The following is a 72,089-nucleotide window of genomic DNA, read 5'->3' as shown; positions in this document are numbered from 1 at the left end:
AACTACATGATTTGAAGTGGAGTTCAGCCCCTGTGTCTGGCAAAGTTAGACTTAATTGGATTAGCAAATGCAATTCTAGAATTTTAAATAGCAAATTTGTGCACATTCTTGGCATTCTAAATTCATTGGAGGCATTCTGGAATGCTTAAAAGTGTCCAAAGGGTCCAGACTAACCAATCTACCCACTCAGGCAAACATTTTGACCTAAGAGGAGACTGCATTTTAATTTCAAAAGGTTTTGTAATTTTCAGTTTAGCTCTATAGTTAGGCTCATGAGCCTAAGTGCATCAGAGACTATACCTCTTCTTATTTTGTTCCCATTTACCATTTTCGCCATGTGATAAATGGATGTCGAATATAATTTTCATTTTCAGACACTTCAGTTCTCATTCATATTTCCTCTTCAGTGAAGTCAAAGAGTGATAGTATCCCATTCTCCCTCCTACTTTCATCCCTGGAATCCTGGCAGTTTAGCTGACTTGCCTTTATGAAATTTTATTCTGGTGATCACCTTCTGATTCTTCCTCAATGTTTAATTCAGGTCCACTGTTCTGCCATGAAACTTTTCCCAATTGTTCTTGTCTATATTTGATATCACATCATCTGAATTTGTATTTTACTTACAAGTTCTGATACTTTAGCTTGTATTTTTTCTCTAATAATATGACATGTATTTGATGTGATCAGTCCCCCTAGATTATGAAAAACGGTTTTCAAAGATGGCATATTACATAGAGAATGTAATTTGGCTGGTAATTCAATTCTTCATTAGACATATAAATTAGATGAATTAGTTTTATTGCAAATGATTGTACCAGTTGTAACTGCATTTGGAGTAATCTTAGGTAAAAGTACTTGACTTCAAATCATATATGTTGCCCTAAACGATACATGCTATGACAGATTTTTGAAAGTAAAAAACATTTACATCCTGGAAGTTAATTTTCCATCTCAGAAAAATATTTCCATTCCAGAATTCTTGCCGTTTATGAATAAAATGTCTTCAGTTTAACTATGTGTTTGGTGAGTGAAGTTTTTCTAAAGGAGAATGAACATCAAGATTTCAGCCTAATCTTTGGTCATTCTTTGCACACGTAGTCCCCCTGTATCCTAACTTGACTTTGAGGTGGTGCCTGGATCTAAGCAAAGACTGATAACACCTGTATCATTTTGCCTTTCCGTTCAGTCTCAGTTTTCTATATTATTTTGGGTTTGAAGCCTCGTTTCTCTACACTTTCAATGAAAAAAGCAAGGAAGGAAGAAAGGAAGGGAGGCAGGGAGGGAGACAATCATTCACCTCAAGTCATGTTTTGTGATGGTGTGGTTTTCTTGAAGATGGTTATAGTGAGCAGGTTATAGCTTAGAGCTTGGAGCCTTTTCTGCCTTTGTTTCCTCCTTCATTTTCCTGGAGTCGCCAATACATTTTTCCTCTTGTCTTATGTGAAGTACATTTATTCATATCTATGACCTAGAGGCTCAGCCTCTCCTCTGAAACAGGCTTTAGAAATCTTATCTTCAATAAAAGTGAGCCCTCTGCTTACAAGTGAGCTTCCTATTAGTAGCCAATAATTTTTTTTCAGATTTCTTAGCTTCTTTCAAATATCCTTAGAAGTAACTGGGACTACCTGATCTTATAAATTTTATATTGAAGTAGGAGACACTTGGTCCTTGATTCCACGAGTGTCTTGTGGCCGTGTGTTTGAAGTATCATGTACTATTACCATAGGAGCTAACACTAAATAAATGTTTACTTTGGCTATGCACAGATCTGTCTATATTCCCCACAAAAACCCTATAATGTCATTGTATTCACTTCTTGGGGCTTCTGTTAAAAATTACCACAAACTGGGTGGTTTAAAACAACAAAAATATATTTTCTCACAGTTCTGGAGGCCAGAGGTCAGAAATTGAGATATTCTAAGGGCAGCGTTATCTGTAAAGGCTCTAGAAGAGGATTTTTCCTTTCCTCTTCCAGCTTCTTGTGGCTCCAAGTATTCCTTGGCTTGTGACTAAATAAGTCCAATCTCTTCCTTCGTCTTCACATGGCCTTCTTCTCCGCTTCTTCCCATGCAACTCAACCCTGTGCATCTTTCAGAAGGCCACTTGTCATTGGACTTAGGACCCACCAGAAAATCCAGAATGATCACTTCTCAAAATTATACCTGCAAAGACTTTTTTTTCCAAATAAGGTCACATTCATAGGTTTTGGGGGTTAGGACATGGAAAATGGGGTCCACCATTGAACCCCCTATGGTAAGCTTATTTTATGGCTGAAGAAACCAAGATCTAGAAAATTTCCATAATTTGGCCAAAATTAGAAAGGCAGAATTTGAATCTGGATTAATCGCCCATCAAAATTGTGCCATTTCTATCACACTGTCTCTTAGGTGACACTCTCTGGATTGCATGTATGTCTTGAGTAGAGTTGGAAATTTGTAAACATGATAAACCTACCCTCACCAGGAGAGATGCCTATGGACTCTTCTTGGGAATATGCCTGAAGTACAGTTATCTCAGTTATCCAATGTTAAAATGCTGATAAAGAACAGCAGCCTCCCAGCAAACCAGCTCACTGCTGTAAACAGCATTTACATCATTCTCTTTCACATCAGAAACACAGGCAGATGGTTTAACTCATGCATTTGGGTTATCAGCAGGACAGAAATTTCCACAGATAAATGTAAACAGGGCTTTTTTAAAAACATAATTTTTATGGCATGTTTTAATCTGAGTAGTTGTTTATCACTAAAATTCAGAAGACACTCTTAACTTGGTACATATGACATGTTGACCTAGACCCGGATGTCAGCACACAACCTATCTGAGTATTTTGATTTTAGCCTCAGCTGCCATTTTCCCTGACCTCTCTAATGGGGTTCTTTCATAATAACAGATATTTTGTTTCATTTATTGTTCCAAGAATGGCAAAATTTCATCTTTTTTGTGTGTGTTCTGGGTTTATTTTTTCCTCTCTAGTTCATTTCAGTTCTTTACCTCAGCAACTGCACCAAATTGCATTGTAACAAAAAATGTAAGGACTTTTGTAAAAGATGAAAATTAATTCAGTGATGTATGCTTTTGACTGATATTACTTTAGTCCAATTTTATAGCTAGGGAAGTGGGTTCAGAGGCAAATGACTTCATAAGTTAAAGGCAAATTCTCAGAGATTTCCTGGCCATTGCTCTGAGGACCATTGTTGACTTTCTCTTGTTGAATATAACCGTTATAAAAATAGACTCTAAACAATGGTGTAAACCCGGGAGGCGGAGCTTGCAGTGAGCCGAGATCGCGCCACTGCACTCCAGGCTGGGTGGCAGAGCGAGACTCTGTCTCAAAAAAAAAAAAAAAAAAATAGCCTCTAAACTTTTTTTTTTTTTTTTTGAGATGGCGTCCCCCTCTGTCACCCAGGCTGGAGTACAATGGCACAATCTCAGCTCACTGCAACCTCCATCTCCCGGGTTCAAGTCATTCTCCTGCCTCAGCTTCCCGTGTAGCTGAGATTACAGGTGCCTGCTACTGTGCCCAGCTAATTTTTGTATTTTCAGTAGAGACAGGGTTTCGCCTTGTTAGCCAGGTTGGTCTTGAACTCCTGACCTTAAGTGATCCGCCTGCCTTGACCTCCCAAAGTGCCAGGATTACAGGTGTGATAGTCTTTTTTACTCTTACAATTGTCACACCCCCTAGCATCTTCTTAGCATTCAAGCAATTGCTCTGAGTATATTAAATTGTTTAATAATTACTTTCTTCATGATTTTATGTTTTTTTAGAGTCTTTATGTTGATTATAGGCTGAGAATTATCTCCCAAGATACCCGGATTGTTGTTCTATTCATACTGGCACACAGTATGTCTACTGATAATAGTGTCCAGAAAGTGAAGTCCATGCTTTTCGGGAACAGGAAGCAAAGGTTGCTCACTTCCACTACATTAGGCTACCATTACCACAGCACTGCATGGTTTGAAAGATAATGGACTCCAAACTCAGGCCACCTGTTTTCAATCCCAACTCTACTTTTTGGTCAAAGTACTTAGCCTATCTGTCCCTCAGTTTTCCAACCTATAAAATGGAGATAATAATACTATTATATCATGGAATTGGTGATGGTTAAGTGAGTTAATACTAGACTGAGAACAGTACCTTGAATAGAGTGATCACTAAATATGTATTTATTAAATAGGTAATTTTTTCCAGGATTACTCCTATTGCCATGTGTTGTGTGTGTGCACCAGTCTTGTCCCCTACCAATTCACTTTCCATTGAAACATGAGTGACCCTTCTAAAGTACAAATAGATTATTTTACTTCTCTGCTTAAAAACTAATCGAGGGGAATTTCAGCTTTCAGCATTTATGAATTAAATGGTGCCAAACTAGACTTCTTGCATAAACATCTCAAGCAACTGACGGTTTTAAGCCTGCGACCTTAGAAAGGAGGGAAACTCATTAAGTGGGGTCCACAATTGCCAGTTCTCTGCCTGAGAACAATTTTCTGATTGCAGAATAGAAAGGTGGAGTTAAGCAGAGTATGGAGGTCCCACTGAGCATAGGGGCAGGGATCAGAGTTCTCGGTAGCTGAAGCAGCAGAAATATAATAGGTAAAACATCATAGAAGAAGGAAGTGTCTCAGAAATTTGTGTGACGGAACACTTCAGGTTCATGACTGAGAGGGAGTTGTATAGGTTCAGGGCAAATTACCCAAGGCTTAACAGGTAGCAATTGCTGTAGGGCTGAAAGGTGAACAAAGATATTGGAGGTTAAGCAGTACCTGCAGATACTGGAGTTCCAGCCTTGCCAGAGCGGAGAAATGTCCTTCAAGCCTCTTTAACACCCCTGGAATCCACTTGAGATGGCAGAAAGACCATGTCTTAAGAGTAAAGATCATGCCCTAGAGAAAGACCTAATGTAGGATTATCTGAAGAAAGTCTAAAACCAGCCTCTACCAAGATCCACAGAAAGGCAGTTTGGAGACTGAGTCTTACTAACTTAGAGGGGCTTGCAAAATACCTTTGGCTTTTCACAGTTCCTAACTGTATTAGTTAGTTTTCATGCTGCTAATAAAGACACACCCAAGACCAGGTAATTTGTAAGAGAAAGAGTTTTAATGGGTTCACAGTTCCACATGGTTGGGGAGGCCTCACAATCATGGCAGAAGGCAAAGGAGAAGCAAAGGCATGTCTTATATGGTGCAGGCAAGACAGCTTGTGTGGGGGAACTCCCATTTATAAAACCATCAGGTCTTGTGTGACTTACTCACTACTATGAGAACAGTATGGGGGAAACCGCCCCCATGATTCCATGATCTCCACCTGGCCCCACCCCTGACACAGGAGGATTATTACAATTCAAGGTGAGATTTGGGTAGGGACACAGCCAAACCATATCACTAATTAATGAAGCACAAAATCAATCCTAGACAAATTCTAGGGGGCAGCCAGAAACTGAATTTGTTGCTAAATAGGAAGCAAAGAAGATAGAATCCTAATTCTCTAACATATAGTATCCAAAGCATCTAGTATTCAATCACAAGAGAAACAGAAATGTAATATATATCCCTCATCCAAAATGCTTGGGACCAGAAGTGTTTTAGATTTTGTATTTTTGCCAGACTCTAGAATATTTGCATATAGATAACAAGGTATCTTGGAGATGGGACCCAAGTCTAAACACGAAATTCATTTATGTTTCATATATACTTTATGCACTTAGTCTAAATGTAATTTTATACAACAGTTTTCATAATTTGGGGCATAAAACAAAGTTTTCACTGTAACCTGTCACATGAATTCAGGTGTGGAATTTTCCCTTTGTGAGGTCATGTTGGTACACAAAAACTTTTAGAATTTGGAGCATTTTAGATTTTTGATATTTGGAGTAAGGATGCTCCTCCTATACATACTCCAGAAAAGAAAAAAAGTCAGTACCTGTAAAAATGGAATTGATTTTCTGTAAGATAATTCAATGAGAAATGATAGTCTTTTCCATATATGGTGCTAAAGCAATTGGAATCTAATCTCCATGTACAAAACAATTAACTTCAACCATTACTTTACACCATAAACAAAAATCAAATTTAAATGGATTATAGATCTAAATGCAAAGATTATGACTATAAAGCTTCTATAAGCAAAAGTAGGAAAAAAAATCAGTAACCAGGCCGGGCGCGGTGGCTAAAGCCTGTAATCCCAGCACTTAGGGAGGCCGAGACGGGCGGATCACGAGGTCAGGAGATCGAGACCGTCCTGGCTAACACGGTGAAACCCCGTCTCTACTAAAAAATACAAAAAACTAGCCGGGCGAGGTGGTGGGCGCCTGTAGTCCCAGCTACTCGGGAGGCTGAGGCAGGAGAATGGCGTAAACCCGAGAGGCGGAGCTTGCAGTGAGCTGAGATCCAGCCACTGCACTCCAGCCTGGGCGACAGAGCGAGACTCCGTCTCAAAAAAAAAAAAAAAAAAAATCAGTAACCAGAAAAGAAAATATTGATAAATTGGGCTTCTACAAAAATTAATATAATCACTTTTCAAAGAAGACACTTAAGAAAATAAAAGGGCAGGCTATGTGCTAGAAGAAAATAATTACCACAATGTAACTGACAAAGTACTTGAATCAACAATATATAAAGAACTCTTTCACAATTAATGGCAAACAATGTAAACAAATTTTACAAAAGGCAAAATAGAAATGGCTAATAATCATGTAAAAATGATGTTCGACATCACTGATCATCACAAAAGGACAAATTAAGATCATAATGAAATATCACCACACACCTGCTGGAATGACTAAAATTAAAATGACCAGTAATATAAAATGTTAACAAGAATGTGGAGAAACAGGAGCTCTCATACATTTACAGTAAGGTGTAAAATAGAGTGACCACGTTTCAAAAACAGTTTGCCAGTTTCTTATAAAGTTAAACGTACTTATCGTGTGACCCAGTGATTCCAGTCTTAGGTATTTACTCCAGAGAACTAACAACTTATGTCTATAAAAAAAAGCTGGTACATGGATGTTTGTAGGAGCTTTATTGATAGCGGCTAAAATCAACCCAAATAAGGGTGGGTTCTAGTAAATGAATGATTGGATAAACAAATTAGAGTATATTATATAATCAAATTCTACTCAGCAATAAAAAGAATAAGCTACTGAGATACCCAACAGCATGGAGGAATCACATAGATGTTATACTTAGAAAAATCGGTTTATATTAAATTCTAGAACAAGTAAAACCAATCTATAGTGAAAGGAAGCAGAGCAATTTCTACCTGTCTCGGGGGGTGCGGGGGATGGAGGGGAGATGACCACAAAGAGGCACTAACAAATTTCATCAGGAGGTGGAAATGTTCCATACTTTGATTGGGTTGCAAGTTACATATGGAAACATTTTTCAAAATTTATTTGACCTTAAGGGTGTGCATTATTGAACATAAATTACACCTCAATTCAGTCCATTTTAAAAAAATTAAATCTTTCATAACCGGACTTCCACCCTTCTCAGCAGCCAAATTTATAGGTGTTTCAACTTGAACTTTAACGTTTTCCTTTTTGGGATGTTTCTCCATTTCTTACCTTCAAGTTTTGGGATATAATGTTCCTATTACCTGATCATCTTTTTACTTCTTCTTCACTTATAACCCCAGATTGGTTAAGTATTCTTCCTGTTCCCACAGCACTAGAATAATGCTCAGTAGAGAATATATCACATTTTATTGTTTTTGCTTAGTTAATTGCCTGCCTTTCCTGTTACACTGTAACCCCCCCGAGTATAGGAACTGTGCCTGCTTTGTTCCCCACCATACATATCCCAACCTTGGCTTATAGCAGGCACTTAAAAAATACTTGTTGAATGAGTGAATGAATGAACCAATAATGAACAAACGAGCTCACATAAACTTCCTGAGATCTTCAGGTAGATTCTCAGTGATGTCTGAGAAGGTTCTGTTTTCTAAGGGCAATTAATTGAGGGTTTCCCCCTCTAAGTGAATGTTATGTTATTTTTGGTATGGCACCTCACATTTTATTATAGATATTTTCTTCTAAATTGTATTTCTCAGAAGCCACCGTTTTTGTAGGAGCAGTGAGTCACTGAAATGCAATTCTTGGCTGTGCCTTGCCCCACCATCCTGTCCCCCCAGCTAGCCAGACCAAACATTCCATATTAACTGTGTTTTTGATTGTCTAAAGGATTTCTTTTAGATTGTTCATCATGGTATTTTATAGTCTTCTTCTACTCCAAGAAGTGTAGCATATTCTTCTCTTCTTATAATATCTTTTACCTTTTTGCAAATGCTTTTGAGAAATAAGCATCCAAAATATATATAAACTATATAGATGAAATCTAATAAGATAGATTCTTATTTATCCATGCCACTGTTTCTTGTGTCTTTTATTCTATTTTTTTTTTGACATGTAGATTCAGAGCTTTTAGGATAAACAATGCCATTTCGTTAAATTCAAAGTATTAGATAAAAGTAATACCGTCTCTTCAACTTGCTTAGAGATTGGTGTGGACTTCAAAATAAACCAACCATTGTGTACTCCAGGAAACAGTAAAGTCATATCCAGGACACTAAATGACAGTTGGAGTCTGCAGTGCTATATACATTATGTCTAGTTATTAAACATCCCTCTAAGATAGGCATTAATAATCTCATTTTACAAACAAAGATAATGAGCCACAAGGCAGTAATGTTTTCAAGGTCAAAACTAAGTGACTGAGCCAAATTCCAGGCCTGTGAGACTTTTAAGCCTATGCTTTTCATATGCACCACGTTGCTCTCCTTAGTCTGCAGAGGGAAGGAAATGAAGGAAGGAAGAATGACCCACAGTTTTCCAGCTAGGCAGACTGCATGACAAGTGCTAGTGCCCATATTCTGAGACTAAGAATGTAGGCAGAGGGGCAGGTTTGGAGAACATGATATTTGGAGGTGTCTGAAGATCAGTGTTTGATGACCCTGAGACAGAGATGCCTATAGGTCATTATATCCAGCTACTGCAGGCGGTTGGGAATGAGAGTCCAGAGTCCATAGTATAGGCCCGGGCTGGAAATGAGGATGTGAACACCATCCATACCTATCTAGTGGCTGAAACTCTGAGTATTACTGAATCATACCAAAAGAGTATATAGATTGAGAAGAGGCTTAAGCATCTATTATTGATTCATTGCTTTCTGGATCCCTTTTTGTGTACCTTATAAAAGAATCTAGCCGGGCACAGTGGCTCACGCCAGTTATCCCAGCACTTTGGGAGACCGAAGTAGGAGGACCACTTGAGTCCAGGAGTTTGAAAGCAGCCTTGGCAATACAGGGAGAATGCATATCTAAAAAACAAACAAACAAACAAACAAACAAAAAGCCTAGCTGAGTGTGGTGGCATGCACCTATAGTCTCAGCTATTAGGGAAGCTAAGGTGGGAGGATTGCTTGAGACTGGGAGGCAGAAAGAAAATGTAGTGAGCCAAGATCACACCACTGCATTCCAGCCTGGGCAACAGAGCAAGACCCTGTCTCAAAAAAATTGGATTCATTCATTTAACAAGTATTGATAAGTTACTGGGTATCAATTATGTGCTTAACAGTAGGCTAGGCTCTATGGCAAATGGAAAGGAAGAGAATGTAATTTCTCCTCTCCAAGAGCCTGCAATCTGGTTGGCAAGTCTGCATATATTTATATACCAAGTACCATATAGACTGTGGACAGGATCAGCATGTTTTATGCTCCTGGAAATGTTTCAAGGAAACTTTGGGGATCTCATAGCAAATCATCCCAAAGCATCCAAAAGGTGCAACGTAAATATTACTGATATCAGTTCTTCCCAATTTGCTACTCTCTATTCTCCTCTTCTGAAGCTGTTCTTTCTTGAGCATTGTATACTTTAAGCCCATTTATTTTAAAGCCAAAGAATGCAGCTGGGCCTCAGGAAAACTGGAACTCGGAATTGCAAAGCTGTAGGGAGACCCACGCATGACCTCACTCCATCTCCCATCTCTGCTTCTTACTGCATGTCTGATTCATTCTTCTCTCTGCAGAACTTCTGTCTCTGCTCCAAAACCCGGCCAACAAAATATAACAATTCCAATTAGAATATGGCTACTCAGTGTTTTCTTGGTCTTGGTCTTGAGTCCCTGTTGGTTTTCATCTCTTCTTGACACTGTGTGTGTATTATTTTTAATCCTTACGACAATCCTTAAAGACTGAAATTATTCCTTCTGCAGTACACATGAGGAAACTAAGGCTGGGAGAGATTGTGAGCCCCCGAGTCACTGTCATCTGTTGGGGATTCAAAGATGGAAAGACGAGATGCCTGCCCTCATAAAATTCAATAGTAGAGTGGCAAAGCAGGTAGTCGTCATCTTATACACTTAGTCATAGAATGATCACTATAGCATTCTGCAAGAAGTGCTATCATAGCTATGTGAACAAAGAGTTGTAGCAACACAACGAATGAAGGCTGGGCAATCAGGAGAATCACTGTAGAAAGGACGCTTAAACAAAACTTGGAAAGATGTATGGCTCTCCAGGTAATAAAGGTGGGGGACATGACATCTTAGTCAGTAGAAATCTTAGGTGTAGTGATAGACTCATAGGAGTACTTACTGTAAACAGGAAAAGTAGCGCTGTTTGTGTTTCTCTTTGAACCCACGACTCACCTTCTGAGCTGGCAACCCAAGCACAGGGTGCACTCATGGCAAGCCTGGCTATAGATCCTGCTGAAATAGTCCAAAATGATCTCATTTCCAATAAGCCAGAGAAGAGAACGCTGGAGACCAATATTTGGTATAAAAATTTATCCTCTCTCTTTCTCTCTAGTTTTTTCTCTCTCTTTCTCCTCTTTGCACCCCCACCCCAACCACAATATAAATCAGCACAAAAAACAATGTGGGCTTTGGCAGTAATTACTGTTAGTTTTGAGTGCTGACTACGTACCAGACATGGGCATTACAAAAGCTGCTTGTGTGGTACGTTACACTTTTTCTCAGGATATCATCAATATACTTATGTTGTCTCTATCTTATGGCCTGTATCATATAGCTTTGCACAGACTTTTTGGGTTATCCCACCAAATAATATGACTCCAGATTTTGTACAGACTGATTCGACAACATATAGTTTACAGAGCCTTGTGTATGTCTCTTCAGAAATAAGGTTGAAACGTAGATGCTATCTATACCCAGAGCAGCCCAAGACTGTCTCTGGCTGGCTGTAAATAGAGAAAAGTGCTAATAGTTTCTGCTGCTTACAAGGTGCATTTCCCCGTAGCTAAGTATACCCTCAAAAATGTTTTTTTGTTTTTTTGTGTTGTTTTTTTTTTTTTTTTTGAGACGGAGTCTCGCTCGGTCGCCCAGGGTGGAGTGCAGTGGCCGGATCTCAGCTCACTGCTAGCTCCGCCTCCCGGGTTCACGCCATTCTCCTGCCTCAGCCCCCCAAGTAGCTGGGACTACAGGCGCCCACCATCTCGCCCGGCTAGTTTTCTGTATTTTTTTGGTAGAGACGGGGTTTCACTGTGTTAGCCAGGATGGTCTCGATCTCCTGACCTCGTGATCCGCCCGTCTCGGCCTCCCAAAGTGCTGGGATTACAGGCTTGAGCCACCGCGCCCGGCCTCAAAAATGTTTAAATCAAAAGTTTTTCTTAAGCCATATGATATCCTAATAAACAAGAAATCACTTAAAACATTGTATTTAAGTTTCAGTAGAATTACTCCCAAACATTTATAAACTCATTCTATTCCTTAAGCTCTGAAGAAGGTGGGTGTGTGTTTCTCAAGAAACAAGTTTTCTTTCAGCTTACAACTTGAGTGTCTTTTCTACATGCCACTGTTATCAGAAGCAGTCCCATGTTTTTCTGAATCCTAGCTAAAGGTCTTGCTGGTTCAGGACATAAAAAATATTGCATATACTAAAATGCCTCATTTTATCTAATATAACTAAAGATTAACTAGTTCAGGACTCAGATAAAAGCAAGCACAAGTGCATTTATGTGTGTCATTGATTGAGGCTGCCTCACTGGGACTCACCACCATTGGGTACAGCATATAATGATAGCAGATACATTTCTTTTCTCTTTTTTGTCCAGGTAATCACGTTTCCATAGTAAAAAACTGAAATATATGTGTGTGTGTGTATAAAGGTAAAAGTAAATTTTATTTTTATATATATATATAAAGGTAAAAGTAAATTTTATATATATATATAAAGGTAAAAGTAAATTTTTCTTCTTCACCACTACCTCCAGCCATCTAGCCCCTTCTCCAGAGGCAATTACCATATCCAAATTTTATCTATCCTTCCAGAGATATTATGCATATATATATATGTATATGATGTATATGTACTTTAATTTTATACAAATGGTGGCACACAATATACACCCCTTTGCATCTTGCTTTTTCACCTAATGTATCTTGGAGTTACTGCTTATTTGTTTATGTAAATCTGCCTCATTTCATTTAATTGCTGCTTAGTATTCAGTTATTTCATTGTGCTGTAATTTATTTACCGGATTTCTGTTGATGAAAATTCATGTCGTTTCCAATATTTTGCCAATATAGACAATGCTGCAGGGAATATGCTTTGCATATGTATGGGAATATTTAAATTACTGGGTAAATTGCTGGAAGCAGAATTGCTATGTTAAAGATGGGGCAGAGGTGAAAGGGTATTTAGTGAGTAAAAGTTCAGAAATGATTAGAGGTTGTATACCTTAGCTTAGCTCTGTGTCTCTCTTATTCCTGCCTCCGTCAAGTGGATTCATTGGCTGAGACTGTTCAGACACTACAGTACATCTCATTTCCACTTTCTTCCCAGTTCTCTGAATCCCTTCATCTTTTTAGCCTGCTTGCTTCATCAACCCTCAAATCTGGATCAAACAAAACACCTACCTTCTTCACTGCTGTACCTAGACTGCCAAGTATTGGTGGGGAAACGCATGTATCCTGGCCCTATTACAAATTTATATTTTCTGAAATACAAATCTGTACTACTCAGACATCCTTTTACTTACAACTCACCGTGCCCCCATTTCCAACACTGGCCATTCCACTGGCTGAGCCGTATTCACAAACTTCCCTTCCTCCTCTCGCCACTGTCACTCTCAGGAAGTGACTTGGTTTCCTACCTCTTAGAGAAAGATCTCGTTATGTCATGATTCCCTCAATTTTTAGTTTATTTTTACCTTCAAAGTTCGTACATAAAATTCTCAGATGATCTCGAATCAGGAGCCCCTTTTTACTATTCATTTGTAACCCTACCATATACTGCTTATTCCTGCTGCCTCTCTACTTATTTATTACCCCAGCCAGTAAATACATTTTAAAAAATCTTTTGTTTTCTTTTTTATTGTACTTTAAGTTCTAGGGTATATGTGTACAACGTGCAGGCTTGTTACATATGTATACATGTGCCATGTTGGTGTGCTGCACCCATTAACCCATCATTTACATTAGGTATATCTCCTAATGCTATCCCTTCCCCCTACTCCCATCCCACAACAGGGCCCAGTGTGTGATGTTCCCCTTCCTGTATCCAAGTGTTCTCATTGTTCAATTCCCACCTATGAGTGAGAACATGCAGTGTTTGATTTTCTGTTCTTGCAATAGTTTGCTGAGAATGATGGTTTCCAGCTGCATCCATGTCCCTACAAAGGACATGAACTCATCCTTTTTTATGGCTGCATAATATTCCATGGTGTATATGTGCCACATTTTCTTAATCCAGTCTGTCATTGATGGACATTTGGGTTGGTTCCAAGTCTTTGCTATTGTGAATAGTACTGTAATAAACATACGTGTGCATGTGTCTTTATAGCAGCATGATTTATAATCCTTTGGGTATATACCCAGTAATGGGATGGCTGGGTCATATGGTATTTGTAATTCTAGATCCTTGAGGAATCACCACAGTCTTCCACAATGGTTGAACTAGTTTACAGTCCCACTAAGTGTAAAAGTGTTCCTATTTCTCCACATCCTCTCCAGCACCTGTTGTTTCCTGATTTTTTTAATGATCGCCATTCTAACTGGTGTGAGATGGTATCTCATTGTGGTTTTGATTGCATTTCTCAGATGGCTAGTGATGATGAGCATTTTTTCATGTGTCTGTTGGCTGCATACATGTCTTCTTTTGAGAAATGTCTGTTCATATCCTTTGCCCACTTTTTGATGGGGTTGTTTTTTTCTTGTAAATTTATTTGTGTTCTTTGTAGGTTCTGGATATTAGCCCTTTGTCTGATGAGTAGATTGCAAAAATTTTCTCCCATTCTGTAGGTTTCCTGTTCACTCTGATAGTAGTTTCTTTTGCTGTGCAGAAGCAATATTCACACTTCTGCAGCCTCCGCTGCTGATACCCAGGCAAACAGGGTCTGGAGTGGACCTCGAGCAAACTCCCATAGACCTGCAGCTGAGGGTCCTGACTGTTAGAAGGAAAACTAACAAACAGAAAGGACATCCTCACCAAAACCCCATCTGTACATCACCATCATCAAAGACCAAAGGTAGATAAAACCACAAAGATGGGGAAAAAGCAGTACAGAAGCTGGAAATTCTGTAAATCAGAGCGCCTCTCCCCCTCCAAAGGAACGCAGCTCCTCACCAGCAATGGAACAAAGCTGGATGGAGAATGACTTTGACAAGTTGAGAGAAGACTTCAGACAATCAAACTTCTCTGAGCTAAAGGAGGAATTACGAACCCAGCACAAAGAAACTAAAACCCTTGAAGAAAGATTTGACGAATGGCTAACTAGAATAACCAATGCAGAGAAGTCCTTAAACGACCTGGTAAATACATTCTTTTTGTTTGTTTGTTTTGAGACGGAGTTTCGCTCTTGTTGCCCAGGCTGAAATGCAGTGGTGCGATCTTGGCTCACTGCAACCTCCACCTCCTGGGTTCAAGTGATTCTCCTGTCTCAGCCTCCAGAGCAGCTGGGATTACAGGCGCCCGCCACCATGCCCAGCTAATTTTTTTGTATTTTTAGTAGAGGTGGGGTTTCACCATATTGGCCAGGCTGGTCTCAAACTCCTGGCTCAGGTGATCAGCTTGGCCTCCCAAAGTGTTTTTGTTGTTGTTGTTGTTTTCCCTCCCTCTAGCCTTTATTCTCCTCCAGTAATTGCTTCCCATTTCTCCCCAAATAGTATTCCTAAGAGAGCAAGTCAAAGAATAGATATTTCTACTGTTTTATTTCCAATCTACTTGTCCATTCACTGAAGAACAGGTACTCTCACGACAACATCACTGAAGCTGCTCTTGCCAAGGTTCCCAGAGAAGGTCAAATTTCCAATGCTTTTGAGCAGTCCTAGGCATCAACATACTTGAATTTTCTTCAATATCTGTTACTGTTAATGCACCCCTACCCCCACCTACCTCTAGCGGAATTTCTGTTGTTTTTCTAATACTCTCTCTTTTGGTTTTCCTCTTACTTATTTTTCTTTTCCTCTTACTTATTTTTCTTTTCCTCTTACTTATTTTTCTTTTCTTTTTTAAAAAATTATTCTTCTGATTTCTTTCTAACTTTAGGTCTTTATGTCCAATGTCCCCTATGATTAAGCTGTTATTTTATTCTCATACTTTATTCTTTCCATAGATGATCTCATTTACTCCCTAGCTTCAATGATCACCTATATGCTGATGACTCACAGAGCCTGTCCAACCCTCTCTCCTGGGCTCCAGACAATATTTACAACTGCCTTCTTCTTCTTGGTTGACTCACAGATACCTGAAACATAACATGTCCCAAATTGAACTCTCTTTTCAGCTCCCCACCCCATTTCCCAAGGCTGTCCTTCCTCTCCATCATCCACCCAGTTGCTTAGGCCAGGAATCTTTAAGTCATCTCCTTTTGCTTTCCCTCTTCTAACCACACCTAATCAGTCACTAAATTCTGTTGTTTCTATCTCCTAAATACCAATTGAGTCCATTCCTGTATTTCCATTCCCATGTGACTGCCTTTGTTTTATTCCTTATAATTTCTGAACTATTTCAATAATCTACTAACTGGACTCTATCAAATTACATGTTTGTAATTAAACCACTTCACACTGCTTGAGAGAGTTTTTAAATTGCTTATCTTATATTACTCCTTTACTTTATTTGCTGGATCTTCATTGCCTTCAATACAGTTTGAACTTTTCACTACCTCTTACATTTTATTTGTTTCTCTAGCCTTATTACCTTTGACCCTTCAACATAGATTACATGCTACGGTCTTTAAAGTTGAATTGCCTCAATATTCCTTTTCTTTCTATCTGTGAATGATTGTTCATGCTATTGCATTGATCTTCTTCATCCTAGAGAATATCTGTTGATCTTTCAAACTCAGATCAAGTGATTTCCCCGCTATGGTTTCTTTTTTTTTTTTTTTTTGAGACAAAGTCTTGCTTTCACCCCAGGCTGAAGTGCAGTGGCACAATCTCAGCTCAGTGCAACCTCCACCTCCCAGGTTCTTCTGCCTCAGCCTTCCAAGTAGCTGGGACTCCAGGTGCATGCCACCACCAGCTAATTTTTGTACTTTTAGTAGAGATGGGGTTTTGCCATGTTGGCCAGGCTGATCTGGAACTCCTGACCTCAGGTAATCCACCTGCATCAGCCTCCCAAAGTGCTCCATAGATTTTTTTATGTGTACATTTTTAAAATTTATTTGTATATTTCCTCCATGACACTACAAGGCTTTCCTGGGAATTGGTGATGTTTTATTCATCTACATATCCATAATATCTTTCACAATTATTTGCACTGAGAAGGCATCCAAAAACATGTTCATTGAATGATGTTCCTATGTCTGGTCCCTCTTCTTCTTTCTTCATTCTGTTTTATACCATTAAATTAGCTTTCCTAAAATAATGCTGTAATTATGTAGAGTTATTTTCCATTTTCAACTTTTCAAGGGACTCTCCTCACCTGTAGGGTAATGTTCAAACTCCTTGACATGGTGCTCATATATCTTCCCAACATCACTCTTGGTTTTTCCATAAACATCTTTTACTTGTTAACCAGGGTGATCTATTTTATATTCTTCAAATCCTCCATGTGAATTTCACTTCCTTTTTAATGTTCAAATTATCCTAGGGTCAAATGATCTTTCTCCTTTCTATCTTGTACAATCTCACTATCTCACTAATCCTTCATGGTTAAATCTAAATCTAAACCTCCATAAAATTTCCACTGACCATTCTCTCAATATAAATCACTTTCGCCCAGCTATCACAGCACTTGACTGATTGCTGTGTTCAGCATTATTTTTTTGTTTATGGCTAATTATCTCTACTATTGGTGAAATTTTAACTTATGCAAATCTCATTATATGACTAATTCAAATGCCTCAAGAATAGGAACCCAAATGTCCATCAGTGACAGATTGGATCAAGAAAATGTGGCACATATACACCATGGAATACTATGCAGCCATAAAAAAGGATGAGTTTGTGTCCTTTGTAGGGACATGGATGCAGCTGGAAACCATCATTCTTAGCAAACTATCACAAGAACAGAAAACTAAACACCGCATGTTCTCACTCATAGGTGGGAACTGAACAATGAGATCACTTGAACTCAGGAAGGGGAACATCACACACCGGGGCCTATCATGGGGAGGGGGGAGGGGGGAGGGGGGAGGGATTGGATTGGGAGTTATACCTGATGTAAATGACGAGTTGATGGGTGCAGCACACCAACATGGCACAAGTATACATATGTAACAAACCTGCACGTTATGCACATGTACCCTACAACTTAAAGTATAATAATAATAAATAAATTAAAAAAAAAAAAAGAATAGGGACTACAGTCTCAAAAGTATTTGTTGAATAAATGCTTTTATTACCCCTTCCATTATTGATCAAGACTATTGTGATATTTTTCATTTTTTTCTCACACCTAGTATGACAATGTAATGATATCCTTATTTAACATACATGATTTTACTCTTGTCCAAGTTTTATGGGTATTTTTGCTTATTCTGACCATTTCCTATGTTATTATTTTCCACTGATTCCTGATTTTCTGCCTTCATGACTGATGGCCTTTAAAAAAATGTAGCCCTTGCTTTTTAACTTCCCAATTCCATCACCTTCCTCTGCACTAAGCCAATGGCTAAGATTATGATGACGAGAAGAAAAAAGAAAAGGAGGCGTTAGCCTAAATGCTAGCATACCTCAAGGTACAAGGGTTTGAGGTGTGTGTGTGTCTGTGTGTGTGTGTATATGTCTGTGTGTGTATATATATGTGGACAATGTTATAAGCAATGTGAATTTTATAAATACAACATGTTCAATAAGTAGAGATAGAAAAAACTGTTGCTCTCATTCATATCCCAAGATATGAAAGGAACATGTGGTCACCAGATGTGATAGAATGTCAGGACCCCACTATCCCAAACCCACTAGGTCTCTTTTGAATGCTACCACCCAGAGATTGAACAGAGACTATCCCCCCAACGCACACACACACGTACACACACACACACACACACACACACACACACACCTCATTTCCAAGGCCATGTCTCCAGAGTCATGGCCATGTTATTTTTCTTTTTTAGGCTCACTGCTTAAAACAGAACTTCATTTTACAATAATGGTGAGGTATTTGGGTGCTCATAGCATTAGTTATTATTTGACTGTTCAGCTTTCTCAAACTTGAAGAAAACAAACAATTTTATTAAAAACTTGTGTCACCTTTACCGCCTATTACTTGGCCCCCCTCCGGTTAGCCTTTCTAGACCTCCAGGCCCAGTTCAAGCTCCTTTCCTGCAAATCCTGTGCCTGTCCCAGCTTCTGTTCTCACATGCTGAGCATCAGTGCCCAGTTCCACTGTTTCCTTTGCCAGATGCAGCCAGCTTTGCAAATGAAATTATACTTTTGAACCAGATGAGTTTGGCTTGGTGATTAGCCCTGTGCAGGGTATATAATTTGAGTCAGACTTATGAAAAGTTTGGTGAATTTGGCACCATCTTTGAGGAGTGTGGACTGTCTTAAAACTCCAGAGAGAAACCTTCAGGATCTCAGACATTCCATCTTTTGTGGGCTTCCAGAAAAGGCCACCCTCAGTTGGCATAGGAGAGAGGGCTCATTTTCAAACTATTTAAGTCATGTTGTGACTAGAAGTTGAAGTCTGGTGCAAAATCATGAAAACTGAAGAGATCATTTGCACTGATGCTAGAATAAGCAGCTTTACTGTATAAGAACTCTGGTTTAGACAATCTAGGAAGATGATATTTCTACCACTGAAGTAGAATTCTACTGAAGAGTTTGTTTTAAGCCATTTGTATATCATAGAATATTTGTCATTTCTAAAATGTGAGGAAAAAAACAGAGCTGAGTTAGTTTGTTGAGGGAATCCAATGACCTGTTCCTATTTATCAATTAAGAGGAATTTGTAGGTTCCAAGATGAGATTCCCTCTATGCTTCCTCCTTTTCTTGGCTTCAGTAGGAATCAGGCTTCAATTCAGATCTCAGTACTAAGGTCTAAGAATTTTTTCCACCCCTAGATTTTTAAAGAATCATAAAGCAGCTTGAAAGAAAGCCTCACTCACTCACACTGAAACCTCCACTGAAAAATAAATAATTGAAACCATAGCTGAACATGATTAATGAAGATACATTATAATAATTTATAATAGTGTTTTTGGAGGGCTGTTTTTCCTCCATTTTTCCTCATCTGTCTCCCCTATTACCTCTCCTACTACACTGGAGACTGAGCAAAATGCAGATGTTAAGAACATAAAGATATCAAAGAGTTAGTTTTGGCTGAGTTGGCAGTGACCACATTACAGATCTCAGATTTTCTCTCCTTTCATGTGGCTTTTTTGTAGGCTAGACAATAAATCTTCTACTACACATTTTATCCGAATGTGCTGGAGTGGATAAAAGAGAGTAACTATGGATAGGTCTACCAGAAACTTCTAGATCAGACTCAGGCATGCACAAAGGACCCTTAAATATAGATGAGACTTTTTCCAATCTAATAAATGCAGTGTTTAAGATAATTTGGAAGGTTCTTAAAACAAATAATAGAAAGTTCTCCTTGTGCCTAATTACCACATGCATTTTCATACAGAAAGCCATATAATTATAATTAGCGAATGCAGATTCTGTTCACCAGAATATATCTCTACCTTGGGTGAAGTATTACCTTCTTAACATTCTAGCTGTACCACTTACCCCTTGTTTTACAAAGCCCTGATGCTTAAAAGTGTTTAATTATACATGGGTGGTATAGATTCATCATAAAACCCTGGTAAAAATGTGTGTTTCTTGTTTCAATTGTTAAAGCTCATTTTTTTTTTCTTTTGAGATGGAGTCTCACTCTGTCACCCAGACTGTAGTGCAGTGGTACCATCTCAGCTCACTGCAACCTCCTCCTGGGTTCAAGCAATTCTCCTGCCTCAGACTTCCAAGTAGCTGGGATTACAGGCACGTGTCACCATACCTGGCTAGTTTTTGTAATTTTAGTAGACTTGGGATTGGCCAGGTTGGTTTCAAACCCCTGACCTCAAGTGATTTGCTTACCTCGGCCTCCCAAAATGCTAGGATTATAGGCATGAGCCACTGTGCTCAACTAGTTGTTAAAGCTCTTATCTAGAAAAGAAGAGCTTCTGTATTTTTATCTCAAAAGAGTATATTTAGACCAGGCATGCTGGCTCACACCTGTAGTCCCAGCACTTTGGGAGGCTGAGGTGGGCAGATCTCTTGAGGTCAGGAGATTGAGACCAGGCTGACAACATGGTAAAAGCCTGTCTCTACAACAAAAATTAAAAAATAGCTGGGTGTGGTGGAGCTCACCTCTAGTCCCTTCTACTCAGGAGACTGAGGTGGGAGGATTGTCTGAGCCCAGGGAGGACAAGGCTACAATGAGCTGTGATCACACCACTGCACACTGCACTCCAGCCTGAGCAACAGAGTGAGACCCTGTCTCAAAAAAAAAAAAAAAAAGAGAGAGAGAGAGAATATATTTAGATCAATGATTTTTCAACTTTGACTGCACATTAAAATCACTTGAGAAATTTTTAAAAATTCTAATGCCCAGGCCATACACCACACCACTTAAATCAGAATTTTAGAACATGGTACCCAAGGATTAGTACTTTTTCTAGTTCCCTCGATAATTCCAGTGTGCAGCCAGGGTTGAAACTACTAATTTAGAAAGGTAAAATGTTCCGGTAAAAAGAGCAAGGGCTGTGGAATCAGCCAGTTCTTTGGTTGTCCATTCTATTTTCAGCACTTCATTCATTTATTCAAATATAGTTTAACACCTAATAAAAAATAAAATGCCTAACATATGCCACATACACCAGGACATGCAATACATAGAAAGTATAGTAATATTGTATGTTAATAAAAGAATTTATGAATGACATTATATAGATATAGAAAATAAATGTTGTTATTAACTTAATAAAATTGAATTTTAAGTGCCTTGATGTGCTTGAGGGTTAAATTATATATGTTGTATTTCTAAGGATGACAAAGCCAAATAGACATATCTCATCCTTTGAGTCTTTTTAACACTTTAAAGCCTTTGAGTCTTTTTAACACTTTGTACTTCCTTTAGAGTGATTATTTTAATTCCATCTTGGACTGTATACATATTACCTTTATCACTGCATGAAAAGTATTACCTTCATCATTGCACAATAAGCTGCTTGAGAACAGAAGATCTTTCTTACTCTCTTTGGTATCTTTCTCTTAGATTGGTGCCTTTTTCTCCATGATGCGGCTTATTTTTCCTGAAGCCAATGTTATAAACAAATTGTGTTCTATTTGTTTGGTTATATTTGGGAGACTATTAAAGACAGGGATTACAAATTATATATCCATGTGGGGTGTATGTATTTGTCTGTGTGTGTGGATGTGTTTGGAGCAAGAGAAAAAAGATTTTCTGTTAAAGAAAACTATGCTCCTTGGCTCATGGTCTCTTGCAGTAGGCATTTTCCTGAGGGTTGTCAGAAGACTGATTTTGTGGGTGGTCTGCCATACTGAATTTTGGATCTAAGATCTCAGCTCCAAGGCCTTCATCCTCCATAAAGCCAGCAGACGGTACAGTCCATCAACGCCTAATTACTTCCTAGTAGTTTGAACCCACAATCTTTTTGGTTTGGTACCAGAATCAACTTCTGAAGACATTGAAGAAAGAATGTCTGGAATTGGGAACCTAAATATGTGGACTTTTCTTTGAGAGGTGATTGATCAGAAGAACATTTGCTATCCACAGTGTGCTTACAGAAGACAACTTAGAGAAGGAAGGGTTTTAACCTCATGGCAACCATTCTTGCCCACTGAAACTTCTGACCTGATTGCTTTTTACTTTAGCCCCTATTTTTATCAATAATTTGAGGTGGAAACTAGTTAATTAAAAGGGTATAGTCCTTTTAACTATCAATTGACTATACTAACCAAACTGCCCTAGATTTCACTTGTAGCTGAAGCCTCCACAGAGCTGAATCCCGCAAGCATCCTAAACTAATAAGGGAAAACCTGAGCTAAGGGTAAAAAGGGTTTCTGCAAATGGTCTTTGAAAGCAGATAATGTGTTTTCTAAAGAAGTAATGAAATAGAAGAATATATGTAGCTTTGCCTTGCTCTACTAAATTTATGGTCAAGTAGAACCTATACAAATGACTAGTTGAGATTAGGGATTGATATGGTTAGGCTTTGTGTCCCCACCCAAATCTCATCTTGAATTGTAACTGCCAGGTGTTTAGAGAGAGACCTGGTGGGAAGTGATTAGATTATGATTGTTTCCCCCATGCTGTTCTCGTGATAGTGAGTGAATTCTCATGAGATTCGAAGGTTTTACAAATGGCAGTTTTTCCTGCACTGGCACACTCACTCTCTCTTGCCTGACGCCATATAAGACATGCCTCTTCCACTTATGCCATGATTGTAAGTTTCCTGAGGCCTCCCTAGCCATGCAGAACTGACAGTCAATTAAATGTCTTTCTTTATAAATTACCCAGTCTCAGGTACGTCTTTATAGCAGTGTGAACATGAACTAACAAAGGGACCATAGATGGGTTTACATCATTTTATTGAGTCAATTATCTTAACAAATATAATATCTTAATTAATCACCACAACTTCCACAAAACCCGTGAAAACAAAGCTATGTAAAATAGTAGGTGGAAGCAGAAAAGTAGCAGGATATAGATGTCAGCTTTCTCCTTTTCTACATGTTGGTTTCCCATAGAGGGAATGACTAACTTTCTTCCTATGTATATTATTAATTTTATTAAAATTATGCTTAACTGAGCAATGTGACTGGATATAGAAGCAGTGCTGAAGATGGTTTTTCAATGCCAGTGAGATCTGAGCCCTAATCCATATCAACCCTGAATATATATGAGTATCTTCCCATATAACTAGGTTAAACTGTTAATTTTTAAATGGAAGAAAAGTACATTTAAGTCTGAATCTTAAAGCTAATTTAAAGAACATAATCCTTCAGGTCTGAAAGTAATACTGATTATCCACAAATATCATTAATTTTGAGGTAGTTTACAGAGTAGGGGATATTGAAAAAGGAATAAAGGAATCTGAAGCTTCCACATCACAGATACCAATCAATACTTTGAATTTGGATGTATTTGAAATCCAGAATTATTCTTCAATCAACAGTTACTGGTGTATGATCTCACCTGAGGACAGAAGAACCTATTAAATAAAGAAGGAAAATCAATGAACACTGTACTATTTCCCACCTCTGACATCAGTACCTCTGTAAAGACCCATTTCTTCTTCTTCACAGTTGTTATCAGTCAGACATTCCTAATGTGCAAACATATTTGTATTCTCAGAACAAATTTCTCCTATTCTTTTCTCTCACCTTAACTTTAGAGTTTTGAATACATACATCTTCTCTATTCTTGGCTACTTCTAATTTTCTGTAGTCAATCAAATCCTGGAGCATTAATCCATTTACATGAAAAGTGTTATACATTTTGTAATGAAACTCTGTTGGATCAAAAAGATCCTGTTTTATCCCCGTGAAATGAGAAAACACCTGAATCTGAGAGGGCTATTCTAAGTAGGTTTAAGTTAAGAATACCCAGCTTAACATTTTAATACAAGCAATATATTGAAAACCATAGTTTTTGACAAAACACAATTAATGCTATGACTGATGAGTCACAAAGCAAAATGCAAGCCAGTAAAGACATCATTTTCTCTAAAAGAGTCGGAAACTTGGGAGAATATTTTTAATGGCTGGTGTTTAAGATTGGCCTTTGGTCTTCCTCTAGTTTTTATAGTGTATATTTTGTAAACTCCTTCCTCTACTCACCCACACCTTCCCTCACACTTGGCATTGGTTTTGATGACTTGAAATGGAAATTCTCCCATATCACTAAACAGATCTTTCTACTACAGAAGTTTCACTGGACTCCCATCGTAATCCGTAAGAGATACTATATGGTTCTCAGCATCCCCTGCCAAGAACTTTACTACCATGATTGATTCATTTGGCATTAATCTTCTCTTTTTCTGTTCTGTGATCTAGGTTATGATGGAGCAGTGCCTGAAAGAACTGTAGCACCCGTGAGCCAGATCCTACTTTCCACTGTAAAATTTCTTTTTCTATTGGGGGTTTCATGCTTAGCCTCGTACTGTTTGTGTGAGGGCAAAATGTGTCTGACCCAAAGTATTCTAATAGCACATCCTGGGAAGGCCAGCCAGCCAAAAATATCATTGGATGTTCATTTTGTTCCCTAGTTTAAAGAGAGAAAAGCAAATCACACCTTATATGTGATGCCATAAATGTGCTTTCTTTGGTCAATTTTGAAGAGTGTGCATTGGATTTTAACATGTTGGTCTTTGACTTTGGGGGTTGAGATATTTTACAATCATCAGATCACCTGGTTTGCTTCCAGTATAATCATTTAATTAAGGTATTAAAAACTTAATGAAGGCAACATGGAAAATATTAATATCAATATATAACATTTATTGAATGTCAGCACAGCCCAAAGAATTGAACAAAGCACAAAATTAGTGCCTGCCAGTTAGCTTAGCACACATCAGCCAAATTTTTAAGCTGTTATTAAAAAAAAAACCAGAGGCCGGGCGCGGTGGCTCAAGCCTGTAATCCCAGCACTTTGGGAGGCCGAGGCGGGCGGATCACGAGGTCAGGAGATCGAGACCATCCTGGCTAACATGGTGAAACCCCGTCTCTACTAAAAATACAAAAAACTAGCCGGGCGTGGTGGCGGGCGCCTGTAGTCCCAGCTACTCGGAGGCTGAGGCAGGAGAATGGCCTGAACCTGGGAGGCGGAGCTTGCAGTGAGCCGAGATCGCGCCACTGCACTCCAGCCTGGGTGACACAGCGCGAGACTCCGTCTCAAAAAAAAAAAAAAAAAAAACCAGAATGTGCCTTTATAACCACTGTAGAATAAAACCTAACTAAAAAATTCGGTTGATCCCTTTCACCAAAATCCCTTATCATTGATCTATTTTACTCGTATCTTTTTGAAAATACTATTTACACTGTCTTCACAAGTGTGTCAACATATAATGGAATAATTCAATCTCCCTGTCAAATTAGCAATGGGAAATTTGGGGGGAGCCGGATAAATAACCTTAGCAAAACCAAATGTTTTTTTTTTTTTTTTTACTTTAAGTTCTGGGATACATGTGCAGAACATGCAGGTTTGTTACATGGATATACACGTGCCATGGTAGTTTGCTGCAACTCTCAACCTGTCATCTAGATTTTAAGCCCTGCATACATTAGGTATTTGTCCTAATGCTCTCCCTCCCATTTCCCCCATCCCCCAACAGGCCCCAGTGTGTCATGTTCCCCTCCCTGTGTCTATGTGTTCTCATTGTTCAACTCCCACTTATGAGTGAGAACAGGTGGTGTTTGGTTTTCTGTTCCTGTGTTAATTTGCTAAGAATGATGGCTTCTAGCTTCATCCATGTATCTGAAAAGGACATGAACTAATTTGTTTTTATGGCTGCATAGTATTCCATGGTATATATGTGCCACATTTTCTTTATCCAGTCTATCATTGATGGGCATTTGGGTTGGTTCTAAGGCAGCAAAACCAAATTTTATTTTAAGATCTAACTGAAGGAAAGATTATGTCTCATCCCAATAAGTTCTTTGGCATGAGTAATTGCAGGTTACTATACGTTCCCTAGCTGAAACCTACTGTGAGCGTCCAGTTGATTTTGAGTTCTACAGTGATTCACTGGCCATGTATTCACAAAGAGGAAAAGCCAATAGCTGTTCTCACAAATAATTCCTACACGTTCACAGTATCCTTTTACCTGCTGTTTTTCTTTTTTGGCCAAATTGATCCAAAACACAAACAAAAAACCAGGGCAGTCTACATGTACTACCTACTCCTCTTACTTGACATCCACCCCTACTACTCAAGGGAAACTCCTCTGAAGGATCTCGTGTAACTCTAATTACCAGATTGAATGGCTTTTACTCAGTCCTTGTTTTCATGCAAAATATAAAACAGTTGACACTAGGCAGTAGTTAAGCCTGTTGAACAGCCCCTCTTTTATTACCTTTTCTTACAGAGGCTTTCATCTACTGGGGTCTCCTTGTTATCTTCCTTTAATATCCTTTTTCTCTTTATCCGTTTCCACTACCTAAATGGAGGTATTTCCATAGATTCTGTTCTTGACATCTCGTTTTCTTTCTCTTCAAAGAACTCTTGTTCTTGCATTCATTGTATGAAGTTAACTCTAAGATTTAGTCCACTACCTCTGTGACCCCCATCCCCACTCTCTGCTCCCTTGCTCCCTCTGATTTAGCCACACTGGTCCTTTTGCCATTCCTTGTTATTTGCCAAATCTACTCTCACTTCAGAACTTTTCCAATGGATGCCCTCTGTGCTCAGACTGTTCTTCCCGAAGTATTTGAATGGCTTGTTTTCTTGTCTCCTTCAAGTCTTTGTCAAGCATAGACTTACAGGTGAGAATTTCCCAGATCACCTCATGTAAAATAGTAATTTCTACTTCCATGCTCATTTTCTTACTTCACGTTTCTTTACACTACTTAACACAATTGCGTATATTATGGATTTTATTTTCCTTATCATCTGCCTCTCCATTCTTGAACATGTGTTCCATAAACACACACAGGGATCTTTATCTGCATTGTTCACTATATTCTCGGTGCTTAGAATTGTGCCTGGCACATAGTAGGCCCTCGGTAAACATTTGTTGAATAAATGAATGAGAGTGAGAAAAGTTATAAGGAAGTGAAAAACTCTTCATTTCTCCAAAATTCCTAAATGTTACTATCCTTCATCTCACCTGTGGGATAACAGCAGTGACACATCTTCTCAAGTCATCTTTCAGATTATAATATGAGAATTTATGTGGCAGTGATTTATTAAGGCAGTTCTCCCCGTTTCTTCTCTGGAGATGGTGCTGGGAAAGATGGAAGAATCGGCAGAATGTAGACCTGAATCTGACCCCAGTGCTTTTGCCTAGAAAACCCTTCTCAGGTGAGAAAAAGTAGTCATACATAAGATTCACAATCATCTTGAATTCAACTGAATTAATTAATTGCTAATTGTCATCAAATTCATTGTATCATACTGACATGGCCAAACACAGCTCATTGATAAAGTCAGTAGGTGGAAGAGCCAAGTAAGATTTTAAAATTCCACGGTTTTGATAGGTCATTTTGCTGATAATCAAATGATATGGCACTACAAATCACAGGGGTTCTTATTTGAGCTTTTCAATGTATTCATATTGAACTCTTCTTAAGACCAGAATATGGTCTCCTTGTTATTTTTATGTCTATAGGCTCATAAATCCCACTGGAAAAAGGTCTTCATTAAAATGTTTTGTAAAAAAAAAAAAAAAAAAAAATTAAGCCTTTCTGTGAACAAAACTAGTTTTTTCATATTCCTAAAAATATATTCTTTGTAAAACTCAAAACTCTCAAGTCTGGTTAACTCACAGAACATTTTCTTGTTTTCAAGAAAGCAAATATCACAGTAAGTTCAAAGTAAAATGTACAATACCGTATATACGGTACAATACTGTATATTCATTTCAGAAAAGGTTTTATTTCAAAATACTTCTTTTAAGGAATATTTGTCCAGACATCTCTTCCTTCCCTCATGTGAAATTAATAACTTAAAAGGAACTTTGTGAATGGTTCCAAATGCAAACTACAAAACTGTTGAATAACTTAATAAGGATGCATTTCATTCCTGGTTTACCAAATACGGTTTTGACAGTATTTCCAATAGTTAAGATGGTTTCTATAATGGAGAAAGCCACATTATTTAGTAATAATGGCACCCTAACAAAGAACTGTAAGTGCTCTTTAAGACTTTAACTGCACAGACCATCTATTTAGTATTGGAAAATCCTTTAAGTTCATACAAGTGTCCTCTGAAATTAACAGGGTAGAAAAAGGTTTTCTAACAGAGAAAATGCTCTAATTTGAAAGAAAAAGTCTGAATCTCTCCCCTATTAACAAAAGAGAAGTGTTTACTTGACCAACAATTGTACAAAATGACATTGGTCTATGTGAAGTGGACAGACACTTAATGAAGAAAGTAGAGCCCTCATTGAAACTCCACACAGTCTCAGATACGTTTGCATATATTATCTTATTCGGTCCTCAAAAACAGCCCTATCAGATAGGTGTAGTTATCTTTGGATGTCCAGGAAAATTTTGATTACAAGAGATTAAAGGATTTATAGCCAAGCTAGAATATGAACCCAGGTCATGACTCCATGGCCAGTGTTCTTTCTAATAAATTATTATATCCCATAAGCCCCAATCATCTCTGGGTCAGAAATGGTATTCACAATCCCTTGGCCAACAGATATCATTAGGGACTGTCACAAATGCCAGTGCTCCCCCAATTCTTATAATTCTTATAATTCTTATAAATTCTTATAATTTCAGTGCCTGTTCTAGATTCTATGGCTTGTAAAAAAGTATCTCACAACTCAGTGGCATGAAACAACCATTCATTATGCTTATGGATTTTGTAGGTAGAGTTTGGACCAGGAACAGCATGGGCAGAATGGCCCTAGCCTATGATTTCTGGGGCATCATCCAGGAAGCTGAGAGATGGTATCATTGGAAGACTAACTCGTTCACATGTCTGTGGTTGATACTGGCTATGGGCTTAGAGACCTTAGTTGGAGTTGCCAGCCAGACATCTCCATGTAGATAAGGCTTCCTCATTACATGATACCTGAGTTCTAAGGGCAAGAATTGCCTGAATCAGAATCAGGGAGTAGGACACCTTTTTGAGCCTTTGGAATTCATGCAGTGTCTCTTCTGCTGCATCGTATTCATTAGAAGTGATCACTAAGACATGTCCATATTTAAGGGAAAGAGAATTGGTCACCTTTTGTGGGAAAAGCATTGAAGAATTTATAGAGATGTTTTAAAAATACCATACTGCCCCTCCTCAGTGTTGGAGTGCTTTTGCTTGCAACAGTCTGTTCCTATGATTCTTTCTTGAAGGACTGCCCTCAAGAAGAGCCACTTTGCTCCGAAGCCACAAGCATAGAGAGCCAGAAGTGCCTGAGAGTTGACATAGAGAAGGCCTTTTTCACAGAATGGAACCAATTTTATTATTTTGCATGTGGAAATCTAGTTTTCCCAACACCATTTATTGAAGAGATTACCCTTTCCTCATTGTGTCCTCTTCATGCCCTTATCAAAAATTAGGGGATCATACATGTTTGGATTTATTTCTAGACTCAATTATTTTCCACTGGTCTGTTTTTATGCCAGTAACATACTGTTTTGATTACTATAGCTTTGTAATATAATTTAATATCAAGATGTGTAAAGCCTCCAGCTTTGTTTTTCTTTTATACACTATTTTGGCTAATTGGGAATTTTGATAGGGGTTGCATTGAATATGTATATTGCTTTGGATAGTACAGACATTTTAGCAAAATTAATTTTTACAATTCTTGAGCACAGGATAGCTTTTCATTTATTTGAGTCTTCATCAAATTCTTTCATCAATGTTTTTATGGTTTTCAATGTGCAGATCTTTCACTTCTGTGGTTAAATTTATTCCTAGTTATTTTTATGGTATCATAAGTGAGATTGTTTTCTTGACTTCTTTTTCAGATAGGCTATTGTTTTGTGTGTGATGATGATATTGAGTTTTGTGTGTTGATTTCATATCCTGCAACTTTACTGAATTCATTTATTAGTTTTAACAGATTTTTGTGGAACCTTTGTTTTTTTTTTTTACGTACAGAATCATGTCACCTGAAAATCAAGATAATTTTATTTTTTCCTTTCTGATTTCTATGTCTTTTATTTCTTTTTCTTTTCTGATTGCTTTTGTTGGTACTTCCAGTACTATGTTTAACAGAAGTGTTGAGAGTGGAAATCTTTGCCTTGATCTTACTGGAAAAGCTTTCAGTTTTTTCTAGTTAATTATGTTAGCTGTGCATTTTTCATACACAGTCTTTATTACATTGAGAAACTTTTCTTCTATGCCTAAACTGTTGAGGATTTTTAACAAGAAAGGATGTTGGACTTTGTCAAATGCTTTTCTCTTGTCAATTGAGATGATCATGTAGCTTTTGTCCTTCATTCTGTTAATGTGATGTATCATATTGATTAATTTGCATATGTTAAACCAGTCTTGCATGCCAGGGATAAATCTTACTTGGTCATGATGTGTAATCTTTTTTATGTGTTGTCAGATTCAGTCTAATAATGTTTTATTGAGGATTTTTGCATTAATGTTCATCAGAGATTGGCTTGTAGTTTTTTGTTTTTTGTTTTTCCCTTGTGATCTCTCTGTCTGGGTTAGGTATCAAGGTGATGCTGGCCTCATAAAATGTGTTTGGAAGTACTCCCTCCAGTTCCATTGTTGGAAGAGTTAAAAAACGTATTGTTATTCTTCTTTGAACATTTGGTAGAATTCAGCTGTGAAGCCATCTGGTCCTGGGCTATTCTTTGTTGGGAGGTTTTATATTATTTCTTCAATATCTTTATTTGTTATTTTTCTCTTTAAACTTTGTAGTCCTTTCTTATCTTGCTAAGTTGTATTTTTCTAGGAATTTATCCCTTTCCTTTAGATTGTCCAGTTTGTTGGCACATAATTGTACATGATAGTCCCTTATGATCCTTTTCATTTCTGAGACATCTGTTGTCATTTCTTCACTTTAAGTTTTGATTGTATTTATTTGTGTCACGTCTTCTCTCTTTTTCCTTAGTTATACTAGCTAAAAGTTTATCAATTTTGTTTACTTTTTTAAACCAACTGTTAGTTTTATTGATTCTTTTTTATGGCTTTTCTGTTTTCTATTTGATTTAATTCTGCTCCAATTTTTGTTATTTCCTGCCTTCTGTTAATATTAGGTTGAGTTTGTTCTTCTTTTTCTAGATCCTTTAGGCATATCGTTAGATTGTTTATTTGAGACCTTTTTTTTCTTTTTTAGCATAAGCATTTAGTGCTAGAAATTTCCCTGTTATAACTGCTTTTCTGAATCTCATAAGTTTTCCTATGTTATATTTTCATTGTCATTTGTCTCAGGATATTTTTAATATCCCTTTTGTTTTCTTTGATTCACTGGTTGTTCAGGAGCATATTGTTTAATTTCCACATATTTGTAAATTTTCTAAGATTCCTCTTGTTATTGATTTCTAGTTTCATACCATTGTGGTCCAAAAATTATACTAGATATGATTTTGATCTTCTTAAATTTGTTAAGACTTGTTTTGTGGCCTAGTATATGATCTATCCTGGAGTATGTTCCATGCATGCAGGACAAAAATGTGTGTCCTCCTGCTGTTGGATGGAGAGTTCTGTGTATATCTGTCAGGTCATTTTGTTCAAAACTGCAATTGAAATCCAGTATTTCCTTATTAATTTTCTGCCTGGTTGATATATCCAGTGTTGAACGTGGGTTGTTGATATCTCCTGCTATTATTGTATTGGTATCTATCTCTTCCATCAGATCTATTAATATTGGTTTATTTATTTAAGTCTTCCAATATTGGGTGCATATATGTTTATAATGGTTATATCCTCTTAATGAATTGACCCCTTTATCATTAAATAGAGACCTTCCTTTTCTCTTGTGACAGGTTGTGAATATAGGCACCTCTGGTTTTTTTTGGTTGCAATTTGTGTGGACTATCTTCTTTAATTCCTTCACTTTCAACCTATGTGTATTTTAAAGTTTAAATGGGTCTCTTGTGGGTAAGATATAGTTGGATATTGGGGTTTTTTTAAGCCATTCAGCCACAGCATGTATTTTTTATTTTAGAATTTAATCTGTTTACATTTATGATTATTCTTGATAGCTAAGGACTTACTACTGCCATTTTACTTGTTTTCTTGTAGCTCCTTTGTTCATTTCTTCCTCTCTTGTTGTCTAACTTTGTGATTTGATAATTTTCTGTAGTGTAAAGCTTTCATTCCTTTCTCTTTTTCATTTGTATAACTGGTGTTGTTTTGCATTTTGTGGTTACCATGAGACTTACATAAAACATCTTATATTTATAATCTACTTTTTAAAGCTGATAACAACTTATTGTCTGTTGCAAAGAAAAACTCTCAACTTTTACCCTCCCCCAAAATTAATGTTTTTGATGTCAAAATTTACATCTTTTTATATTGAATATCACTTAACAACTTATTGTAGCTTTAGTTGTTTTTTATTATTTTGACTTTTAACCTTTATACTAAAGAGACAAATAATTTACACACTACCATTACAGTATTAGAGTATTCTGGACTATGTATTTGCCTTCACCAGTGAGTTTTACACTTTTATATCTATTCATTATAGCAATTATCATCCTTTCCTTTGCATTTAAAGAACTCTGTTAAGCATTTCTTGTAAGACAGATCTAGGAATAATGAATTCTCTCAGCTTTTGCTTATCTGTGAAGGACTTTATTCCTCCTTCATTTCTGGAGGACAACTTCCTTGCGTATAATGTTCTAGGCTTGAAATTTTTTTCTTTTGGCACTTTGAATATATTATCCCATTCTCTCCTGGCCTGCAAGATTTCTGTTGAGAAATCCACTGATAGTCTAATGGGAATTTCCTTATATGTGACTAGATGCTTTTCTCTTGCTGCTTTCTTTGTCTTTGACTCTCAACAGTTTGATTATATTGTGCCTCAGAGAGAACCTCTTTGGGTTGAATCTATTTGGAAACTTTTGAGTTTTCTGGATCTGAATTTCCATATTTATCCTAAGATTTGAAGATTTTTCAGCAATTATGTCATTAAATATACCTTTTGTCCCTTTCTCTCTCTTTTCTCTTTCTGGAACTCCCATAATGTGAAAATCTGTTCACTTAATGATGTCCCATAAGTCCCAAAGACTGTCTTCACTCTTTTCATTCTGTTTTCATTTTTTTCTCTAAGAGTCATTTCAAAAGAACTGTCTTCAAGTTTATAAATTCTTTCTTCTACTTGATGTAAATTTTTGTTTCTTTAGGGTCAGTTACTGGAGAATTATTGTGTTCCCCAGGTGGTGTCACATTGCCTTTGTTTGTTTGTTTGTTTGTTTCTTATGTACCAGCATTGATGTTCTGCATCTGGTGGTATAGTCATCTCTTCCAAACTTTACAGAGTGGCTTTTGTAAAAGACTTTCACTACCATATGGGCCTGAGGGTGCCAGCTCAACAGAGTGCAATGGTTCTGATTCCATACGGGTGCAGTGGTATAATTACCATGCAGCTTCTTCATTTGTCATCAATGTTAATGATGACTGTAGGTGTCTCAGTGGTCTAGACTGCAGGGATTATGGCAGTGATGGTGGCTGCTTAGGTTATTAGGGCAAGGGCTTTAGGGATCCTCCTATTCTTATCTTTCTCACTGTGGGAAATCACAGCCATAAGAGGATCTCTCTTAGTATTGGGACTGACATGGGTCACAGGCAGCTATTGTAGCCATACGGATGACAGTGGCACTAGAATCCAGGTCATAGATGTTCAGAGCAGCTGCAAAGCTGGTTTCCTGGGCTTGACGTCTTATAAAACTAATGTAGCACCAGGGACTTGAAGTGCCAGTTTACTCTCCAAAGCTCGAGTGAATGCTGTTCTCCCACTAACCTGGGGTCTGCTGCTCTGAGGCATACTCCAGGAGCTTGGGCTCAAGGGGCTGTGATTTAGCAGTGGTTCTGTGGTTCTGAGCCTGGTGGGGAGGGGCACAACACTGGAGTAGCTCTGGGAAAGAATGGGTGCTCTGGAGGGCCCCAAGATGGCTTGCTACTGTGGTACAGTACTGGCTAAACCTCCAGGACAGAGAGGTGCAGTGGCTACTCACTCTCAGAGCAGTATACACTGTAGCAGGATTTGGTCCCCAGTAGCAAGGCACAGCTGCAGTTCAGTACTGAGGACCCAAGAGAGCATAGTGTCAGCTCGGACTCTGGGTGATAAAGTACCATGCTGTGGTGACTCTGGGCCTTAAGATGATGGGACCCGACAGTAGCCCAGGCTCTGTAAGGTCAAGTGCAACAGCAGTAAGGACCCAGGAATGTGAAGATGTCCCTGTGCCTGTGCCCAAGGAGGAAGTGGGCTGATGCGGAGCAGTGCAGCAATGACTCCACTTCCCGTAGAGGCAGGGTGCTCAGCAGTTCAGGCTATGGGTCCAGCTCCAGGTGGGCAGGAGACTATGACTGTTTGTCCTGGACTGTGGAGTGCCACAGTTCAGCCAAGGCTCTGATTCCCTAGGACGTGAGTCACCATGTCTGCTTGGCCCCGGAAAGCCTGGCTACATGAGTCAGTGGAGGCCCTGGATCACAGGGAGTGGGTGACTGCCTTAGCTGTGGTGCTAAGGGGCACAACTGCTGTGGTGTGAAGGAGACCTGGGGTACCTAGGAGCAGAGTGCTGCCTCAGCTGTGGCACCAAGGGGGTGGGACTGCTCCGATGTGAAGGAGGCTGGATTGTCCCGGGGGTGGGATGCTGCCTCCGCTGTAGCACCCGGGATATGACGGCTCTGGAATTTCTAGGCTTCAAATCACCGGAGGTGGGACACCACTTCTACTTCGCCCTAAGGAAAGGGTAAACCAGCGACGAGGATAGGCGACAAAGTGGTTCTGTGGTACCTTGGCCCTAGTGGTCAGGTTATAGCAGCAGCTTTGCCCCATGATGGCTCGCTCTTGAGTGTGGTACAGTGCTGGCTAAACCTCCAGGATGGAGAGATTCAGTGGCTACTCACTCCCAGAGCAAGCCACGCTCTAGCAGTGGCTCAGGGTCTGAGAGGGCACAGAGTAGTAGCAGCACAGGCCACAGAGGGGTGGGGCACAGTGTCTGCTTTTTCTCTGGGTGTAGCCCAGGATTTAGACTCCAAGGAGCTCCCTCAAGTGCGCTCAGAACCTGCGAGGATGACAGCAGTGTCCAGCAGTGAAGACTGAAGTTGTCCACAGCCATGAAGGGGCTTCTGGGTCCTCTTCCTTGCGTTTCTTCATGGGAAGAAGTCCCTCCTAGCTCCTAGGGGGTTTGATTGTGGGCGGCAGGGGTGTGGTAGAGGCGAGGTGTCTCCTTCCTTTCTCTATGTGATCATCCTGAGTTTCCGTGCTTTGCCCGATTTTGGCTGTTTCTTTGTTGTTCTCCAGTGCTCTCCTTTATTTATGTATTTATTTATTTTGTCAAAATGTGGTTGTATATTCATTGTTTGGGGCTTTTTGTGGTAAGGAAAGGACACTAGGAGGGTCTAAACAGCCATCCTGTTGACTTTACATCTCCGATTTGGGACTTTGGAATGGGGAAGCAATCTGAAGGGACTGAATAAGAAGCATCACATTGATGTGATAAAAGTCCTTCTGCATGCTATTCTGATTTTTAACGTCAGTTGAATATACAAATTGTTGTTGTTGTTGTCTTTTTATTGAGACATCATAGTTGTACATATTTTTGAGGTACATGTGTCATTCCGATCCATGTACACAACGTGTAAAAATCAAATCAGGGTATTTGGGATATCTGTCACCTCAAACTTTTATCTTTTTTTGTGTTGGGAACATTACAATTCTTTTCTTCTTGACTATTTTGAAATATGCAATAAATTACTATTAATTATAATTTTCCTACTGTATTATCAAATACTAGAACTTATTCCTTTCATCTGACTGAATTTTTGTACCCATTAACCCAAGGGACCCCACCCTCCAAGTTGCAGTCTGGTACTGGCCCGAGGCCTGTTAGGAACTGGGCTGCACAGCAGGAGGTGAGCAGCTGGTGAGCGAGCATTACTGCCTGAGCCTCACCTCCTGTCAGATCAGTGGTGGCATTAGATTCTCATAGGATCATGAACCCTATTGTGAGCTGCACATGTGAGGGATCTAGGTTGAGCACTCTTTATGAGAATCGAACTAACGCCTGATAATCTGAGGAGGAACAGTTTCATCCCGAAACCATCCCCCTTCCCCTCACCACCCTATCCATGGAAAAATTGTCTTCCATGAAACTGGTCCCTGGTGCCAAAAAGGTTGGGGACCGTTACATTAACCAACTTCCCTTCATCCCCCGCTCTGCCTTCCCAGCCTCTGGTAACCACAATCCTACTGTCTACCTCTGTGAGATCCACTTTTTTAGTTCCCACATGTGAGTGAGAACGTACAGTCTTTGTCTTTCTGTGCATAGCTTATTTCACTAAGCAAAATGTCATCCAGTTGTATCCATGCTGCTGCAAATGGCAGAATCTCATTTGTTAATGTCTAAACAATATTCCATTGTGTGTGTATATATCTATATGCCCCCACACACCACATTTTCTTTATGTGGATGGACACTTAGATGTGCTCCATATCTTGGCTATTGTGAATAATGCTGTAAATACATTGGAGTGCAGATATCTCTTGGATATACTGATTTTCTTTCTTTTAGATATATACCCACCAGTGAGATTGCTATATCTTCTAATAGTTCTATTTTTATTTTTTTAAGAATATCCATACAAATTCTTCCTGGGACTGATTTTAGTTGTAGAAACTAAAGAGGAGCTGAGTATCAAAGTGAGATCAATGTGCTGTAGAAAAAGAAGACATTAATGAAACATATAAGGCCCAAAAACAATAATGTCATGGGAGTATAGACCCAAGGAATTTACAGATATCTTGGAAAGGGTTTAGTGTTTTCTTAGATTATAAAATTAAAGATTGAGGCAATTCTAAACATAGCCAAAAGGTGTAGAAAGCTACAACTGATATCTAGGTTTCAAATCATTTAGTCAAATTCCACCCTTTACCATGTACAAAATATAAATCTAAAGTTATTTAGCAGTATTTAGCTAGATATATTCAACTGATAGATTATTTTATATGAATTGACATCTTCACAATATTAAGACTTTTCTTTCTTAGTATTGTGAAGAAATATTGTGAAGGATATTGCAAGTCCTCCCCACCTACTCCCTTCCTGTGTCCTCCAGGAGGGTCAACAGAATGAGCCTTTTATCAAAGATGTGAGAAATAAATTCATGAAGGAAGCACTCAGCATCCTTGAAGCATTCCGTGGTGGAAACGCTTTTATTCATTGAGGAAGAAAACAGAAATGTTATAAAGTTTTCTTCTGATAGAAGAAATTTATTACTGGGTATTTTCTCTCTTGTGGTTGCAATTGTGAAGGGTATATTTCCATTATATTTTCTGTTAGTGTTAAAATACAGAACTATTAATTTTGGATTAATTTTATAAATGACAAATTTTCCTGAATTATAGTATTATAGTTAAACTCTGCCACAACACGATAAATGGTTTCAAAAATTTTAACTCCATAAAATGTGGGATTATATTATTTTAAGGTTAATGAACTATCTGGCCCAAGTCTATATATAGGAGTTCTAATGTCCACTTGTAAAATCCAAATGTATCCCAAGTCTTCATGCCAACCATTCTCATTTACATATCAATGGGGACAATTTTGGACCTGGCGGCTGGTTGGAACTTACAGCATAGCAGCAGTGATTCTAAATCTCTTGTTTGGTACCTGTTTTATTAGCCAGATCTGAGAATATTGGCCCAGGAGAAATATTAGGACATAGGAACTCACTTTGCTTTCTCTGTATCTTTAGATAGGGCTTTCTGCCATATACATGTTTACTCCATGTCCCTCGACCTGAGAAGGTGAGAACTTTTAGTCATTTGAGAATGGGGTCTTGAGAGGGAGCTAGAGCAGCTGCCAACCAGGTGATATCTGAATTTTGATAATACTGGGTTACCTAATGGCAATTTTCTTTGCTGCAATTGGAGTCATTGTCTGATTAACTTTAGGATAATTATATATTCTCTTTCATTATTAAGATCCATCTGTATTCTGGACATGTCAGCTAGTTAAGTTCAATAGAGATGTGGTGGGTACTAATCTCTGCAATCTTTCAGGAAGCAGTATTGCTTTTGGCTTACTATTTCTGGAGATAGAGGCAGTCCTGGTGGCCTGCACTTGACCTTTTCTGTAATAATGGCCCTCACTTCATGAGTCAGGGAACTAATATAAGGACTCTACCAACTGTGGAGTAATACTTTCCTATTATTCATTCCAGAACTTGGGAAATAACCACAAGATCAATTTAGGGACCATTGGGCACACTGCAATAGACCTGAGCCAAAATTTCACTGGTCCCTTGATTCTCCATAAGCCCCTGCTCTGACTGGTGGGCCACAGTGATGCTTGGGTCTCTGGGAATTAGTATCAGTTCAGAGCCAATGTCCAGTGATCCTCCAGTAATTCTGATTATTTTAACTTCCTCAGTGCACAGCTGCATGGAAGACTGGGAGGATGATTAACCATATAGATTTTTGGCAGTATGGAAGAGCCCTTCAAAAGAACCTTGCAGGTTCTTCAAGGGAACTAAGGCTCACCAACATTAAAGGGGCTCTAAGTCTGTAAAAAGGTTCATAACTTGGAATTGATTGAGACCTAACTTTCTGTTTAAATGATTCAAATCAGACCTCTCTTCACTAGACATAGAACTTTTCTGCTTATACAGGGTAAGTAAGAGTTTAGTAGTGTATCTATCTATTCAGTTTTAGGAATGCCATTATCAACTAGCCAACGCTAAAGATCTCTGCAAGTCAGACTGTTCTGATTACTGCTTTGGCTTTACTTCATTACAGTAACCAAATTCACCCTGTCTCTGGCAAACAAATGCCACCACTACCATCCCAGAGTGCCACCATCTGCATTGAACTGAGGAATCCCAGTTTGATGATAGCAGTTTTCACCCTAACTCTTGACCAATAAAGAACCACCATGGAATGCTTCAAGGATAAATTCCTTCATGAATTTATTTCCACATCTTTGATAAAGGGCACATTCTGTTGACTCTCTTGGAGGACACAGGAAGGGGTAGGTGGGCAGGACTTGCAATAATCCACTCTAGCACTCCAATCTCTTTTCTCTACCATTTATCAGTCTCCTCTCTCTACTTGCGCTACTTGTCTTGGCATTCCAACTTCATTATTCTAGGTTACTTTGTGGCCATGTTTTATTCAAGCAACCAAGCAAACTCGTAGAGCCATTTGCAGCCCTTTGAACTAACACCTTGAAACTGCAATCTCTCCCAATGAATCCATATCAGTAGAATTGTCTTTATGCAATTCTACATTTCTTCCACCTTGATTCCATGATTTGAATGTTCTCTCCAAACTCAAGTTGAAATCTAATCACCATTGTGATTGTATTAATAAGTGGGACCATTAAGAGGTGATAAGGCCATGAAGGTTCCACCCTCATCACTGGGTTAATGTTTTTATCACAGGAGTGGGTTTGTTTTCACAAAAGTGGGTTGTTATAAAAGTGAGCCCAGCCCTCATTATCTCTCACTTTTACCCCCTCTTGTCCTTCTACAAGAGAAGGATGAAGAAGAGAAAAGAAGGGATAATACAGCATGAAGGTTCTTGTCAGATACCAGTGCCATGCTCTTGAACTTCCCAGCCTCTAGAACCGTGTAAACTTCTTTTTTTGGTTTTTAAAACATAATATTTATTTTTTAAAGTTAACGCGTGCACTATAGAAAACTGAAAAACACAAGAAGCAAAGAACAAACTCATCCACAATCAGAAGGTGTTTACAGTTTTCAAATGTCCTTCTAGGTCCTATATGTGTTCAGACAAAACATCCAGTTTCATGGGATTAACATCATATAAAATGTATCATGTTTTTTTCACACGTCATAAATACTTACCAATTCAAAATCCCAAAACTACATGAGTATTTTGATAATCAAGAATATACTACACTAACTCAATCCGTTAGAAAAAAAAAATGTAATCCTGCCTTTCTTGGAACAAAGACTTCATAGAAGACAAAATGGCAACAGGCCTCTAGATAAAAGCATTGGCAGAGTTCTGATTAAAATACTGCATTCCCTTAAAGCTCAATTTAAAATGAAACACAAAGCAACAGGATACACTAAGTATAATGTTTTTAAAAAAATTTATTATGAGACCTTACCATTAAAATATTAGCAAGAAGGTATTCTTTCATTAATTACTTAATGTATTCCTACTGTCCAGCCAAAGACATGCACATACATCAATGGCTTTTGTCAGAATATAAATAAGAACATATCTCATACTTCTCTCCCTTTGTGCTTCCTTTTGCCCCTCTACTGCCAACCTAATCCACAAGTCTTCTGGTATATGCTGCTGAGAAATGGTTTAACAATCCCATGTCCAAGATACATCTTTTCTATCAATTATAACAAAAAGATGTTTACAAACTGGCTAATTCTCTAACTCTACTTTTTGTCATGCACTGTCACTTCAAAACATCTATAAAGTCTAGATGTTGTAAAATGATAATGAACTTCGTTCCCAGTAAACACAGGCATTTTACTAAATATGCACATATAGACCTATGGTTATAATCTAAAACCACATTCCAGATATGGAGATACTAGCAAAGATCCCTTCCATTCATCCTTCCTCTTCTCCATCTTCCAGCATTCCAGTGACTAAGTAAAGAGCTATGCCTAGCTCTAAGAGGTGGATTAACAAAAGTCACTCCCAGAGACAGTGCTTCCTAAAAACTAACAAAGGTACATTTATAAAGGCATTATTTTACTACCTCTACTTATAACATACTTTGAGCTTTAGGACTTGTTTTTCCTTTAAACACAGCAGTATTAACTAAAATGCACATCAAGAACAATTGTTCGACCCTCTGGATTAATCTAACTCATGGGCACATAATCCTCTCCTCATACTTCCTCCTCCCTCCACCTGCCACCATCCAGTGAACAGTCAGCATACTTTCCAAAACATCAAATTTAACAATCCCATTTCCAAATGCAGCCACTCCCCAAATGCAACCACTCCTATGAAATAACAAAAAATAAATAAATAAATGAGTAAAGGATGTGACTTTAGCCCTTTACTTTTAACGCACTTTTAAACATCTATAAACACTGGATGTTTCGAATAGGACTTCAGTTTTCCACTATAAGCCGAGTCAGCATTAAATAAATGATGCGCATACATAACAAAGAATATAATTTGAAAGTATCTTCTAAATAGGAACATTTGGCCAACAGCCCTCCCCCGCTTCCACCTCTCTCAACCCCGTGGCCAGTCATAAGCATCTGTAATGTTTAGGAGGGATTTTAACATTTCATTTCCTAAGTGTTTTTAAGAGAAGTCTTTTCTATAAATTTTAAGACAAAATATATTCAATGTATTAGTTTACTAACTCTTTTTATACACTAGCAACCTCTTTAACATCTAGAAAGACGAAATATTGTAAATTAGGACTTGTCTTTTATATACACTACATACACAGATAAGTAAAACAAAATGCATAGACATAATAAGAGACAATGGTTAATCGTGCCTTGCTACAGGTGCACTGGCACAGAGCTCGTTGCATTTTTCTTCCCTTCTCCCTTGAACCAGTGCACAAACACAATGTGTATTACTCAAAAGGTTTGGCCTTCCCTGCCCCCACTGGCAAAAAGCATTTTATATGAATTTTTTAAAGATATTTATAAAATGTGTTCTTTTACCTCCTCTACTTTTAACATATATCAGGCACTCCTGAACATCTATGAAGATATTTCAAAAACTTCTTATCACTGTCAATTATACATACAGTAGTGGGGAATAAAATGCACACACAAAACAATGGTTATAATACAAAAACGTCTTCTAAATATGACTAGTCTGGCATGAAGTCTTCTGCTCCACATCCTCTAACCCACTGAACCAACATGGACATGTGTGGTTCCTTGTGTCACTTCCAGAGGTGGTCTAACAACTCTATTTCAAAAAGTCACTTTCAGAATATATTTAATTTCCATGATTTTGTAAACAAGTGGGCTTTTATAGGATGTGTAATTTTCTAACCCTATCATATGTCAGCAACCTCTTTTCACCTAGAAAGGCTAGATGTAGCAAATTTTTCTTTTAAAAGGCTGGCAGGATTGTTGAGAGCCTCTTTTTCATATTATATACACAGGCTGTCTATAAATGGCCAGTCTTCCCAAAGGGTGGTGGGCCTTTCCAATGGACCAACTGTGGCATGTCATCCTGCCATTTCTCACTTCCCACATTAAGATCTGGTGGAATGAAGACCAACTGCAATCACTGGATGACTGCAAACTGTGAACTGTTCCACTCATTGTCATGTAGGGCTCCATTTGCCTTTCAGGTGTTCAGCCCTTTGTTCCTCATTGTCAGGACTAGGTTGGATTTGCTCTTAGGACACAGTGGTCATGCCAGGACCCAGAACTACATGGCTCCAGGCCCGAAGAGGTGGCTGAGCTTGGTGCAAACACCTGCCTCCTTCTCCCCCCTTCTCCCCCATGCCATGATGGCCCTCAGTGCATGTGGGGCACCTTCCCACCCTGCCACACTCACTGCCACCCAAAGGTGCTGTGTCCAAGCACAGCAGGGTTGGACAAGGAGACACTGGCCACTGGCGGGGCCAGGCTCAGAGAGGCCACTGGCGCCATCAGGTCACCAAAGTGGGGTGGAGAGAGGTTCGCAGCTGCTTCAAGGCCTGGGCTTGGCCAGTGGGTGCCACGGCGAGAGCTCCAGGTGTCTTCAGGGCAGAGGCTGAGCCTGTGCCAGGTCCCTAGTGTACCTGCCTGTGAGGGAGCTTCCCTGCTTGACTTCTCACCATACTTTCTGCCAGACTCTAAACTTCTTCATGTATTACCATTTCTGTGGTATTCTGTTGCAGCAGCACAAAGTGACTAGGATAACCTTAAGATCCATTCCTACACACGTTCTCCAGGTTTCTGTTGATAAAAATTGGCAAAATCATGCAATACTTTTTGGTGTGTATTATGGCTCCTCTCAGATCATCCTCTGTATCTCATCCTTAGACTTGCTGACAATGGTGGCAGAAGGCAGACAGGTTCCTAGGCAGGAAGGAGTGGGTCCCTGGCGAGGCCCAGACCTGAAGCCAGAGATGGCCTGAAGCCTGGGAGCTGGGCTGCCAATTCTGGATGGATTCCAGGGCCCAGTGTGGTAACTTCCTTGATGCCTTTCAGCCAGTCAGACAGTGCTTTTCCTGGGCCCGCCCGTGGACCAATGAGCATGCACTTCCTCGATTCTGAGCCCATTCTGAGCCCAGACTCAGCCACATGTAGGACTACCTACGTGCCTGTATATAGGAGCTACTCACTTCAGGTCTCCTCTCTGCTGAGAGCTGTTCTGTCACTCAATAAAGCACTTCTCTGCCTTGCTCACCCTCCTTGTCTGTGTAACCTCATTCTTCCTGAACATGGGGCAAGAACTCAGGACCTGCTAAATGGCAGGCATGAAAATGTCTGTAACACTTTTCTGGCCGGTTTGCTGAGCTACAGGCAGTAACATGCTCCCATTTGTGGGACTGTGGGAGTGAAGTGTGGCGACCCATCTCGGGGTCCAGACCTTGGGACTTCCTGAGTCAATGCTGTAACACTATAGCCGTCCCACCTTTCACTGGTGTTGAGAAGCTGCCCCATGTAATGGGAAGCAGCAGCAGAACCGGGCCAGCCCAGGAACCATGGGCCAGAGTGAGTCAGTGGGACTGAACGAGCTGTAACACACACTGGCTAAAACATACCCACCTCGTCATTTACTGTGCTGCAGGTGGTGGGAACAAGAGAGCTGTAACATGCCCACCTCCACCCCTTGGGGTTCCACTGTTGCTGATGTCTCCGAGTTTTCAGGCACCACTGCATTCTCCTCATCCAGATGCCAGTGTCCACAGCAGAAGCTGCTTGTGGTATGCCTGGTCTAGCCACAGCCTCACACAGAACCAGTGCCTGGAGCTGCCCGCCCCACCGCAGCAGCCAGTGTACCTGGCTGTGCACAGTGGCTGGACCCTGCACTTTCTCCCTCACATACCCCTCACCTCTTCACTCCTGCCTCGCCCTCAGTGGGTGTGGGATCCAGGTCTGTAGCGCAAGCCAAGTGCATCTGACAGGTTGAGTGGGCGGGACAAGCCCAGCAGGCACGAGCAAAACTCAAGCAGAGGCACTGCTGGCAACAGAGGTTGGTGAAGTGACCCCCAAAGGATTGTGGGACACTGAGACTTGTATCTAGTTACAGTAGCAGAAGCAATGATAGGTGGTAGGGGAATGTTCTGAGGAGAATCAGAGCCTCCTCCAGTTCTTCACGCAAGGGGGACAGCTCTTCAGACAGGAGTGGAGGGCTGCTTCTACTGCCAAAGACACTTCTTCTGTAATTGAGGTATACATGGTATTAGACTTTGCATTTGGTTTTCAGAAATCTCAGCCTTGCCGCCCCAGGAGATAAGTTTCCTTGGGAGTAGTCATTGAAGTAGCACTGTGAGCTGGGAACTTAAAGCCTTTCATTCATAATTTTGTTTCCCTAAATGCTCCAGCACACTTTTTATTTAAATGCTCTATAGCAGAAAATATTTTGTCACCCACAACCTTTGCTTTCTCTTTCTATAGACATATTATTATAGGCATTTCCAGGTGATAATTTGAGTAACTGTTTAGCCACTGCACCTAATAGACTGTTAATGCTGCCTATACCACTGGAAACAGTCATTAATGCCTTTAAAAGCAGAGCAGATCAGAGCACTGAGAACACCCAGAGGCAGTTTAGCAACGAATATTTAAGACTGTGTTTCTTAGAAACTGCTTTTAATATTATTTTTTAATTTCAAACTTTTATTTTTTAGTTGAGAAATGAAAAGTGTATGTATTTATTGTGTACGTGTCATTTTGGAATATGTATACATGGTGGAATGGCTAAATTGAGCTAATTAACATATGCATTACTTCACATATTTATTTCTTTTGTGACAGTTCTAAATTCTGTATCATTCAGGTTTCAGTCAGAGAAACAGCACCACCAGGATGAGTGTGTGTGTGTGTGTGTGTGTGTGTGTGTGTGTGTGTGTGTGATTAGAGAGAGGTAAAGTAGGCATTCTCCAGCCTTAATTTCTTTTGAAACTTTTTCATGAGGTGGGGTGTCGGAGGGGGTGGAGAAGAGTTCTATAATATTATTATCAAATCTGTCTTTTTGTAGGTCTGTGTCCCTGGGCTAGAAACTTCACAGGTGTTTCTTAGCTTTTGTCTCACTTAGATGAGACAGAAAGTCTAGCGAGGACTGAAGTTGGGCAATTGCCCTTCCCCTAGGTGGGACGGGGCTCTGGTAAAGTCTTTTTCTATGAGTACTTTGTGATGAAGAATGTTCTGAGTGTGTTTCAGATGGTTATTTTTACCTTCCTTCTGGGCTCCTCACTGTGGGAACCTGGCCGTGTTTCTGGAGGTAAAAGCCATGAAAGTGCGGGGGCCCCTTGACACTGTAACCCCCAAGAGTTTCTCTCTTCCACACTCAGCCTCCAGCAATTTGCCCAATCACTATTTAGTTTTTCCTACCAGTTTAAGGCTTCAGTGACTTCTACTCCAGGTAAACTAATCTCAGTTGTAATTATCTGTGTTTGTCTGTCTCTTCAGATTGTAGGATGTCAGTTTGCCTTGAAACCTCATTGATAGATCCAAGAAGAGTCACTGACCTGCATTTTGTTCAATTTTTTTCTTGTCGTACGGACAAGAGTGTCAACTTCCAAGCTCTTTATGAATTGGAGTTGAAACTGGAAGTTGGTGTCTTTTAAAAAAAAAAAAAATCCTTTAAAACCAGTATTTTCAATAGAGTATGTCTCAGTAGTGATCATTTTCTTCAAATCATCCTCAAACAATACAGTGCATTTGCAATTGGAAAATTTAGGTTTTTTTCTTTTTATCTTTGCATTTTTTTCCCATCATTTCTCGTACTTAGTTAGGGAAACAGTTTATCCTTATGTCACCTCATCTCCTTTATTAGTTCACCATAGCTTCGCTTTTTTTGTTTGTTTGCTTGTTTGTTTGTTTTGTTTGAGACAGAATCTTACTCCCTCACCCAGGCTGGAGTGCAGTGGCCTGGTCTCGGCTCACTGCCAGCTCCGCCTCCCAGGTTCACGCCATTCTCCTGCCTCAGCCTCCCAAGTAGCTGGGACTACAGGCACCCGCCACCGTGCCCAGCTAATTTCTTGTGTTTTTAGTAGAGATGGAATTTCACCATGTTAGGCAGGATGGTCTCTATCTCCTGAGCTCGTGACACCCGCCTCGGCCTCCCAAAGTGCTGGGATTACAGGCGTGAGCTACCGCGCCTGGCCCACCATAGCTTCTCTTTACTTCCTTTTACCATTTATCTACATTAGGCATTCTGTTAGTATTTTGTTGAGATTGTCATCAACTTGGTCTTTTGCTACAATCACTTATTTGTTGTTACTTAAAAATAATGAATTGATTCTTAGTTTTATTTTGTCCCCAGTTCATTCTCCAGTCACATTTTTACCTCATTGTATTGTCATCATTTCACCTTGAATTTCTTCTTTCAAACATTTTATCTTTTCTTTAATTTTATTTAATTAATAAAGTCTTTTTATTACCAATGTCTTTCATCCAGATTGGATAATTTTTGTAGGTTGCAGAATTTATGCTTACATATTATTTGTTTTTTATTGTCAAAATTTTGTTTTATTTTGCTGTATTGTTTTGTTGTAGCTGCTTCGCCTTTTCTACTCCCCCTACTCATTTCCCAAATATATGGGTAGATTCTCCTTCTCTACCTTTCCACTTTATCTCTTGTCCTTCTTGTAAATCCCCCCTTGATCTTATTGGCTGGATTTTATGTTTGGATTTTTAGTTACTTAGAGAAGGGAAGTGGTGGCATGGAGGAGAGAGAGACTAGAGCTATGCATCAGTTCTATTCAAGGATTTTGTCTTTAATCTCTTTCTTTGGAAGTTTGCTAAACCTTTTGTACTAGATTTTATACTGTCTATTTGTGGGGGAACTTAGGATCATTTTCTCCATTTTAGGGTGAGTCCCCCAATTTCGCTGCAGTGAGACTTTGGATATATGAAAACAACGATTGCTTAACTCACCATTTTCCAGCCATTTCTCCTCTCATTTGAGGAAATGTTGGAGATAAACTAAAAATTTGGAGGTTTTCTATACAATGTGATGCTTTTTAGCTACTATGAAAAAGTATCCAGTGGTTTGGGGAGTGATAGTTCCCTTTTATTCTAATATTTTCTTCTGCCAAACTTTTATCTGTTATAGACAGTCAGTTCCAGATAATTCTTCCTGAGGTATTTCTCTCATGTTCCTTTAAGCCAGGAAAAAACAAAATTGTGACTCTCTTTAGTTTTTCTGGCTTTCATTCACCTGCCCTTCAGTCATCTTTCCTGGGCCATCAAGAGACTTTTCAGGATTTTATCCACTCACTTTTTTATTAATGGTACAGCTTCTGCTTGGGGTGTGTGTGTGTGTGTGTGTGTGTGTGTGTGTGTGTGTGTATGTGTGTGTGTGCATGCATTTGGGAGGCAGAGGGGTCAGTGGAGAAATCTTGCATTATTCTTAAAATCTTCAGTATATAAAGATACTTTTTAGAATTTAGGATTCATGGTCTGTCCCATTTCTTGTACGAGTATTATTTCTATAATTTTCTGTTCATTTTACTTATTAATTTCATTAGTTTAGGTTTAGACAAGGAAATTTCTGTAATTATATATTTACTGTACCATATTTCTTCATAAGTCCTTTAATATAATTCAATATTTGGTGGTGATCAAGTGACGCTGTGTTTCTTAGAGGAGAATTGTTATGAAGATTAGCCTAATGAACCCACATCACAATGTGATTTATCTTCTAGAGTAAGAATTTAGATCATGGGAAAAAGAGGCTGAGTAATTGAAATCCATCCATGCATTACGGGTACTGAAAGAGTTTTAGTCATTACTATCAACTTCTTTTCTGACTAAATTTGCTACTAGTCTCATTGATTCTGCTAAATTAATTATAAAGACAGAATGAGAAGTACAAGGGTCAGATAGGAAATAAAAGAAGGACTGTATAATTTACATGTCTGATAGTTACCACTCCTCTACACCCCCCAGTCCCATGTCCAGATATATGAAAGCTGACATGTGTCTCAGAAATGACAACTTACCCCAAAAGACATTATACTTTGTGTTAGTCCATTCTCACACTCCTATAAAGAACTACCTGACACTGGATAATTTATGAAGAAAAGAGGTTTAATTGACTCACAGTTCTGCAGTTTTAGCAGGAAGCATGGCTGGGAGGCCTCAGGATACTTACAATCATGGCGGAAGGTGAAGGGGAAGCAAGCACGTTTTACCATGGTGGAGCAGGAGAGAGAGAGAGTGCAAAGTGGGAAGCGCTACACACTTTTTATTTATTTATTTATTTATTTATTTATTTATTTATTTATTTTTGTTGCTGTTGTTGTTGAGAAGCGCTACACACTTTTAAACAACTCGATCTCATGAGAACGCATTCACTATCACGAGAACAGCAAGAGGGAAGTCCACCTCCATGACTCAATTACCTCCCACCAGGCCCTCCTTCAACACATGGGGATTATAGTTTAGCATGAGATTTGGGTGGAGACACAGTGAAACCATATCAATCTTGGAAATAAAGAGTCTTCAAAACCAATATAGTGAGATTAAATATAGGCAAAACTATGAGGTTGGTGAAGTTTGCCTTCTGAGCCACTTAATCTTTTGTTTCCTGGATCACAGCTTCCTCGAACTGCTCATAACTATTCATATGCCCCTTGGCAAAACCTGTTCTCAATTTTTTTTACTCTGAGGAATAAATAACTGATGGAGGACCCCACACAGGGGATATTTTCATTTAATCAGGATTTAAGGATTAAGTAAACGAGTTAGATTGTGGAATGTGGAATTTTATGTATCAGCAAGCTTATAAGGAAGGATTTCTTTTTACTTTGGGGCCTCTTGGGTCCCTGAAATCACATTATATGGCTAGTGCCTATTCTGTTCCCTGCATAAGGAAAACTCTTAGTGGTTATTAACTTCTTTTTGAGTTCTCCACTCTGCTGAAAGTTAGCAAAGCTTTGTGTACTCATTCAGCAAATATCAATTTATTGACATTTGTTTAATACAGCAAAGGGAAAAAGGTTAGAAATATTTTTCAACAATTTGATATTTTAACAGTTTTCACCTTCAGGTTATGCGAGGCCTTACAATACCTTACTACCTTTTAAGGTCTTATACACTAAAATCTTAAACATTCGGCTGGGACTAATGTTTAAGTCCAAGGGCTTTCTTTGACTGAACATTTGCCATAACTAGGCACAATATCTAGAATTCTTCCATAGCTCAACCACTTTGGAGTCTTTTCTCATTTTATCAAGAAAGAAAGGACCCAAACAATGCCCAAATCATACTTGAACCCTAGTCTAAGTGTATTTGAAACTTCTGGTTCAATGTAGGAAGCATTTATGCAACCCTGTGCAAGTACTATCGAGCGCTATGAGGAAATAGATTTCTTTCATGCAACGAAACTTTGATAATTGCTTATGTCTCCTTATGGTCCCATGAGCATGTCACGGTTACAGATCTTTTATCACAGTGGAGATAGAGTGCAAGCAGGGAAAGGCAGATAATAAACAAACAAAAAGTAAAATATACAATGTGTCAGATGGTCTTAAGTATTATGGAAAAAAGTAAAATGAGGTTGGAAATTCTAAGTTGGGGGAGAGTTGCATTTTAATCTAAGGTAGTTAGGGAAGGCCTCATTGAGGTGACAGTTGACAAAAATTCAAAGGAGATTTAGGACTGAGCCATTCAGATATTTGGGGGAAGAGTGTACCAGGCACAGTGAATAGCAAGTGCAAATACTTTTTCAATTAAGGGTGTACCTGGTTTATTTTAAGCACAGAAAGGAGTTTAGTGTTAGCAGAAAGGATAAGAGAAGGAGGGGAGTAATGGGAAATAAAGCCATAGAGGTGAGAGAATCGATGGGAGATCTTGTGGGGTCTTATAGACCAATTGTAAGGATTTGATTTACTTTAGTTAGAGTGAAGTGGGAGGCTATTAGACATTCTGAATAGAAGTCTGACATGATCTAACTTAAGTTGTTCAAAGGATCACTTTAGTTTCTGTCTTGAGATTAAACCATAAGAGGGCAGGGGTGGAAAGAGCATATCTAGTATAACATTCCAGGCGATTGGTTATTAGAATTGTGGTGGCAGGGAGAGGGGGTGGGATTCTGGATGTATGTGGAAGGAGAGTCAACAAGATTTACTAAAGGATAGGATAGTGGTCAGGAGGGGAAAAGAGCACTTAGAGATGTCTCCAAGAGTTTCGGCATTTGTTAGGAGATGCTAACAATTGAGATGGAGAGGATTGTTGGAGGAATGAACTTTGATGAATAATCAGGAGTTCAGTTAGGAGATGCCTAGTAGAAAATTGAAGTTCAAGACTGAAATTCAAGACTGTAGATTTAAAAAACCTGGCTGTCATCAGCACATAAATGGTATTTAAGAGAAGAAGTCTAAGCCCTCCAGACATTATTACTCAGGCTTCTTTGTCCTCTGGCTTGTTGTTGGATTTTGTCAATGGGTGGCCCTTTCAGGAGAGAAGAAGGAAGAGAAAAGCAAGTTCTATGTTTTTTCCCCATCAGCTCATGTTAGGCAGCCCCTCTGCTGTAGTGAGAGCGTTCACTGGGTTCTGGTCACTGCTTCCTCCCAGTCCCTCCAGGCCTAGGGCTGACGGAGTGTCAGTTGCTTCTCACTGTTACCAGTCCTGGCTGCTGTATCATCTCTTATTGGCTCCCTTGACCCTGTCCACTCCATTTAACTCTCTTCAGTTACTGCTTCAGAGTATAACATCTTTTTCCTACCAGGACCCTAATGACATTAGCAGATCTGGTAAAAAATAGTTGGCAAGCAGTGGCACTTGAGTCCTGAGGCCAAATCTATTGTCGATTTGTGATTATCATTTTGATAATTGATAATTATCATGATTCCTATATGGTTATTGAAATGATTATTTTTATGATCATTTAATTTAGTTGATTTTGTTCTATCTTACAACAACATGTATTAGAAGCATGATGTAAGGAAGAAGCAGTTTAGGCTTGTTGTATGATCTTGGGAAAGTCATATCACTTCCTGAACTTAAGTTTCTGGATAAGTGAGCGTGGTCATTACTGCCTCTTAATAAATAACAAGTCCTTCAATATTAAACCTCCTCCCAGGTCCTTGAAGGAAGTTGTTAGAGGAGCACAAAGGTTAACTGCCTACTTTTAAATTTGTCTAAAGGTACAATCCTGGTACCTAAAACCCACTATTGCTAGCCAGGGTTAGAAGAGATGGGTAGGAGAAGGGGAAGGCTGTCAGTACCTGCAATGTCAAAAAGCATGCCATTTTAAACAGTTTTCAGTATTTTTTTTCTCAGAATAAATTCTTTTGGTCAAAGTCACATAAGGAAGGGCAGAAATCAAATCTAAAGACTTTGGAATGGCAGTCCAAATATTGACTGTTACCAGCATGTTTCCTCCGGGTCTCCCCACTGAAAGCTACATCTAGGAATGATACAGTCACGCAGCCCTGGAGTTTGTCAGCTGAGCACCTCTGGATCTCTGGCCTTCAGCACCCGGAGAATAATTCTTAAATCTACAAACTGTCTCGTGCAGCATTTTTTTTTCCCCTTCTCCTCAAATAATATCCAATTACTGAGTGCTGTGCTGGGAGAACCTGGGGAAATGCTAGAAGGAAACGCAGCTGAGAGCCACTGTGGTTTGACAGCTCTCCAGCTACTTTGAAAATATTTTGGCAAAAACAAGATTTTAAGTAAAACTGTTTCCTTTGGTAACATACCCAAAACTGCAGGTTTTACATTTTCAGTACTATGATTTGGGCCAAAAGTGGAAAAAGAAAAAAAAAAAAAAAACCGGGGAGCTAAAAGCTGTTCTTGAGGGAGGAAGATAGAATCTAAGAAAAAGGGGACTGTTTCGCATGGGATGCAGATATGAGAGTAGGAGGGAAACAGATGGAAGCATATTGAACTTTCTCTCCTCACTTCTTTTCTCTACTAAAGAATTTCCCCCGTCAAAACACAAGGCTCTTTTTTTGCCTTAAGATGGCCAGGAGAGGATTCACTGGGGAATTACTAGGCTAGGATTTGTGTTATTGCTTATTATAGGATGACCAACAGCAACTGGGGAGGGTCAAACCACATGGGTGCTTCATTTCAGGCCATCCTACATTATAGCAGATGCAGGAGGGGATAAAATGGATAATAGTTATCTCAACCCTGTTAGTTGGTCCTTGGAGAATATGCTCATTTATTCTTGCTTCATTTTTTTTCCTGATTGCATCCATGCATAAATTCCCTCTGTTTTTGAAAACATCAGCTCTCTCCTATCCCAGGACCTTTGTAGATACCTTCTCTACCCAGAATGCTTTGCCCTCAAACTCCACCATTCTTTTCAGGGAAGCCTCCCTTTATCCTACAAGTGATGGTAGCGTTTTATGTTGTCTTTCTGGCCATCTGTTTACATATTCCCCAACACTCTGTAAATTCTACAAGGGCCTGTTCACCGTCACATCCCCAAGGGATGGCATAAGGTGAGTGTTCAATTTAAAAGGTTGGCAAGTTGTCTGACTAAACCTGCTTTTCTTTAGTTTCCTTTTCTCATTATACTTCTTTCCTAATAATCTAGTTCTCCTTTGTTTTTGTTTCCTCTTATATTGCTCTTTTGTTCTGTTACCCTTTCTTCGAGACTTCTCCTTATGTAGAAGCTTTGCCTAAAGCAAGGGTTTGTAGGAAATATACTCTGAACTATATAATGTTAATATCAGAAGGTACTTTGGAGATTATGTAATTAAACCCACCTCCAGTTTTATAATTGTGCTCCATTGTCCAAGGTCACAGAGCTAGTTGGGAACAGAATTTAGATTTGAATCCTGTAATCCCAACTCTATGTTAAGTCTTCCTTTCATTATTGTCACTCTATACAAAGTGTTAGACAAAAGGGTGATGTTCCAAAAATACTAATCATCTCTCTACAACACAAGCTCCATATCATCCAAGAGTTTGACATCTCATTGGAAAGAAAAGATTGCTCCCTGGGTCCTTCCCAAAAAATTGCTATTATAAGAATAAAACTTATGTTCAAACTCTGTCCTTAACTTCCCTCAGACTCAGGAAGATCCATTTATCTTAGCGTGCTAAGGGAAAGATACAAGTTTGATATTTAGTTCCTAAATAAATGTTTATGTCAAAAACAGTGAACCCAAAAGTTCAAAACCCTATTAAAAAGAGAGAAGACTAGGAGAGAGAAATATTAATAATGATAATAATAACAATAGCTGACATTTATTACTAGCACTGCTCTAGCAACCTGTCCTAAATGACATATATTTACTCGGTTAATCCCCCATCAACCTGTAACTTAAATACTATTATCCCTACTTTATCAATGAGGAAACTGAAGCATAAAACAACTGTTCAATGTATTTATCTAGTAAATGAAAAGCTGAGATTTGAACCTGAGCAGTTTACTCCAGCGTCAACACTCTGTGGAACACCTAGATGAAGATTCTACCCCCGAAACAGAGATAAGTTTTTACAACCTCCGTGAAAGATCCCACTGATATAACCAAGTTCTACCAGGCCTGACATAATTTGGAGTCAAAACCTTGGGAATGGCCGGTCTTTCACAATTGTATATGTAACTGGCTGCCCTGTTCATGAAGTACTGAACTGATTCTGAGAATTTTCTTTTATCCGTCTGTTCTCTGTAAATAATTTTCACTTGTTGCCAGTTTTTTAAATTCAGGCAATATCCTTTCTCACAAGCTGAAGAACCTATAAAAGGCATGATGGTTTCAATAGGAGTGAAAGTCAAGAGGCGCCTCAGAAAAGGGTTTTGTTACCGCTTCACTGTGGCACTTAGCATGAAATCCAAATTTCACCCACACAGCCTTACGGGGAGGGCCTTGCTCATGATTTGATGTGATCTCCCACCACTCCCTGTGCTGTAGCCATTGCAATACTCCTGCAGCCTCTCGAACTCACAACTGTGTCCTGCCCCCAGGACCTGTGCTCTTGCTCTTATGTGGCAAGTGGCTTCCAGAAAAAAATAGTGCAGTTATAGAACAAATTTTTCATGCTATACTTTTACTGTGCAGAACTTTTACTGTGCAGAAAGTTCTTTTAGACAGTGTTGGATTGAGGAATATAAGGGCTGGAAGAAAAGTCAGCATGAAGGAAGTCTTTCAAGGCAGTAAAGGGCATTGGCTTTAAGATGAGATCAGCATTGATTCTTTGCTCTTCCACTTATTATCTCTGTGTTCTTCTATAAATTAATTAATCTCTTTATACCTAGTTTCTGGCACAGAAACTGGATGAATATATGTATCCATTTAATCACCTACAGATGTATGTATACATATGTGTTATGTATTTTGCCACAAATTCTAGACAACTGCTAGTCCTCAATTAAGGGAAAATAGCAGCAATACCAATAGAATGTAAATCGGATGAAAGCCACTCTGCTAAGGATTAAGATTCACATAGATGGTCAGTATGTGCATGCATAATATGTATGCAAAAGCCCTAGGCTGCGCCTTAATAGGTCGGAAAGATAGAAGGGCAGATTTTACAAGTAACCGTTTTAGGAGGAGTTTTTGTTTGTTTGTTTTTAAATTTATTTTTATTTTTTATTTCTATAGGTTTGGGGGGAGCAGGTAGTGTTTGGTTATATGAATAAGTTCTTTAGTGGTGATTTCTGAGATTTTGGTGCACCCATTACCCAAGCAGTATTGACTGTACCCAGTTTGTAGTCTTTTATCTCTCAACCGCCTCCCACCCTTTCCCTTGAGTCCCCAGAGTCCACTGTATCATTCTTATGCCTTTGCATCCTCATAGCATAGCTCCCACTTATGAGTGAGAACATGCGATGTTTAGTTTTCCATTCCTGAGTTATTTCACTTAGAATTGTCTCCAATTTCAACCAGGTTGCTGTGAATGCCATTATTTCGTTCCTTTTTTATGCGTTACTAGTATTCCATGGTATGTATATGCCATAATTTCTTTATCTGCTCGTTGATTGATGGGCATTTGGGCTGATTTCATATTTTTGCAATTGCGAATTGTGCTGCTGTAAACATATGCGTCCAAGTATCTTTCTCATATAATGATTTCTTTTCCTCTGGGTAGATACTGAGGAGTGGGATTGCTGGATCAAATGGTAGTTCTACTTTTAGTTCTTTTAGGAATCTCCACACTGTTTTCCATAGTGGTTGTACTAGTTTACATTCCAACCAGTAGTGTAAAAGTGTTCCCTTTTTACCACATCCCCACCAACATTTATTATTTTTTGATTTTTTGATTAGGGTCATTCTTGCAGGAGTAAGGTGGCATCACACCGTGGTTTTGATTTGCATTTCCATGATCACTAGTGATGCTGAGTACTTTTTCATATGTTTGTTGGCCATTTGGTACCTCTTCTTTTGAGAATTGTCTATTCATGTCCTTAGCCCACTTTTTGATGAGATTGTTTGTTTTTTTCTTACTAATTTGTTTGCGCTCCTTGTAGATTCTGGATATTAGTCCTTTGTTGGATATATACATTACAAAGATTTTCTCCCACTCTGTTGGTTGTTTGTTTACTCTGCTGTTTCTTTTACTGTGCAGAAGCTTTGTAGTTTTATTAAGTCCCATCTATTTATCTTTGTATTTGTTGTATTTGCTTTTGGGTTCTTGGTCATAAAGAACTTTGCCTAAGCCAGTGTCTAGAAGAGTTTTTCCAACATTATCTTCTAGAATTTTTATGGTTTCAGGTTTTAGATTTAAGTCCTTCATCCATCTTGAGTTGATTTTTGTATAAAGTGAGAGATGAGGATGCAGTGTCATTCTTCTACATGTGGCTTGTCAATTATCCCAGCACCATTTGTTGAATAGGGTTTCCTATCCCCACTTTATGTTTTTGTTTGCTTTGTCAAGGATCAGTTGGCTGTTAAGTATTTGGCTTTATTTCTGGGTTCTCTATTCTGTTCCATTGGTCTGTATGCCTATTTTTATACCAGTAATATGCTGTTTTGGTGACTATGATCTTATGGAATAGTTTGAAGTCAGGTAATGTGATGCCCACAGATTTGTTATTTTTGCATAGTCTTGCTTTGGCTATGTGGGCTTTTTTTTGGTTCCATATGAGTTTTATAATTGTTTTTTCTAGTTCTGTGAAAAATGATGGTGGTATTTTGATGGAAATTGCATTAAATTTGTAGATAGCTTTTGACAATATCGCCATTTTCACAATACTGGTTCTACCCATCCATAAACATGGGATGGGTTTCCACTTGTTTGTGTTGTCTATGATTTCTTTCAGCAGTGTTTTGTAGTTTTCCTTGTAGATGTCTTGCACCTCTTTGGTTAGGTATATTCCTAAGGATTTTTTTACAACTATTGTAAAACAGGTTGAGTTCTTGATTTGATTCTTAGCTTGGTCACTGTCAGTGTATAACAGAGCTACTGATTTGTGTACATTAATTTTGTATCCTGAAACTTTACTGAATTCATTTATCAGTTCTAGGAGCTTTTTGAAGGAGTCTTTAGAGTTTTCTAGTTATACAATCACATCATCAGCAAACAGCAACAGTTTGACTTCCTCTTTACTGATTTGGATGCCTTTTTTTCTTTCTCTTGTCTGATTGCTCTGTCTAGAACTTCCAGTATTGTGTCAAATAGAAGTGGTGAGAATGGGTATCCTTGCCTTGTTCCAGTTCTCAGAGGTAATACTTTCAACTTTTCCTCATTCAGTATTATGCTGGCTATGGGTTTGTCACAGATGGCTTTTATTACATTAAGATATGTTAGGAAGGAGTTATCTTAAGGTAAGTTTTTGTAAGATAAGGTAAGATCATAAGGGGATGACATAGAGGGGACATGAAGAGAGAAAAGATAGGAAGAAAGCTAGAAAGGATGTATAAGCATCAATTTCCACTTTCTGATTGCTGAAGGGATGACAGTGTTGTCAGTCAAAAATAATACCACATACCAGTGACGAGATTGGATAGTGTAATCTTTACTGAGGGAGGGCAGACGAAAGTGAAAATAGGAACAAAAGGTGTTTTCCATTGCCCCTGAAATCCCATTATTACTAGGGCAGGGGTTGATTTTGTTTCTAAAATAAAAGTCTGACTTTTTGATAATTGCTGCCTGAAGTCTACATAGAGAAAGTTTCTGAGGCTGTATTTGAGCTCCACTGGGAAGGAGTGCATGAATAAAGAGCAACTTCTGCACAGACACAGAAATCTCCTCCTAAGGTCAACTCTGCCGGCGAACCTGGTCCTGTACTTAAAACACCTTTCCTACATATCATCCCATGACTGTATCCTTGCTGTCATTCAGGTATCAGCTTAAACATCACTGCTCAGCAAAGCTATATACCTGTCTACCCTCTCTTTGTTCCATACAGCATGACTGTAATGATTTTAGGCTGAAAAAAGCTTAAAACACATATAACTTCTAAGCAACAATAACAGCAAAGGAAAAGAACATTCATTAAATCTCCCACACACCTTACTCCAGTAATACTACTTCCTAATATACTTGACAGGATAAATTATTTATTAATTAAAAGTAAACAAGTAGGGTTAGAGGATACAGCCAAAAATAGATTTGGCTTAGTATAATTAATATTAAGAATTCCATCTGATGTACTTGGCTAACAGGGCCAGTTGTTTATTTCAGCCACTTTTCTTTCAAATAATAACATTTTTAAAATCACATAAAGGATTTTTTTTTCTATCCACTGAGAAAGGATAAATGCATCCAACCCTTTATGAGAACTATCAGATAATTGAGAAACAAGTGAAAGGGTGGAGATAGAAATGGACTTCAGGGCAGTGTACAGCCTTTCCATTTTAACCTAGTACAAAATTTAATAGGAAGATTACTACTAATCCTGACTCTTTTATGCAGCCATCACTGTCTAAATGTCAATTTTAAGTAGGACTGTATGTCCAGGTTGTGCCAGTGAGCTGATAAAGGATTTCTGATGATAAGTAATAAAGCCATGAATGATATAGTCTCTGGTTTCATTTTTATTGAAATAGTGAAATCTCTAATAATAATGTTTGCTGAAATAGCCTTACCTACAGTCTACCTATTCCTCATGTAAAACATTAGTGCTGTGGTTTGATTGTCTGTCCACTCCAAAACTCATGTTGAAATTTAATTGCCATTGTAACTGTTTTAAAAGGTAAAAGCCATTGTGGAGAATCTCCATGAGGCCTAGTAGAGCTATGGGGATGGGGCTACCCCCAAGACCCCAAAACTGTAGAGCTATCCGTGAGCAATGACAGTGTGGGAGAGCTGCAGGAATGAGACTCCAACCTGTGAGAGCTCCTGCATGGGCTGAGTCCAGTAAAGCTATATAGCAGGGTTGCCTAAGATGTTGGTGGACCAATCCCACCCCATTGTGCCCAGGGACATGAACTCAAGAAAAATTAGTCTCCAACTTTAAGATTTAATGTTGTTTTCCCTGTTGGATTTTGGACTTGCTTGGGACCAGTTACCCCTTTTTTTTCTTGACTATTTACCCCTTTTGATATGGGGATGTCTAGTCTATGTCCTACCATTGTATCTTGGAAGCCCATAATTTGTTTTGATTTCACAGACTCACAGCTGGAGAAGAATTTCCCTCAAGATGAATTGTGCCTTGGACTTCAGTCATATGTGGTTTAGATGAGACTCTGGGCTTTAGACTTCTGAGCTGGGGCTAGAATGAGTTAAGACTTTTGAGGCTACTGGGAAGCAATGAATGTATTTTGTGTGTGAAGACATGAATTTAGGTGGGGGTGGGCAGGAGCATAATTCTATGGTTTGAATGTTTGTCCTCTCCAAAACGCAGGTTGCAATTTGTCAGTGTAACAGAAGTAAGAAGTAAGTCCTTTAAGAGGTAATGAGGCTATAAGGGCTATACCCTCATGAGTGGAATTAATGCCATCATAAAAGGATGAGTTTGGCCTCCTCTTGCATTGTCTCTTGTCTTCTCTTGCCCTTTTGCCATGTGACCCTCATGGCAGAAGGCCCTCATAAGATCCCGTTCCCTTGATCTTGGACTTTGCAACCTACAAGAATGGTAAGAAATAAATTTCTGCTCATTATAATTTATTGTGTCTCACATACTCTGTTAAAATGACACAAAAGGGATTAAGACCCTTTGTCTGAAAAACCCAGAATTGCTGTTCAGTAAGTGAGTATTTTTAGGCAGTAAAGGTTATATTAAGCTGTCAAAAAAGTAATCTTTTTGAATATGAAATAAATATACATTAGATATAGTCAAAGAGGACCTTGCTAAAACAGTTAATAACAAATCTAGAAAGATTTCAAAGCTTACATTTCAAAACAATTATTAATCAACCTGGAGACTAAATTCTCCCCAGGTGCTTTATTCAGTTCCATTTTTTAATTGAACTGTACAGTGCAAGAAACTTTTCTGAGATCGAATCAGGAAATAGCCAGGATCTACAAAAACTAACTTAGGTGATCTTGGTTTATAGCAGGATTTCTCAACCTCAACAATTACTGTATTTTGGGTCAAATAATTCTTTGTTGTGGGACACTCTCCTGTGCATTGCTGAATGTTTAACAGCATCCTTGGCCTCTATCCACTAGATGACAGTGACATCCTCTTCCCCAGTTTAACAAACAAAAGTGTCTCCAGACATTGCCAAATGTTCTCTGGAGGACAAAATTGACCCATGTTTATAGGGTAGGAAAAAAGGCTTTCCAAATATTCAGGATTTAGGCCCACAAACTTATTCAGTGGAATCAAACCTAAGGAAACTGTGCCACAGAATCTAGACTCTTTACTACTGCTACAAGCAAACCCATATGAGTCCACCAACATGGTTTGTGGAAGTTAATCAGTTGAAGCAATGGTAAACATATGCTCTACATATGAGTTTTATATTATATAAGGTCTTCGGAGAGCACACCTCTTCTGATTTGGACTCTACTTGGTGTTTCACAAACGTTGTTAATTTTATTTTAGCTACCTTGTCGAGGGCTACTTTGGGTAACATGGATAAGAATTTGGTTTACCACCCCATTCTGTACTTAAAATTGCATTAAAGTTATTTGAATACTGTGAGGTTAGAGATCTCACCATCAAGTTTACCTGCGGCATATTTTTAAGGCTCAATAAAGTTGAAGTCCTTAAGCCAGTCTTACTGTTTTCAATATTTTAATGCTTCCAGTTCAACTATTCATTCGTAGCATAAAAAGCAAGGATGAGTTAGATGGTCACTTTCTAAGCAATTCAGATTACCCAATAGGTATACATTTTTTAAAGGCTAGAAGCACAATAAGGCTAATTTCAAAACCATTTATAGTGATAGGTCTCAGAGTAAATGTACCAATTTACCATAAGACATCACTAGGCTCTGATCATTAATGAGTATGTCAGAAATTTCTCCTTTATATTCATATTTATATATTTATCTTTAAAAGTTATGTTCCACAGAGTATCAACCCTCTCATTCCTTAGGGATTCCAAATATGGCCCCATTGGACCGGCTGCCAATCTTGGTCACCACAAATAATTAATCCCACCATGAAATATTTAAAATATGTAAAGGTTAAAAGATCATAAAAATGAGACCATATGTCCAAACATACCACGTGTGCTTTGGCAAGAGAAATGTACGTGTTAAGACAAGTCTTAACCAGCCTGCCAGGGAACTAGATCAAAACCAGGACAAAAAGATTCTTTTCATATAAGCTAGGTATTTCCCTAGCACTTACCCCAAGGTTAGCTGAGATGAAAAAAAGCCAGTATACCCCTATTGGCCTGGCAAAGCCATCTTCCTTGATGGCTGAAAAAAAATAAAAGGCCTAGAACCTTATTTGGGGAGATGAACTGCCTTGGTCTAAATCCTGGCTCCACAACTAACTCTGCCAACATCTTAATATGTTGGCAACATATTTAATATCTCTGAGCCTCAATTTCCTCACCTATAAAATAGAAATTGTTATATCTTTCTTCTGGAATGTTTTGAGGATCAAACAAGATAAAGAAGGTTTTAGAACATTTTTGGCACAGAATGAAGGCTGTTGTTCTTATTAAGAAAAAAAAATCTATATTCCATCTCATCAGGAATGCTAACATTTTGATTCTCACTTTTACTTGTTTCAGATTATGCTGCGAGACACTGAATCTGAAAAGATGCATCCAGTTTTGCCAAGTGGTTTCACTACCAAGGCCAGTCTCCACCTATGACAGACCCAAGGAAGATCATTTACAACTAGAATCTAGTCATTTAGGAGCCTGTGTGCTCCCTGGGTGGGCCATCTGCACTGGTGTGAGGTTTATCTCATTGAAGGGAAAACCAAAGGAATCTTCTTGAATATCAGCACCAGGAAGAGCAGTACAAACTGGAGAAGTTGGGGTATGTAGGCAGTGGCTTCAACCCACGCATTATATGCATTCAATTACTCAGAAGACCCTGTACTCCACTTATTTTGGTTGAATAAGCAGACTGTAAAACCAACAAAAAATGGAAATTGCTTTTAGATAGCTAGTGTATGGGCTTATTCATGTCATACCTCTCATCCTTCAGAACCAATTATCTAGTGTTGATTATACCACTATGTGTCAGCATTATTAAATTAAAAATGGTTGTAGCTGGGCATGGTGGCTTGCACTTGTCATCATAGTTACTTGGAAGGCTGAGCCAGAAGCATTTGTTGAGGCCAGGAGTTTGAGACCAACCTGGGCAACATAGCAAGACACCATCTCTAAAAAAAAGTAGCCAGGCAGGGTGATGGCAAATACCTGTAGTCCCAGCTATTCAGGAGTCTGAGGTGGGAGGATTGGATTGCTTGAGTCCAGGAGTTTGAGGCTGCAGTGAGCTATGATCACACCAATGCACTCCAACCTGGGCAACAGAGCAAGACCCTAACTCAAAAAATAATTTTGGAACAAAACTTTTTAAATTTTTAAAGTAAAAATTCACTTTAATATTAGCTAAGTGAATAAGAATTAGTTTAGATGACCCTCAAGAACAAAAGTGTAGTTTTCCACTCTTTTAATGCCTTTTAGAGCTTATTGTACAATATTTAAATATACAAAAATGTATAAAGAATAATACAACAAACTTTTCCTGAGGTTAAGGGTCTTTAGGGAACTCAACTTTAATCTGGTCCAATTCCACATCTTGTTACCCCTTTTAATACCTACACCTTTAATACTCAAAACTCTGGGCATAGAAATTGTCAAATTCCCTGAAGGTAGCTAAAGAATTAGCTGCAGTTTTCCATTCTACTTTCTTTGTGAGTATAAAAGAGTTTTACATTTTAAAAGGCGTATACAATATTTCATTCGGCACTCTGTTTTTACTGGGAAGTTTTTTTCAGGATACCTAACCTCCTTCATTTTTCATCAAAATGTACTCACTATTATGAGTTTAAAATGTTTTAATTTTATTTTATTTACACAGTTGTCTCTGTCCTCACTATTGAAATTGGAATGCAAATAAAAACAAAATGGCCATGAACAGAATTCGTATGCATTAAAAACTATTGTAGGAACACACAGGTTTCCATGGAGGAGAGCAATTTTTGTATTTCAATGTATTTGCAATAGTTTCAAAACAATAACTAAATGTAAAGAAGTCATTTTTGTTGTTACTCAGTGAATGTGAACCCCAAACCAAACTATAATACCCCTTTTCAAAGGCCTTCTAGGATATTTCCCCAATTTATAAATTCTCCCATTCTAGTGTAAATTCATCTTAGATAACTAAGATGATTTAGAGAAGGTGCATGCTAGCAAATCCACTAAGCCTTTTCCTTGTAACCTAAAGTATGTTGAGTTAATGAAGAAATTCAATCTCTTTCTCTAATGCTTATATCAAAAGTTTAGAATTCCTACAATTTTCTTACCCAAGTATAGTGATCAGGAAAATCAGCAAATGCTAAATTGATGGTTTCAGTTTCCCAAAGTTTGGATGAGCCCTGGGATATCATCAAGGTGATATCATCAGATGTATATCTCACCTTGGTAACTATCCTTGATAAGGATGCGACTTTTACACTCCTCTGGGTGTGCTGGCCGGCTAAAGGCTGATACTCTCTACCAAAGTCTCTGCTGAAGGCCTGAACTTCAGCTCTGGCACCACTGTTCTGCTCATCCCATTCAGACTTTCCTTGGCCACTATTCATGGGAAGGGGAGTAAGCATATGTTCTCTCCAGTTTCAAGATGAGGAAAATGAGGTTCTAAAAGGCTCATTTTTCGTGAATCCAGATAGTAAATGATGGAACCAAACAGACTGCACAGCTCATATTTCACTATCCTGTATTTCACATATAAAAAAACAATTCTGAGCTAATGGCCAATCGTGTAATCACTGACTTTGTAGATATTTTAAGTGATTGGGCTTATGCTGACTGCTTGTGGGATGTCTAATTTGTTTGCAGGCCTGCTTGGCATGTAGTAACTGTTATGTAAGTGTTTGCCATTTATCATTGCCAAAGGCATGGCATGCTCAAACTGAGCACCTTAGGTGTCACAATACGTCAAAACTACCATTTCTGCAGCACCCTTTCCTAGATCCCAGCTTAGGAAGAGGACTATTCCCTTAAAATACAAGCAATTCTAAGCCAGAGAGAATTCCTGCAGCCAAACTGGAGTAGTATTTCTGTGATGCTCATTGAGCCTCCAGTAATTTCAAGAAATTAAACTATATATGACCCTATGTGTATAAAGTAAGATTAGATCTTTGTAACACTCATTCATCTTGCTGTTGATTTTAAGCTCTTCCTTGATGCAAGCTTCTTCATTGCTGCCTACACAGAGATATCAAATTATGGGAAGTTTGTTAATTCAGACCAAGACTGCCCTCATAGAATCACATTATTTGGATAAAGACTTGATACAAACATCTCTCTGTAACGTCTATTAAAAAGGAATCTTCCTAGGCAAATAACAATATAAACAATGTTAAAGGAAGCTTATTTAAATGTTTCAAGGTAACATATATTTTTAAATTTTAACTCTTATTAACAATATAAATGATAATATATAGTTATTAGATTTGTTTCTTAAACCAGGTCCACAAAGAATTTCTACTGGGAAATAGTTCCTAATAGGCTGACTCTATTTGCTTCCCACTACAGATTTTAAAATATTTTAAGACCAATTGTCTCAGGAATATGTGTCAAAGAAAGCAGGTAGTACTGAAGTTTTAAATCTAGGAGCATTTATAAAACTGGTGAATAAATCAACAATTATTAATTTTAGTTCTACAATATGTTTATCTACCTATGTCATGTTTAGGAAACTCATGTTATTAAAGTCCTAGGAGATTAGACAAGCAATTTTCTTTGTAGTGCTGAATTTGAATGTTTCTGAATAAATCTCTTTTACAAATGAGAATTATAAATGAAAATTTCAAATGTCTCTGTGCATATATATATACAAACTTACATGTTTATAAATTTGAGAAGATACAAAGAAACCACTAGAATATTTCTATAACATCTACGCAATTTAAATTTTAAATTTGTATGGTCTTACTGTGTGATGTTTTCTGAGAGCCCAAACTTAAGCATTTTCTATATGAGAGGCAATGTTCTGTGTCATCAGTCATAGGTTCACTCTAGTCTTTAAAAATACCCAGTGACCAAGCATGGTAGCTCATGCCTCTAATCCCAGCACTTTGAGAGGCCAGAGTGGGAGGATCACATGAGGCCAGGAGTTTGAGACCAGCCTGGGCAACATAGCAAGACACCATCTCTATAAAAATATATTTAAAAATTAGCCAGGCCTGGTGGTGCATGCCTGCAGTCCCAGCTATTCAGAAGGCTGAAGTGGGAGGATTGCTAAAGCCCTGGAGTTTGAGGCCACAGTAAGCCATGATCATGTCCTGTACTGCAGTCTAGGCAAAGGAGCAAGACTTTATGGGGGAAAAAAAAAAAAAGAAAGCCTCAAATGGACATTTATCTGCAGCCTGCTTTCCATATTCTTCTTTTGAACATTGCCCCCACCACCTCCTACCACCCCTTTCCTTTTCTCACTGAAGTAACACGGAGTCCAAACAGTATCTTCCATTTTCTTGCACAATCCCACAGCCTTGGCACATGACTCTAGCCTGGCCAATCAGTGTGTTTCCCTGGGGAAAGCTTTCTTCCTTCTGTGAACCTGAAAGAGCAAGAGCTATTGCTAGCTACTGTGTCTGCTTGTATAGAAGATCTCCTGCCTTTTGAAAGGGAGCACAAAACTGATGTTCAGAAAGAAGGCTGTATGTTAAGAGAGAGAAAATAGAGACAGAGCAAGAGACAGAAAAAGAGAGAGAAAACTGAGAAGAGAAAAAGACTAAATCAGAGACAGAAAAAGAGAAAGGAAGGCTGGAGGGAGGGAGACATTGACATTGTATTAATGTGATTGTCCTAACTCTATTTTTGGCTCTGATTCCTGCCCTAGTCCCGCCTTCCAAGGCTTGGCTTTTAAGCCTTTGCTCCTGTTCTGTGAGATATTTGTTAACCTTCCAAAAAATTCCCCTCTGCTGTTCTGGTTGGGTATCCTTGCATTCAGAAGATTGCTGATAATGTTAGAGCCTCTTCAAAGTATCTGTAGCACTGCATTTGGAAGGTATGCAAGTTTGATAATGTGGAGAATCATTTGGAATTTATGTTAAATTTTAACCTTCCACCAAATCGTATATCAACGTGTAAGGAAGGAGAAAAAAAAAATCACCTAGCATGTATTATTATTATAGAAACTATTATTTCAAAGGACAGTAGGTGTGATTGAATTGAGAATGACAAACCAGCCTCAACTAAGCAAGTGGATGAGGAGACCGGCTCCATGTAATCCACTTAGAAAACCTTAGACTGTATGAGAGGCTGAAGGAACTTCCAAATTTTCAGTTACCCAAGTTATGTTTTCCCTGCAGACTCTTGGTATGTTTGTTTCCTATTACTGCTATAACGAATTACCGCAAACTTAATGGCTTAAAATGAAAAATATATATATAGATCTAGAGATAAGAAATATAAAATGGGGTGGTAGCACCATGTTCTTTCTGACAGCTCTAGGGGAGTAACTGTTTCCTGGCCTTTTCCAGCTTCTAAAGACTGCCTGCATTCCTTGGCTCATGGCCTGCATCATTCCGACTTTGCTTCTGTCGTCCCATCTCTTCTGACTGAGACGCTCCTGCATCTGTGCAGGAACACTTGTAATTACGTTAGGTCTACCTGATAGTCCGAGGTAATCCCACATCTCAAAATCCTAAATTTAATCATATATGCAGAGTCTTTTTGCCATGTAAGGCGGCATATTCACAGGTTCTAGAGATTAGAACATAAATATCTTTGGGTACCAATATTAACATATACTTGATACTGATCTTTGCCAGAAAAGTTGTAGCAGTCAATGCTACCCAGGAATCGGTGACTTAATATATTGTCTCAGACTTGTTTGGACGGGCCCCGTCTTCATCTCCAAATGGGGTATGCTTGTGGGGCAGAGCTCAGTATCTGGCATGGACTACTCATCATTTTTCTGTCGCTGTAGAGAATATGGGCACTTATCAGCAACCTCACATATGTGAGAAAGTGTCAGTGGTGATACAAAAGCTTTTCACCAGGCAGTAGAGACAGATCCAGATCTAGGAACCCAGTTGCTCAAAGGCCTTAGGATAGAACATGCTGCTTACCAACAAACTGGCCATGGCACTTATCTGGATTAATAGATCTCTGAAAATCTAGAAGCAGGATGCAGAGGCAGATTTCATGAAGCTAATAACCAATAATCTCACTATACTGACATTTATGCAAATAGTGCTGTGCTACAAAGACAGTGAGCATGTTTCATGAGTCCTGGCATGCAAAATGCTAGATACTTTCAGAAAACCACCTGGCCTACCGCTTGCAAAACAACTCACTCATAGATTAGCAGTAACAGGAAACCCTTACTGCTCTTGGTACAAAAGAACAAAATGGATCTGAAGCTACCCAGGAGAACTCGGAACCCCTGAGAATCTGTTTGTCTGTTCTTCCTATGGAAGAAGCACTGATGTTGCAGAAGACTCCACTGAAGCCTTGGGTGGATCAGGGCAGGAAGAATACCCTGACCTTTTCTTGCTTTCTATCCTCCAGTCTCCCACCAGAGTCTCACATCAGGGTCAGAAAGCTAGTTGACATGGAAGCCTGAAAAATGCAGCTTGCCAGGATGCCTCCTCCCTTCCACTCCTCTCTTCAATTCCGAGGAGAGAAGGGAGAAGGTAAGCAAGGGATAAGCACATGGCTAACTTTGAGAATTGCTGGGTTAAACAAAGAACAATTCATTTATTAATCGTAGGATATCCCATATGCACTATGATTCTTCACAGATGGGATTTAGTATTTGGTTGAATATGGAACCCCTTTATACCAGAATATTTCATAAAACTCATCTTCAAGAACCACACTTTGACTTTTGACTCTACTGCTAACTCTAGGATCCATCTGAGTTCTTGCTTTTGTGAAACTAACTACAAAGGTGAAGAACAGAAATATACCCTCAGAATACATTGGAGTGCAGGGAACAAGACTGACAAGCAGAGCTCAGAGAAAAAATATAAGAAGGAACATGAAGAGCTGGAAATGAGGAGTGATATCAGCAGCATAGGAGCTTTCTACCATCAACCCCCATGGAAGCATTGATTTTGACAACTAGCACAAATGAGTGTACATTTGTGGGAGTCAGGGAATACAGTGAAGAAGTTCCAGCACACCATTAGAGAAAAAAAATCTGAGAATAGTCACACTGAGGAGGATAAGAAGAAGAGTTTTACTTTACCCATGTCACCCCTCCAGCAAGGCAGCACAGTTCAATGGTGAAAGACACCATCCTCAGCACACAAGTTTTCCAACAGGAAAATAAGAGCATAGTGAATTAGTGTCCTGCTCCCCTAGCTATGCAGGACACTGTCCAAGAGGCCCACTATCATTCCACCCAGAATACTGAGGTGACTGGCACAACTGAGTGGTTGGAAGATACCAGAAGCAGGGAGAAGAGGTCACAGATTCCACTAATGACTCTACAGACTCTATCAGGAAGCCTTCCCATGAGCCACTTGGGAATTTTTGACTTTTAAACACCTCCCAACTGATCCACAGACACTCTAGACACTCCGTGGCTCACCATCCACACCAGGCTAGCTCCCCAGCACACCTTCACAGATAGCAATTCAAGCATCTTGTGCAGACAGCCATCTGGACTCTGCAGGATCAGAAGAAGGCACTCAAACTTAAACATTTCAGAGCACTACCATAGGGAAAACAAGCAGGAGGCTCTTAGCATCCAGCCTGGCTTCGCAGGATTGAAAGAAGGCAAAATATCTCAAGAATGTCCACATTAGAGGGAACAAGAGATGTGGAACAGATGCAGCCACAGAAAAGGTCAGAGAGAGCCTCAGAATCATTAGCCATGCTGTTTGGTGAAAAACTTTCTCTCCTGAAGATAGTAAAGGCTGAAGGAGGTGACTGTTTCTTCAAATCAAAGACAGCAATGCAAAACTTCAAGGAACACATTTTAAAAATCAAGTAAACATGAAACCAACAAGGGAACACAATAATATACTAGTAACCAACCCTGAATAAATGGACAACTATGAATTGCCTGACAAACAATTTAAAATAATAATTTTGAGGAAGTTCAACAAACAGCAGGAGAACACAGATAGACAACTCAATGAAATCTGAAAAACAAACCATGAACAAAATTATAAGTTCAATACAGAGAAATTATTTTTTTAAAAAATTCTGAAGCTGAGAATACAATGAATGAATTAAAGAAGGCAATAGAGTATGTCAACAGCAGACTTCATCAAGCAGAAGAAAGAATCTGAGAGAAAAAAAATGAAAAGGAATGAAGAAAATCAATGGGATTTATTGATGGTGTTATCAGGAGAGCTAATATTTGCATTATAATATACCAGAAGGAAGGGAGAGAGAAAAAGGAGCACAAGCTTATTTAAAGAAACAATGGCTGAAAACTTTCTAAATCTGTAGGGAAATATGGACATTTAGGTATATGAAGTTCAAAAGTCTACAATCAGATACAACCCAAGAAAGACTTCACCAAGACATATTATAATCAAACAGTCAAAATCAAAGACAAAGAGAAAATTGTGAAAGCAGCAAGAAAAAAGAGGTTTCTCACACACAAGAGAACCACCATAAGACTATGACCAGATTTCTCAGTAGAAACTTTGCAAGCCTGGAGGGCATGAGATGATATAGCCTAAGTGCTGAAAGAAAAAAAAAATAAATGAACTGTCAACTAAGATTACCAACTAAGATTACCCAGCGAATCTGTTTTTTTTAAAATGAAGGAAAGAAAAAGACTTTCCTAGACAAAGCTGAGAGAGTTCATCATCACTAAACCTAACAAGAAATGCTAAAGGGAGGTTTTCAAGCTGAAATAAAAGGATACTAATTACAATATGAGAGTATAAAACTCACTGGTAAAAGTAAGTATATAGTCGAATTTAGACTATTCTAATACAGGTTGAGTATCCCTTATCCAAAATGCTTGGGATCAAAGTGCTTAAGATTTCAGATTTTGGAATACTTGTATATACAGAATGAGATAACTTAGCGATAGGACCCAAGTCTAAACACAAAATTCATTTATGTTTCACATATATCTTTACATGTAGCCTAAAGGTAATTTTATACAACATTTTAAATAATTTTGTGCATGAAACAAAGCTTGTCTACATTGAACCAATCAGAAAGTAAAGGTGTCACTACCTCAGCCACCCATGTAGAGAATCTGTAGTTGTTTGTTAACATCATTCCTGACTCTGAATTTATATGCTACCGATAAGCAATCATTTTCTTGTGTTTATTCACACATCAGTACTTAACAGTAAAAAATATGACATACAATTAATATAGTAAAAAAAAATAGTATGTTCTGGGTAGTTAAGCAGCACAGAACATCTACGGAATATAATCACCAGAATATCTACATCACCTGTTCAACATAGCAATAACAAACGATGGAAGGCTTTTTTTTTCTCCACTACAATGCTGTGTTTTGATTAAAAGGTTAACTGCCTTGGGGACCCTAAATAAAGTGTGTTGTGCATCTGCAGTTTGATTGTGACACATTACATGAGGTCAGGTGTGGAATTTTCCACTTCTGGGTCAAGTTGGTGCTCAAAAGTTTTCGAGTTTGAGCATTTTGGAATTCAGATGTTTAGATTAGGAATGCACAACCTGTGCTGTAATGTTGATTTGTAAATTATTTATAACTCTAGTATAAAGGTTAAAAAACAAAAAATATTAAAAGTACAGCTGTAATCATTCATTTGTAGATACAGAAATAAGAGGATATAAATTGAGACCTTAAAAATATAAAGGAGAGTAAAAGTGTAGAGTTTTATACATTGTTGAAGTTAAGCTATTATCAACTTAAAATACACTATTATAAGCGAACATGTTTTATGTAAACCTCATGGTAATTACAAAGTAAAAACCTAGAGTGGATACACAAAAGAAAACAGAAAGGATTCAAAAGATACGACAGAAAATCATCGTATCACAAAGGAAGACAGCAAGACAGGAAGAAAGGAGCGAAGAATCTGAAAAACAGCCAGAAAACAGTTAATAAAATGCCAATATTTATTCTTTATTTGTCAATAATTACCTTGAATATAGATGGATTAAATTCTCCTATTTACTGCCATTCTGGAATTTTTTTTTTTTTTGTAAAGAATTCTTGCACCCGAGAACCTGACAGTCTGTACTTTGAAGACTCAAACCAGAGTTTGATATGCAGAAAGATAGGAAAGTCAACATTTAAACCAAAAGAAAAAGAATCTTGACTAAAAAGTCAAGAAAAATTGATCTACTTCAAGGGCACCACTTGGGGGGAATCTAGCTTCCAATTGGACCCTTTGCACTTGTTTTTCATCTGATAAAGCTCCAAGTGCTTTGCCAAGACTAGTTCACCTGCCAGACATTCAGCAGGCTGGCAAAGGCCAGACATTCTCAAGAAGTAGAAGAGGTAATGAAAATTAAACGGCATGCAAAGCCTGTTTTCCTGCATACTTCTCTTACAATAGACTTTAAAAAAACAAAAAAATGAAAAATAATTACTAAACGCTATCACAGTATATTTTGCTGAGTCACTGAATTAAGTTTTTATTTTTTAATAGATCTATTTATTTCTAGAGGACTGTTGATTTTTAATAGAGATGTTACTATTTGAATCCAAGTGGGGTTTCTTTTGTTCACATATATATTCAAGCCTAAGGCTATGTCAAATAGCAGTTAGTTGTATGTCAAACACAAATAAATTATAAAAAGGAACACAATGTTTAAGGGAACCCCGAGCCTTATCAGAGCTCTTAAGTTGAAGCAATCATGTGCTGAAGATACTGCAGAAGAGTTTTAGACTTCGGAAAAAGATGCAGATTTCATCCTGGCCCCTCTACTTAGTAGCAGTATGATTTGGACTGGTCACTTAATGTTTCTGATTTTTAATTCTATCATGTGGGAAATGAGGATAAAAATGTATTATATGTCCTTGTGTCCCTCAGGTCATTGTTGAGAGACAAAATGAGATCGTGTCTGGGAAAATACTTCTAAATTATCAACTGCCTTTCTATAGAAGAGGATGGCCAAAGAAGGGTGCACTCTTTGTCTGGAATTATGCCAGAGGTCTTAAAATGCTCAGAAATGAAATCAGCCTTCTTCCCTCTCCTAAGAGACTCAGGTTTTCAGCAAGTAACTCATAAAGTTAATGCTCCACTGAAAATAAAATCTGATTTGAGGAGTGTCAGCATTCAGAAGACCCTCGGAGGCCAGGGGTTTTTTCTCTTTTACAA

This window comes from Theropithecus gelada, chromosome 6 (assembly GCF_003255815.1).
Source record: "Theropithecus gelada isolate Dixy chromosome 6, Tgel_1.0, whole genome shotgun sequence".
In the NCBI taxonomy this organism is placed as follows: domain Eukaryota; kingdom Metazoa; phylum Chordata; class Mammalia; order Primates; family Cercopithecidae; genus Theropithecus; species Theropithecus gelada.
This window is presented reverse-complemented; position numbering follows the sequence as displayed.